Source organism: Bombina bombina, chromosome 5 (assembly GCF_027579735.1).
Source record: "Bombina bombina isolate aBomBom1 chromosome 5, aBomBom1.pri, whole genome shotgun sequence".
NCBI classification, from domain to species: Eukaryota; Metazoa; Chordata; class Amphibia; order Anura; family Bombinatoridae; genus Bombina; species Bombina bombina.
In genome coordinates, this window is record NC_069503.1 from 982943730 (window position 1) to 983015818 (window position 72089).

Consider the following 72089-nt stretch of genomic DNA (forward strand, 5'->3'; position numbering starts at 1 on the left):
GTGTAAATGTATTTGTTTTCTCAGCAGGAAAAATTGCCAATATAAGATGTAATCAGAGTATCATATGCATTTATTTGCACTCAATGGATATTTTAAAGGGATAGGAAAATAACAATTTAAGTTGCACTAGTGGGAGCCAGCAGCTATTTGGTGCCTGCACACATTTGTCTCTTGTGATTGGCTAAATAGATGTGTTCAGCTAGCTGCCAGTAGTGCAATGTTGTACCTTCAACAAAGCATAACAAGAGAATGAAGCAAATTTGATAATAGAAGTAAATTGGAAAGTTGTTTAAAATTGTATGTTCTATCCAAATCATAAATGAATATTTTGGGCTTTCCTGTCCCTTTAAGATCTAGGCCAGGTTTCTCTCTGCACCTGTTTAACCCCTCCTGATTACAATCTATTTTTAAAAAACACCCCTTCACAGGTGTTATAAAATGGGCTGGCATATAAGATGACATTTCTTACTGAAAAATAAATTCAAGAAGAAATACACTGAAAATAGCATGAGAGTAAAGAGGTGATTTTAATTTCTGCTGTATCTGATTCATGACAGTTTAATATTAGGTGGGCTATCCCTTTGAGCTATCAGCTTAAGATTCTATTGAATCAAACATCAATTCGAATTTTAAAATCCTTGTCTAAAATATTACACTGTGTGCCCTAATGTCAGCATCAATGTTTATCTTTAATACTAATTTCACATATACATACTTTCAAAGTATAATGCACAATGTAACAAATGGCACTTACAAGTTCTGATGAGTGATCAATGACACAAGTATCGAGCAATTTGATTTGTTAGTGATAGTTTAGAATGATTATTTGAATCAGATTGGCTGATGTCATAAATCATGCGATTATGCATATTCCAATCAAAAGTGGTGGAAAAATTCACTAGTGTGTGGGTTATCTAGGAGTTTGCTTGATAATTGGTGTGAAAAGTGTTGCGTCAAATATGGCGCGAAGTGGGGAGTGGGACTTACATGACTTAAACATGGTGCACATAGATTTTTCCAAAAAATAAAAAGGAAGTTAACTATATTATGTTGTGTATTTATTTCATTTTTATCTCTATATCTATTAGTGCAACAAGTTTGGGGCAAAACTTTGCACCAAATATGTGGAAATAATATTGTCCCCTTGCTTTGTAATGAGAGACAAAGTTGAAGCATAATCCATAAGTAGTAATACATTTTTTATTTTGATCCCTATATCTACATAGTGCACCAAATGTGGAGCAATAATATTGTTTGATTTAGAAAGGGTATACAATTTTAATAAAGTTTCTAATTTACTTTTATTATGTAATATACTTCATTCTCTTACAGCATCGAACATAAGCTTTCTGTGTTTTCCGACTCCCATTGAGTTCTATGGCATCCGCGACCTGAAGGGTGGTGCATTGAAAACCAGGTACGCTGAGTCAGAAAAGACGCAAACGTAACTGTAGAAATTTTGATAACTTTGTGAGAGCTTTAAATAGTTTTGAATAGGAGGGTGAATGAACACGATTCCACTCTAATTTCATGGGTTTTCAACTCGCATCGATCTGCATCGGATTGAGATTGCGGGATTATATGTTATGTCATAAATTATGTCATAAATTTCAACATCTTGATGCTTTGATAACTGCGGCAAATCAATCTCGCAACAATTACGACGCGGAATTCCAGCGTATTTTTAGTTGACGCTTTGATAAATAGGCCTCATTGACTGTTTGAAAATGAAGGTAAGGTTCATTCTTCAAAAGACGCCAAGCTTGAAGAGCTTTGAAGAGAGCACCAAGTTCTAAGATATTGATTGGAATCTTTGGCCTAGATTTGGAGTTTGGCGTTAGCCGTGAAAACCAGCGTTAGAGGCTCCTAACGCTGGTTTTAGGCTAACTCCGGTATTTGGAGTCACTCAAAATAGGGTCTAACGCTCACTTTTCAGCCGCGACTTTTCCATACCGCAGATCCCCTTACGTCAATTGCGTATCCTATCTTTTCAATGGGATCTTTCTAACTCCGGTATTTAGAGTCGTGTCTGAAGTGAGCGTTAGACATCTAACAACAAAACTCCAGCCGCAGGAAAAAAGTCAGTAGTTAAGAGCTTTCTGGGCTAACGCCGGTTCATAAAGCTCTTAACTACTGTACTCTAAAGTACACTAACACCCATAAACTACCTATGTACCCCTAAACTGAGGCCCCCCCACATCGCCGCCACTCGATTACATTTTTTTAACCCCTAATCTGCCGACCGCCACCTACGTTATACTTATGTACCCCTAATCTGCAGCCCCTAACACCGCCGACCCCTGTATTATATTTATTAACCCCTAATCTGCCCCCCACAACATCGCCGCCAGCTACCTACAATAATTAACCCCTAATCTGCCGACCGCAAAGCGCCGCCACCTACATTATAGCTATGTACCCCTAATCTGCTGCCCCTAACACCGCCGACCCCTATATTATATTTATTAACCCCTAATCTGCCCCCCACAACGTCGCCTCCACCTGCCTACACTTATTAACCCCTAATCTGCCGAGCGGACCGCACCGCTACTATAATAAAGTTATTAACCCCTAATCCACCTCACTAACCCTATAATAAATAGTATTAACCCCTAATCTGCCCTCCCTAACATCGCCAACACCTAACTTCAATTATTAACCCCTAATCTGCCGACCGGAGCTCACCGATATTCTAATAAATGTATTAACCCCTAAAGCTAAGTCTAACCCTAACACTAACACCCCCCTAAATTAAATATAATTTTAATCTAACGAAATTAATTAACTCTTATTAAATAAATTATTCCTATTTAAAGCTAAATACTTACCTGTAAAATAAACCCTAATATAGCTACAATATAACTAATAATTACATTGTAGCTATTTTAGGATTAATATTTATTTTACAGGCAACTTTGTAATTATTTTAACCAGGTACAATAGCTATTTAATAGTTAAGAACTATTTAATAGCTAAAATAGTTAAAATAATTACAAATTTACCTGTAAAATAAATCCTAACCTAAGTTACAATTAAACCTAACACTACACTATCAATAAATTAATTAAATAAAATACCTATAATTATCTACAATTAAACCTACCACTACACTATCAATAAATAAATTAAATACCTACAAATAACTACAATGAAATAAACTATCTAAAGTACAAAAAATAAAAAAGAACTAAGTTACAAAAAATAAAAAAATGTTTACAAACATAAGAAAAATATTACAACAATTTTAAACTAATTACACCTACTCGAAGCCCCCTAATAAAATAACAAAGACCCCCAAAATAACAAAATGCCCTACCCTATTCTAAATTACTACATTTCAAAGCTCTTTTACCTTACCAGCCCTGAACAGGGCCCTTTGCGGGGCATGCCCCAAGAAATTCAGCTCTTTTGCCTGTAAAAAAAAACATACAATACCCCCCCCCCAACATTACAACCCACCACCCACATACCCCTAATCTAACCCAAACCCCCCTTAAATAAACCTAACACTAAGCCCCTGAAGATCTTCCTACCTTGTCTTCACCCTACCAGGTTCACCGATCCGTCCTGAAGAGCTCCTCCGATGTCCTGATCCAAGCCCAAGCGGGGGGCTGAAGAGGTCCATGATCCGGCTGAAGTCTTCATCCAAGCGGGAGCTGAAGAGGTTAAAATTGTTGTAATATTTTTCTTATGTTTGTAAATATTTTTTTATTTTTTGTAACTTAGTTCTTTTTTATTTTTTGTACTTTAGATAGTTTATTTCATTGTAGTTATTTGTAGGTATTGTATTTAATTTATTTATTGATAGTGTAGTGGTAGGTTTAATTGTAGATAATTATAGGTATTTTATTTAATTAATTTATTGATAGTGTAGTGTTAGGTTTAATTGTAACTTAGGTTAGGATTTATTTTACAGGTAATTTTGTTATTATTTTAACTAGGTAACTATTAAATAGTTCTTAACTATTTAATAGCTATTGTACCTGGTTAAAATAATTACAAAGTTGCCTGTAAAATAAATATTAATCCTAAAATAGCTACAATGTAATTATAATTTATATTGTAGCTATATTAGGATTTATTTTACAGGTAAGTATTTAGCTTTAAATAGGAATAATTTATTTAATAAGAGTTAATTAATTTCGTTAGATTAAAATTATATTTAACTTAGGGGGGTGTTAGTGTTAGGGTTAGACTTAGCTTTAGGGGTTAATATATTTATTATAGTAGCGGTGAGCTCCGGTCGGCAGATTAGGGATTAATGTTTGAAGTTAGGTGTCGGCGATGTTAGGGAGGGCAGATTAGGGGTTAATACTATTTATTATAGGGTTAGTGATGCGGATTAGGGGTTAATAACTTTATTATAGTAGCGCTCAGGTCCGCTCGGCAGATTAGGGGTTAATAAGTGTAGGCAGGTGGAGGCGACGTTGAGAGGGGCAGATTAGGGGTTAATAAATATAATATAGGGGTCGGCGGTGTTAGGGGCAGCAGATTAGGGGTACATAAGGATAATGTAAGTAGCGGCGGTTTACGGAGCGGCAGATTAGGGGTTAAAAATAATATGCAGGGGTCAGCGATAGCGGGGGCAGCATATTAGGGGTTAATAAGTGTAAGGCTAGGGGTGTTTAGACTCGGGGTACATGTTAGGGTGTTAAGTGCAGACATAGGAAGTGTTTCCCCATAGCAAACAATGGGGCTGCGTTAGGAGCTGAACGCGGCTTTTTTGCAGGTGTAAGGTTTTTTTTCAGCTCAAACAGCCCCATTGTTTCCTATGGGGGAATCGTGCACGAGCACGTTTTTGAGGCTGGCCGCTTGCGTAAGCAACTCTGGTATCGAGAGTTGAAGCTGCGTTAAAAATGCTCTACGCTCCTTTTTTGGAGCCTAATGCAGCCTTTTTGTGGACTCTCAATACCAGAGTTATTTTTATGGTGCGGCCAGAAAAAAGCCGGCGTTAGCTACGCGGGTCGTTACCAACAAAACTCTAAATCTAGGCCTTTGTTTCCTGAATATTCCAAACTCCCTGTCCAGTCAGGGACCCGCATACTGCTCCCCAACCTGTAAGACTTGCATCTGTTGTAATCACAGACCAGGTAGGGCGAACAAAGGAGGCCCCCTGAAGAATTTGGCGGTCTAGCCACCATGTCAGAGAAAAACGAGTGTTGGGATCTAAGAATAATTGTTGTGATTCGAGTATAATTCTTGCACCATTGGTGCAGCATGCAAAGTTGAAGAGGCCTCATATGAAAACGAGCAAAGGGGATAGATTCTAATGCTGCAATCATTAGGCCTAACACCTCCATACACATAGCCACTGAAGGTCTGAAGGTTCAGACAAGCTGAGATTAACTTTATTCATCTCTTTTCTGTTAGAGAAAGAGTCATGGACACTGAGTCTACTTGGAATCCCAAATAAGTGACCTTTGTCTGAGGAATCAAGAAACTCTTTAGAAAATGTATCCTCCAACCAGGATTTTGAAAAAACAACAATAATTGAGTTGTGTGAGATTTTGCTAAATGAAAAGATTGAGCTAGAACCAAGATATCATCCAAATAAGGAAACATTGCAATACCCTGCTCTCTGGTTACAGATAGAAGGGCACTGAGAACCTTTGAAAATAATCTTGGTGCTGTTGCTAGGTCAAACGGAAGAGCAACAGTAAACTGAAAATGCTTTTCTAGAAAAGAGAATCTCAGAAATGGAAAATGGTCTGCATGAATAGGAATGTGAAGGTAAGCATCCTGTAAGTTTATTGTGGACATATAATGACCTTGCTGAATAAAAGTTAGAATAGTCCTTTTAGTTTCCATCTTGAAAGTTGGAATTCTTACAAATTTGTTTAGTGTTTTCAGATCCAAGATTGGTCTAAAGGAATTCTCCTTCTTTGGTACAATGAATAGATTTGAGTAGAAACCATTTCCTTGTTCCTGTAGAGGAACTGGGAAAATCACTCCCATCAATTCCAGATGTGAGACACATGTTAGAAAAGCCTGAGCTTTTACTGGATGTTTTGGAACATGAGTTAAAAAACCCCATCCCCTTGGGGGTTTGATTTTGAAAGCAATTCGTTATCCCTAAGAGATTATACTCTAAATCCAGGGATTTTGGACAGATTCTTACCAAATATTCTGAAAAAGTTTTAATCTGCCCCCTACCAGAAGAACTGGATTGATGGCCGCACCTTCATGCTGTTTTTTGGACAGGATTAGGATTCTTGAATTGTTTAGATTTATTCCAATTGAAAGAAGGCCTCCAGTTAGAGCTAGGGACTTTTGGAGAGGGGGAAGGCTTCTGATCTTTGTTACGAAAAGAACGAAAACGATTTGGAGCCTTGAACTTCCCTTTAGATCTATAATCTTGAGTCAAAAAAAATGATTTACCTCCAGTAATGGAAGAAATGATAGAACCAATTGGGAACCAAATAGATTTTTATCCTGGAAAGAAAGGGATAGTAATCTCATCTTGGAAACCATATCAGAATTCCAAGTTTTGAGCCATAAAGCTCTTCTAGAGAGAACAGCTAAAGACATAGGCTCGCCGGAAACAGTAGTTATGAAGCAGCGGTCTAAAGACCACTACTCCATAATTTGCCCATCTGCTCTGAGGCCGCAGACAGAAATCAAGCCGATCGAATACGATTGGGCTGATTGACACCCCCTGCTAGCGGCGAATCTGCAGGGGGCCGCATTGCACCAGCAGTTCACAAGAACTGCTGGTTCAATGATAAATGCTGACGGCGTATGCTGTCAGCATTTATCGATGTGCAGCGGACATGATACGCTACATTGTATCATGTCTGCCCACACTATGATAAATCTACCCCATAGTTTTAATGTTAATCTTGACAATGTCAAATACTTCATCATATATAAAAAGATTTGCTTCTTGTAGTAAATGTATCACATTACAGCATTCAGGGTCTGAAGAAAATTGCTGCGCAAGATTCGAAAGCCAAAAAGTAGAAGCAACTGCTACATCAGCAATAGACATGGCTGGCCTAAGAGCATAGCCAGTATGTAAATAAGCCGTTCTCAAAAAAGATTCAAGTTTCCTAGGATCTTTGAAAGAAGTACAATCTTCTAACGGAATTGTAGTACGTTTAGCTAGAGAAGAAATAGCCCCATCTACCTTCGGGATAGTTTCCCATAGTTCTAGATTAGCAACAGGTAAAGGATACAATTTTTTAAACCTAGAAGAAGAATTAAAAGAAGTACCAGGTTTAGAACATTTATTAGATATAATATTAGAGACTGCATTAGGAACAGGAAATATCTCTGTAATAAAAATGTTAGACTTAAAAAAAGAATTTAACTTGTTACAAGGAACATCCTCAGAAGGTTTAACTTCTTCAATACCTAAAGTGACTAAAACTAATTTTAAAAGAGAATGCATGTGCTCAATTTAAAATAGAAAAGAAGATTTATCTGGTTCTGTATCAGATGAAGGAGCCTCAGTATCAGAGGAATTATCATCATGAGAAGATACGTCAGTATTAGTCTGATCAGTTCAGATATTACTAGATAAAGGTAAAACATGTGCTGATCTCTTACGCTTATTTGAAGGCGGAAATTCCATCAGAGACTTCTCAATTGAAGCAGCAATAAATGTCTTCATTGCTCGAGGTACGCCATCTACATCCATCTGTGAAATTGAAACAGAAGGAGTTTTTGAAACCATAGGAACATCAGTAGGTCGTGATAAAAACAATATACAATTTGCTGAAAATGGCACTTCAGAAGTTTTGCAAAAGATACACTTAGCTTTAGTAGAAAGTTGTTCAACAGACAGGTCCTATGGTAATTTCAGGGATAGAAGTAGGTTGTTCCATTATGGCAGAGAAAAACAAATTAATTTAATTACAATTTTGAAAAAAAAACTATTTGCTTAAAAGACATTGAGAATTGTGAAATCTTTGCTAAGTAAATAAATAGTTTATAAAAAAAACACTTATTTAAAGCGCCTTAAGAATAACTAAATGTAACAACATAAAGCCCCTATATAAAAATGTGAGGCATCTGAGGGATGCAAAGGGCGGCTATTTAAAGTTAGAAAAAGGTGCGAAAATCGCTGCACAAAAGTACACGTAAAAATGGCAGGAGAATCACGTCATAAGGGGCAGGCTTAAAATTTTAAACAAACCGGCTAATGGTAAGTAATAAATAGCGCATAGCAGCGTTTATACTATCCATCCTCAAACTTATCTAAAATAAAGCAAAGTTACAAATGTCCCTGGGCTGCCAAATATTAGTATAATTATGCAAGAAACCTTTGAAATTAGCTATGAGTGCCTTTAGGAAAAAACAATATACTTACCTGAATTTAGAGAGACACTCGTCCACTAAAGCAGACAGGCCAAACCAGTGCTGAAAACGTATCAACAGAGGAACAAGTATAGGAGTATGTTGAACCATAAAGGGAGGCAGGAGATGAATGATTTACAGATAGCCCATAGAAGGTTTTAAACAAAGGTAAAACATGATAACCTTAGGCAAACTCCCCTCACATCCCTCTGACAAACAATGTACTCTGAGGGAAAGAAACAGACTGCAATATACACTGAAGCAAATATCACTGAAGTACATCATACTTTAACCACCTCCAAAGGAGACAAAGTTTAAACTGAGATATGAGTGAGGTGGGTGGGGTATTTGTAGGTTTTGAGGTTTGGGAAACTTTGCCTCCACCTGGTAGGAAGGTATATCCCATATGTAACAAATCGTGGACTCTCACCACCTATATGAAAGAAACAACATTAGCAACCATTTGTGAAATCGGGCACATCCAGGCCAGTGCGGTAACCAGTTTGACGCTAAGGTAAAAAATAAACGCATTGTTTTTCTTTACAATTATTACATTCAACTGTTGGGCACAGTGATCCCTGACAGCATGAAATCCTTATTAATTTTGTATGTTTAAATTCTCACTGAATATGCAATGCTTACAGACCCATCGTTACTGGGCTGCTTATGAATAATTCATTGACAAGCTACCTAGTTGATAAGTAAAAGCAATACTTTTGCATGAACGCTCTGATTTACTTGATAAGCTAGATTTATAGAAGCCGGTAGAACGCTCTGTTTAATGAACATTGCTACCATTCAAAGTGTTAGAAAACATCCTCAATAAAACTATAAAGTATTTTTGATCAAAGGGGTTAAATTTGCCCATAAGTATCCAGGACACATGATCATTACCCATTACAAATATTTTATGTGCCAGTAAAAGCAGGTAATCAAGGGAGGGACCCAATCATGCCCAGGTAAGGGTAACTTGTGAAATACCTCATAACAAATAGACACAAACTGGGAGGTGTTGATGTTTAGGGTCTATGGATTATTAATCCGGCCACAAAAAAAAAATTGGATGACAAATTTTCATGTTGGGGACATACAGTAAATTCCAAGGTCCAGTATTTGCAACCCTGCTGGCAAACCAGGGAAGTGAAAAACTAGTGTCATTTGAACACCATCCAACTACCACCTAAGGGGTCAAGTGATAGGAAATTGATATAAGATATTGCTTAATCTAGTTGCATGAATAATTCCCCTTTTACAGAGAAAACCTGAACATATGAAGAATTATTATGAGTTTCCACAGATACCTATCTAATATGTAAAATTACAGTTTCTGCACATTTATTAATCCTTGATTTTTTTCCTGATTTTTTAGTATAGACGCCATATACACACACACACACGCATATACACACACACACACAAACATATATACATATACACACACACATATACACACACAAACATATATACATACACACACACGCATATACACACACACACACACACACACAAACATATACACATATACACACACACACACAAACATATACACATGTACACACACACACACAAACATATATACATATACACACACACATGCATATACACACACACACACACAAACATATATACATATACACACACACACACACAAACATATATACATATACACACACACACACAAACATATATACATATACACACACACAAACATATATACATATACACACACACACACAAACATATATACATATACACACACACGCATATACACACACACACACACACACACACACAAACATATATACATATACACACACACACAAACATATATACATATACACACACACACACACACATATATATATATATAGGGAGTGCAGAATTATTAGGCAAGTTGTATTTTTGAGGATTAATTTTATTATTGAACAACAACCATGTTCTCAATGAACCCAAAAAACTCATTAATATCAAAGCTGAATAGTTTTGGAAGTAGTTTTTAGTTTGTTTTTAGTTATAGCTATTTAAGGGGGATATCTGTGTGTGCAGGTGACTATTACTGTGCATAATTATTAGGCAACTTAACAAAAAACAAATATATACCCATTTCAATTATTTATTTTTACCAGTGAAACCAATATAACATCTCAACATTCACAAATATACATTTCTGACATTCAAAACAAAAACAAATCAGTGACCAATATAGCCACCTTTCTTTGCAAGGACACTCAAAAGCCTGCCATCCATGGATTCTGTCAGTGTTTTGATCTGTTCACCATCAACATTGCGTGCAGCAGCAACCACAGCCTCCCAGACACTGTTCAGAGAGGTGTACTGTTTTCCCTCCTTGTAAATCTCACATTTGATGATGGACCACAGGTTCTCAATGGGGTTCAGATCAGGTGAACAAGGAGGCCATGTCATTAGATTTTCTTCTTTTATACCCTTTCTTGCCAGCCACGCTGTGGAGTACTTGGACGCGTGTGATGGAGCATTGTCCTGCATGAAAATCATGTTTTTTTTGAAGGATGCAGACTTCTTCCTGTACCACTGCTTGAAGAAGGTGTCTTCCAGAAACTGGCAGTAGGACTGGGAGTTGAGCTTGACTCCATCCTCAACCCGAAAAGGCCCCACAAGCTAATCTTTGATGATACCAGCCCAAACCAGTACTCCACCTCCACCTTGCTGGCGTCTGAGTCGGACTGGAGCTCTCTGCCCTTTACCAATCCAGCCATGGGCCGATCCATCTGGCCCATCAAGACTCACTCTCATTTCATCAGTCCATAAAACCTTAGAAAAATCAGTCTTGAGATATTTCTTGGCCCAGTCTTGATGTTTCAGCTTGTGTGTCTTGTTCAGTGGTGGTCGTCTTTCAGCCTTTCTTACCTTGGCCATGTCTCTTAGTATTGCACACCTTGTGCTTTTGGGCACTCCAGTGATGTTGCAGCTCTGAAATATGGCCAAACTGGTGGCAAGTGGCATCTTGGCAGCTGCACGCTTGACTTTTCTCAGTTCATGGGCAGTTATTTTGCGCCTTGGTTTTTCCACACGCTTCTTGCGACCCTGTTGACTATTTTGAATGAAACGCTTGATTGTTCGATGATCACACTTCAGAAGCTTTGCAATTTTAAGAGTGCTGCATCCCTCTGCAAGATATCTCACTATTTTTGACTTTTCTGAGCCTGTCAAGTCCTTCTTTTGACCCATTTTGCCAAAGGAAAGGAAGTTGCCTAATAATTATGCACACCTGATATAGGGTGTTGATGTCATTAGACCACACCCCTTCTCATTACAGAGATGCACATCACCTAATATGCTTAATTGGTAGTAGGCTTTCGAGCCTATACAGCTTGGAGTAAGACAACATGCATAAAGAGGATGATGTGGTCAAAATACTCATTTGCCTAATAATTCTGCACTCCCTGTATATATGTTATGGGTAAAGTCAGATATCCGTGTAATCCTAGGATTACCAGCGTAAAACTGACATTACCCAAGTGGCTGTGGGTAAAGCCCGATGTAAGATCATACATCGGGCTTTACCCGGGTAATCCTAGGATTACCCAAATACTTCTGGATAAAGCCCATCTACACTATTTTTTTGCCTCTGTCTGGGCGGTTGAAGGGGGGTGCCCTGCCGATCCTCTGGCATCCACCCCAAGTGAACCTTGGGGAATAAGGTTTACAATCTTACATCGGGCTTTACCCACAGCCGCTGGGTAATGCCAGTTTTACCCGGGTAATCCTAGAATTACCCGATATCTGACTTTACGTTTTATATATATATATATATATATATATATACACACAAATTTTTTATTGAGAAATGTGTTATTTTGAAAAAAATTGCAGTTTAAAACGCAATCGTGATATTTCATGGTCAAAATCGCAATATTCATTTTTCCCCATATTGCACAGCCCTACTTACAATATTGCAATAGTGTTAACATATTCTCCCATAAACGTCAATGGAATGCGAAAAGTGGGGAAAAAAAACCTAAGACCCTACTCGCACACAAACCCGAACACGTTTTTTATATTATGTTCTTCAATTACATGATAATGCCATTTTTATTATTAAATACTTATTTTTATGTATATATGTACATACCTATACCATCATATTAAATATATATTTCTATATATATCTGATACTGTTCATGTAATATGCAGGTATAGTTATATACATAAATATATATAAATATATATATATATATATATATATATATACATATACATATATATATATATATATATATATTTGTGTGTATTTGAGACTAAAAAGGACATTATCCTGAAAGTGAAAAACATTGGAATATTAAATATGTACAGTAGATGTACAGTAAAACACATATGAACACACAAACAGTACATATGTTTACATATATTGAAAAATATACATTGGAGTCCTTTGCAATTAAGTAGATGAAAACATGTAAAATCATATTTATGCAATATTAATAGTTGTTAATAGTGATGTCGTGAATATAAAATTTTGCGTTCGCAAACCGCGAACGCGAACTTCTGCAGAAGTTTGCGAACGGGCGAACCGCTATTGACTTCAATAGGCAGGCGAATTTTAAAACCCACAGGGACTCTTTCTGGCCACAATAGTGATGGAAAGTGGTTTCAAGGGGACTAACACCTGGACTGTGGCATGCCGGAGGGGGATCCATGGCAAAACTCCCACGGAAAATTACATAGTTGATGCAGAGTCTGGTTTTAATCCATAAAGGGCACAAATCACCTAACATTCCTAAATTGTTTGGAATAACATGCTTTGAAACATCAGGTATGATGTTGTATCGATCAGGTAGTGTAAGGGTTACGCCCGCTTCACAGTGACAGACCAAACTCCCCATTTAATGCAAAAAAGTTTTGTTTTTTTTTTAAATGTACACTTACACTACTATTAAACAAGATATGAGTGGTGGCACTGGGCAAGTGGGCACAGTATACGCTGTGAGCCTGACACAAAAAAGCATACTGATGTTTGACAGTCAAAAAAGTTTTGTTTTTTTTAAATGTACACTACTATTAAACAAGATATGAGTGGTGGCACTGGGCAAGTGGGCACAGTATACGCTGTGAGCCTGACACACACGCTGGCAGGCAGGCAACTGCAATTTGATTACACAAGCAGACTGATGTTTCACAGTCAAAAAAGTTTTATTTTTTTAAATTTACACTACTGTTACACCAGATATGAGTGGTGGCACTGGGCAAGTGGGCACAGTATACGCTGTGAGCCTGACACACACGCTGGCAGGCAGGCAACTGCAATTAGATTACACAAGCAGACTGATGTTTCACAGTCAAAAAAGTTTTTTTTTTTTTTTAAATTTACACTACTGTTACACCAGATATGAGTGGTGGCACTGGGCAAGTGGGCACAGTATACGCTGTGAGCCTGACACACACGCTGGCAGGCAAGCAACTGCAATTAGATTACACAAGCAGACTGATGTTTCACAGTCAAAAAAGTTTTTTTTTTTTTTAATTTACACTACTGTTACACCAGATATGAGTGGTGGCACTGGGCAAGTGGCCACTGTATACGCTGTGAGCCTGGCACACACACTGGCAGGCAGGCAACTGCAATTAGATTACACAGGGAAAAAAAACAGCCCTAAAAAGGGCTTTTTGGGGTGCTGTCCTTACAGCAGAGATCAGATGAGTCCTTCAGGATTGTAGTGGACCCTGAATACACTAGCCTAGCTATAGATTTCCCTATTAATCAGCAGCAGCTACACTGTCCCTCCTCTCACTAACAATGCAGCTTCCAAATGAATCTAAAATGGATGCTGTCCAGGAGGTAGGAGGGTCTGGGAGGGAGGGTCTGCTGCTGATTGGCTGGAATGTGCCTGCTGACTGTGAGGTACAGGGTCAAAGTATTACTCAATGATGACGAATAGGGGGCGGATCAAACATCGCATATGTTCGCCCCCCACGGCGAACACGAACATGCTATGTTTGCCGGGAACTATTCGCCGGTGAACTATTCGCGACATCACTAGTTGTTAACTATGTATTTACTATACATATTTCACATTACATCTGTACACATATATAAACACATAGACATGTATAAATATGCATCTCAAAGTCCTTTGCCTAATTTTTTTTATTGGATAGTGTTATTATGAGTGTTTTAAATGTATTTTTGATGTATTTTGTGATACTTTTTATACAAGCATAACAGTTAACCGGATCTCTGAGATCCCGCTAACTAACCCAAGTCTTTTAATATGCGTGCTAATTTCAACATGCACAAACACCCACGATAAACTCGATATCACTCAAGGACGCCAAATGTAATCTAGCCATTATTTGTGGGTTGTGATTTTAATGGTATTAATCAATCTATAATGGTGAAAAACAAAAGAGGTCTTCGTGCCTCCAGGTTGTGTGATTTACATATTGTCACCACTGTTTAATTCATAATGCAGAGCCCCTATGCTTTTGTAAGTTATGTCATGCAGAAATGAGCCATTATAACTATTAGAGTTAGAATAAATCAGATTAACAGTCAGGAATTTGATGTGATAAAGGAAATCTATTTTCTCTATAATTACAGATTTCTAGCTGCTTAAAGGGGTATGAAACCCAAACATTTTCTTTTGTGATTCAGATAGAGCATACAATTTATAAAAAATATCCTTCTATTATCAAATTTGCTTTGTTCTCATTGTATTCTTAGTTTAAGAGATACCTAGGTAGGTTTTTGGAGCACTACATGGTGGGAAATAGCGCTGCCATCTAGTTCTCTTGCAAATGGATAACATTCTTGCAAAACTGCTGCCATATAGTTCTCCAGACCTGGACAGGCTCCTGAGCATACGTCCTTGCTTTTCAACAAAAGATACCAAGAGAACAAAGAAAATTTTATAATATAAGTAAATTAGAAAGTTGTTTGAAATTGCATACTCTGGGGCCGAATTATCGTTCGGAGCTTGATGCTCCTGTTTCCGCACGAGCCTTCAGGCTCGCCGGGAAACAGCAGTTATGAAGCAGCAGTCTAAAGACCCCTGCTCCATAACTTGTCTGCTGCTTCTGAGGCTGCGGTCTTCAATCCGCCCGATCCTATACAATGACAGGGGGCGGCATTGCACAAGCAGTTCACAAGAATTGCCAGTGCAATGATAAATGCCTACAGCGTATGCTGTCGGCATTTATCGATGTACGGAGGTCATGATACGCTACATCGTATTATGTCCATTCGCACTTTAGTAAATCAGCCCCATTATCTGAATCATGAAAGAAAAAAATGTGTTTCATTTCACTTTAATAAATCACTAGAGCATTCTGTATATAATTTCTAGGGGGGAATCTTCGCCTGTGTAGCCAAAAATCCAACAACATAAACAGAGTTCGGATCAGATTAATAAACCCTATCTGAATATGTTCACAATCTGAACTAACAGACTTTCCGGTCAAAACATAAATGCGCATAGATAAATTATTTACAATATACAGTACATGCATTGTCAAAAATATTTCTAGTAAAAATTATCACTGTTTTAGTGTTAACATTTTTCTCTGCATGTGCATGTGAAGCATAGCTAGATATTCTCAGTGCACCGACATTTAAATACTGCAGCTGCTCAGAGCACCAGTGGGACTTGTATCATGTAAGCAATAAACAAATTGAGTCATTACCAGATGGGACAAGCACCTTAGGAGCTTTGCATACTTAAATACACTTTTGAAACAGCTATAGCTTTTATTAAAAGCATATTTGCTAATACATGTCTAATACAAACATGCTTCTATTCAAAACTAAAATGCATCCATGTGGATTCCAATTTTGGCTGGAATGTCCCTTTAAAGGAAATTTCAACCTTAGGCTTAGGTTCACTAGAAACAAAAAAATCCTTAGAGGATGTTTTTTTAAATAAAATCTGATTGATTTCTTACTCTCTTTTCCTGTCTCTTAAAGGGACATGAAACCCAATTTTTTTTTTCATGATTTAGAAAGAGGATGCAATTTTAAACAACTTTCTAATTTAATTCCATTATCTAATTTGCTTTATTCTCTTGATATCCTTTGCAGAAAAGCATATCTAGATAGGCTCAGTAGCTGCTGATTGGTGGCTGCACATAGATATCTTGTGTGATTGGCTTACCAATGTGTATTTGTATTTCTTCAACAAAGGATATCTAAAGAATGAAGCACATAAGATTATAGAAGTTAATTGTAATGTTGTTTAAAATTGTATTCTCTATCTGAATCAGGAAAGAAAAAATTTGGGTTTAATGTCCCTTTAAATCTACAAATAATTTGTATAACCAGACTCATCAAATCACTCAGAGAATTAGGAATACAGATGCTAACTCATCCTTGAGTTCCTCAGATTTCTAAACTGATCTGCTAATGGAACCTCATTCCAACCTGTGTCACCAGACAACAAACAAAATTCAGCAATACAATCTTAAACAAACCTAACACCCAATCGCCTAGATTACGAGTTTGGCGTTAGCCTTAAAAAGCAGCATTGAGAGGTCCCAACGCTGCTTTTTAACACCCACTGGTATTACGAGTCAGGCAGGAAAGGGTCTACCGCTCACTTTTCTTCCGCAACTCGAGGCTACCGCAAATCCCCTTACATCAATTGCGTATCCTATCTTTTTAATGGGATTTGACTAACACCGGTATTACGAGTCTTGGAAGAAGTGAGCGGTAGACCCTCTCCTGGCAAGACTTCTACCGAATTTAAAAGTCAGTAGTTAAGAGTTTTATGGGCTAACGCCGGGAACATAAAACTCTTAACTAAAGTGCTAAAAGTACACTAACACCCATAAACGACCTATTAACCCCTAAACCGAGGCCCCCCCGCACATCGGAAACACTTTAATAAATATATTAACCCCTAATCTGCCGATCGGACATCGCTGCCACTTTAATAAATATATTAACCCCTAAAATGCTGCACTCCCGCCTCGCAAACACTAGTTAAATTTTATTAACCCCTAATCTGCCATCCCTAACATCGCCAACACCTACTTACATTTATTAACCCCTAATCTGTCACCCCCAACGTCGCCGCTACTATATTAAAGGTATTAACCCCTAAACCTAAGTCTAACCCTAACCCCCCCTAACTTAAATATAATTTAAATTAAACAAAATAAATTTAACATAATTAAATAAATTAATCCTATTTAAAAATAAATACTTACCGATAAAATATACCCTAAGATAGCTACAATATAACTAATAGTTACATTGTAGCTAGCTTAGGGTTTATTTTTATTTTACAGTCAACTTTGTATTTATTTTAACTAGGTACAATAGTTATTAAATAGTTATTAACTATTTAAGAACTACCTAGCTAAAATAAGTACAAAATTACCTGTAAAATAAATCCTAACCTAAGTTACAACTACATCTAACACTACACTATAATTAAACTAATTACCCAAACTACCTACAATTAATTACAATTAAATTAAATAAACTAAATTACGAAAAACCCCCACTAAATTACAGAAAGTAAAAAAAGAATTACAAGAATTTTAAACTAATTACACCTAATCTAATCCCCCTAATAAAATAAAATAAAAAAACTAAAAAAAAATTCCCTACCCTATACTAAATTATAAATAGCCCTTAAAAGGGCCTTTTGCAGGGCATTGCCCCAAAGTAATCAGCTCTTTCACCTGTAAAAAAATACAATTCCCCCCCAACATTAAAACCCACCACCCACACACCCAACCCTACTCTAAAACCCACCCAATCCCCCCTTAAAAAAACCTAACACTACCCCCCTGAAGATCTCCCTACCTTGAGCCGTTTTCACCCAGCCGCAAGTGGACCTCCAGAGGGTCTGAAGTCTTCATCCGATCCGGGCAGAAGAGGTCCTTCAAGCGGCAGAAGTCTTCATCCAAGTGGCATCTTCTATCTTCATCCTTTAAATGACGTCATCCAAGATGGCGTCCCTTGAATTCCGATTGGCTGATAGGATTCTATCAGCCAATCGGAATTAAGGTAGAAAAAATCCTATTGGCTGATTGGATCAGCCAATAGGATTGAGTTTGCATTCTATTGGCTGATTGGAACAGCCAATAGAATGCGAGCTCAATCCTATTGGCTGATCCAATCAGCCAATAGGATTGAACTTCAATCCTATTGGCTGATTACATCAGCCAATCTGATTTTTCCTACCTTAATTCCGATTGGCTGATAGAATCCTATCAGCCAATCGGAATTCAAGGGACACCATCTTGGATGACGTCATTTAAAGGAACCTTCATTCAGTGTTAGGACGTCATTTGAAGAGGATGGCTCCGCGTTGGCTGGATTGAAGATGGACCCGCTCCACTCCGGATGGATGAAGAAAGATGATGCCGCTTGGATGAAGACTTCTGCCGCTTGGAGGACCTCTTCTGCCCGGATCAGATGAAGACTTCTGCCCCTCTGGAGGTCCACTTCTGCCCGGCTGGGTGAAGACGGCTCAAGGTAGGGAGATCTTCAGGGGGGTAGTGTTAGTTTTTTTAAGGGGGGATTGGGTGGGTTTTAGAGTAGGTTTGGGTGTGTGGATGATGGGTTTTAATGTTGGGGGGTATTGTATTTTTTTTTTCAGGTGAAAGAGCTGATTACTTTGGGGCAATGCCCCGCAAAAGGCCCTTTTAAGGGCTATTTGTAATTTAGTATAGGTTAGGGAATTTTATTATTTTGGGGGGCTTTTTTATTTTATTAGGCGGATTAGATTAGGTGTAATTAGTTTAAAATTCTTTAGTTAATGATAGTGTAGTGTTAGGTGTAATTGTAACTTAGGTTAGGGTTTATTTTACAGGTAATTTTGTACTTATTTTAGCTAGGTAGTTATTAAATAGTTAATAACTATTTAATAACTATTGTACCTAGTAAAAATAAATACAAAGTTGCCTGTAAAATAAATATAAATCCTAAAATAGCTACAATGTAACTATTAGTTATATTGTAGCTAGCTTTGGGTTTATTTTATCGGTAAGTATTTAGTTTTAAATAGGATTAATTTATTTAATTATGTTAAATTTATTTAGTTTAATTTAAATTATATTTAAGTTAGGGGGGGTTAGACTTAGGGTTAGACTTAGGTTTAGGGGTTAATACATTTAATATAGTAGCGGCGACGTTGGGGTCGGAAGATTAGGGGTTAATAAATGTAATATAGTTGCAGCGACGTTGGGGGGGCAGATTAGGGGTTAATAAATATAATGTAGGGTTCGGCGATGTTGGGAGCAGTAGATTAGGGGTTCATAAGTATAATGTAGGTTGCGGCAGTGTCCGGAGCGGCAGATTAGGGGTTAATAATATAATGCAGGTATCAGCGATAGCGGGGGCGGCAGATTAGGGGTTAATAAGTGTAAGATTAGGGGTGTTTAGACTTGGGGGTCATGTTAGGGTGTTAGGTGCAGGCATAAAATTAATTTCCCCATAGGAAACAATGGGGCTGCGTTAGGAGCTGGACGCTGCTTTTCTGCAGGTGGTTTTTTTCAGCCTGCTCGGCCCCATTGTTTCCTATGGGGAAATCGTGCACGAGCACGTTCAGCCAGGTTACCGCTACCGTAAGCAACTCTGGTATTGAGGTGAGATGTGGAGCTAAATTCTGCTCTACGCTCACCTTTTTGCGGCTCACGGCAGGTTTAAAAAAACCTGTAATACCAGCGTTGTCTTAAGGGAGCGGTGGGAAAAAAAGGCTTGTTAGCCCCTCAAGCCTTACCGACAAAAACTCGTAATCTAGCCATATTTAAGTAATCAAATAGAACAGTCTACTCCGTAGTAAAGCGTACCTCTAATGATTTTTTGACCATCTATAATGCTCCTGCACCTAGACCCACATACTGCCGGTCCAATGTTAGACTCCTTTATTTTTTTTAAAGTTATATAGTTTTATTCTGCAATTTGCAAATACCCGCCAACTCCTCCCTCCTCATCCTGGTATAGTTTTTTTTCATGCAGTATACACTTGTGCACGTAACGCTTAATGATATCATTTTATATGTATTGTGCATAAGCAAGACAAATAACTGGAAGTGTAGAGGACCTATTATTCAGAGGGACATCCTGTTCTGTAAGCAAATTCCGAGTGAAGCTGTTGCTCTTTCTATCGTTTACTTAACATGACCCATTGCTATAGCAATAAAAAAGGAATGATGCTCTCAGTATACTGAAATGTATAATATAAAGTATCATCTTCTACTTTTAGCGACTTTGCACTTTGAAAAAGCAAAAAGCAGCATAAATATATACAAAATGTTCATTAGTACCGTTATGAAAGCACAACAAAACGCAGGCAAATGTTTCAATCACAAAGATATTCCTGTCCGTGTATATCCACAGTGTCCTCACTGTTTAAACAACTTCCGGAAAAAATAACACCTTTAGATTTTTCAGGGGACTATAATTTCGACTACACTCTGGCAGTCTCATTGAGCATACACGACTACATGTGAGCGAGTCTGAAAGCTTACAAGTGAGAAGACATTTACAAATGACTGAATAAGAGAAACCTTTAAAAAAATGTTGACCGGCAGTATGTGGGACCAGGTGCAGGAGCATTATAGAGGGTCAAAAATTGTTAAAGGTACGCTTTACTATGGTGTAGGCTGTCCCTTTAAATTTATGTGGCATAGGCAAATTTGCAATAATAGAGGCCGATTCAGAGGGATTGGAAATGTTTGCATTGGTGTGAAGTAGAAGAGTAGCTGCTTGCAAAAGAAAATCACATTTGTAATTAAAATACTGACAAATTGAGACTGATTAGTTTGCATATCATGCAATGATTTAGCAAGAGAAGCTACTTGCACAGTAAGAGACTTAAAGGGACAGTCTAGGCCAAAATAAACTTTCATGATTCAGATAGAGCATGTAATTTTAAACAATTTTCCAATTTACTTTTATCACCAATTTTGCTTTGTTCTCTTGGTATTCTTAGTTGAAAGCTTAACCTAGGAGGTTCATATGCTAATTTCTTAGACCTTGAAGCCCACCTCTTTTCATATTGCATTTTAACAGTTTTTCCCCACTAGAGGGTGTTAGCTCACGTATTTCATATAGATAACACTGTGCTTGTGCACGTGAAGTTATCTGGGAGCAGGCACTGATTGGCTAGACTGCAAGTCTGTCAAAAGAACTGAAAAAAGGGGCAGTTTGCAGAGGGTTAAATACAAGATAATCACAGAGGTTAAAAGTATATTATTATAACTGTGTTGGTTATGCAAAACTGGGGAATGGGTAATAAAGGGATTATCTATCTTTTAAAACCATAAAATTTCTGGTGTAGACTGTCCCTTTAATAGTCTGGGGACACAAACAGCAAAAACATCCTAAAGTAAAAAACTGTGTCCCTCCAAAACAAGGTGTTAATATAGAAGACTAGTCAGGGAAAGCAAAAGTCAAACCACTATATACAAACAGAAAACTGCTAGAGGTACAATAACTCAATACACAACAGCCTCATGATGCAGAGAGCTAATATAGACTACTACAATTAAGGCTTAAATGATCTTCTAGGCCTCTGTAATGGTACAGCACGCCTTACTGCAGCAGAGATAGAAATCACTGTCCTAGACAAGTGCCTGTAATGACAGTCATATTGATGGTGTGAAAATCAGTACATCAGCAAGGTGTTCTCTTTTCTGTAGTTTTATAGTATCTTGGTATTATTGTTTGCTGTTTTCCATCTTATAATATCAGCTACATAACTAGAGAGTTAGTAGTCCATCAAAGGCACAGATCAAATATGTTTAGAAATATACTGTCTATGCAGGTGCTCTACACTGCTCATTTGCTTTACCTTACACCATGTATACAAGAGTAAATATTAACTTTTTGAATACTGGATAACATCTTATAAAAAGATTTTTCCTTATGAACTACTCTTCTTGTAGTTGCAGTTAATGACATTTCAGTACTACAAGATTAAAAAGTTGCTAGTTTAATTTTTATATTGTAAACTCTCTAAGGAGCATGACCCTGTAATCCTTCTGTAACCTCTGTATAGAGCTGCGGACTCTGTTGATGCATTACACATAAAGATAATAATAATTAACATTTTATTGAATCTCAAATGGAAACATAAAGCATTTGTAAAACGTGCATTTTAAAATGGAAATCTAAGTTGCATACCGATACCAATAGCATAAAATTTTAATGGACATCATACAATAATCTTTATCACTTGCCTGATTTATTGATCACACCAGATACGCTTAGTAGCTCTTGAAGCCTTTTATTTACAATAGTGTGGAGAATTACAGAAAAATCATTCACTGTGAGGTTATCTGAGGTATTACTTTGAAGTGAAATTGGTCTCTCAGGTACTTTTGTTAGATAATGCCATAGCCAATTAAGGAAACTCCTGTCTTGGCCAGTCTTTAATTATTTTAGCCTGTCTCCTCATGCTATCTATATTATTGCATGAAAGCACTGAAGACTTCAAATTACTTATGAGAGAAAAAGTAATTAAAATTTGAGGTCAAGGCTGAAATAACATAAATGTACAGAACACTAAATGTATGATACTATTTTTTGCAGGTGAATGGTCAATACATATATGAAAAGTCAATTACAAATCATTATTAGTGAACGATTTTACCAAATAAATATGAATGTTTTTCATAAACATGTACAAAATAGTTTAAAGACTATGTACAGGTAATGTTTAGCATAATATGTATGAGCAATGATGTACAGAGCTTTCTATAGGAAATAATTACCAGATGCTGAGAAATGGATGAAGTCATCCAAAATTGAGAAAAATGAAGACAGTATATGCACTATTTGTGCCACTTTGAACAACAGTTTTCTCAAATACATTAAAATGCACAATCCTACAAATATTGGGAATATTACAAACCATTACAAAAGTACAAATTTTAAAAAATGGATACCTATCACATGGGACATATTTCTCATTGTACAGCGTAAGCATTTGTCTTGAGACATATTCCTTCAATGGCAAAAGTGCATGGGTCCATATAAATTTTAAATAGAAGCATATTTGCAATATTTTCCATTAGCAAAAATGCTTCTAGTAAAACGAATGCAGTAAGGACCCAGTGCACCAGCATTCAAATACTAAGGGGCCTATCTATCAAACTCCGTATGGAGCTTGAGGGCCTGTGCTTCTGGCGAGCCTTTGGGCTTGCCAGAAACACCAGTTATGAAGCAGCGGTCTAAAAACCGCTGCTCCATAACCTGTCCGCCTGCTCTGAGGAGGCGGACAGACATCGCCGCAATTCAACCTGATCGTAAACGATCAGGTTTATTGACACCCCCCTGCTAGCAGCCGAATGGCCGCGAAACATCAACAAGAGCTGCTGGTACAATGCTGAATGCGGAGAGCTATAGCTCTCCGCATTCAGCCAGATCTGTCGGACATGATCCGCAATGTCGGATCATGTCCGACAGGCCTTTCATAAATAGGCCCCTAAACCTTCTCAGAGAATTAGCAGCGACTTGTATTACACAAATGATGTCTTCACTGATGCAACTGAGACTTGCTCTTCCTGTGCTTCAGGTATTTGACTTCGACAACAGATCACGATTAGTGTTCCATTACCATATTAGTGCAGACTACCTGATCATTACAGACACAGACTATGCTGTTTGGGAGGGATCAGAGAGGTGGGAACAGTCAGATGGGAGGGTAATCTCTGCATTAAAATACTGAAGTTAGGGTAAAACAATCAACTTTATTCAAAAATTGCTATTAAACAAGGTATTCAAACCCTAAGTGTAAAAAACAGACATAATTTCAGACATAATAGATGGCTGACCGGTTTCGGCTGCTGCCTTATTCCAAGCTTTCCTTAAAAATACAATGTCTTGCAAATTTAAAAACCCTATGTCCGACCGCCCATTGGATAAAGGGGTGCGCACACCTCTCTTTCCTTTTCCAATCAGGCTCCTTGTTGATCGTGACAGTCCAAAACTACGGACAGCTGATGGGGATAATACCTATCTTTCTTGTTCATCTCCTTATAACTTAGCTGAGTGAGCTGACTTGGATGCAAATTATAAGTATAAAAATCATCTAGTTATTTGCTAAGAGGTTATGGGGTTCCCTCGCTAGCCATATACATAAATACGGTATGCACTTGTGTTTACATGACACTCCCCCCTACTAATCCAGTCAGGCTCTTGATTTAGTGTGACAGTCCTGAGCTACGAATACACATTCTTCTTAACAACACCCATATGCTGCTAATCTTCTCTGGCTGAGATTTAATGGCACCTATCGTGCCATTATCAAGCATGCAAAACATGTGAGAGAGTCACCACTGGCGAAAGTTTTTACTCCATGGTTACCGGAGAACATTTTTGAAAACATCTGTGCCTCAATTGCCGCTCCACCTATGTGGTGTATCTCATTTCTTGTAAACAATGTACCCTACAGTATGTTAGTCTTACAACTAGGGAGGCTAGAGTAAGAATAAAAGAATACTTAACAGACATCAGAGCAGGAATCCTAAGTACCCCCCTAATCAATCACTTTTCCGTTTTTCACTAGAAGGACGTGAGGTTTCTCCCTTGGACCATCATAGAAAAGGTACCCCCACAGAAAAGGGGAGAGGATAGCACACGAAAGCTTGGTGAGAGAGAGGCCTTCTGGATCTTTAGGCTAAAAGCCAGAGTTCCAGAAGGTCTAAATTCAGAATTTGACCTTATTAATTTCTTGTAATTTGCTACCTAATAGACACACCAAATAATTTTATATCAATACTTATTGGTATGTTGTACCTATACTTAACTAGCAGGCAATAGAGATGTAGACAACTTGCTGTTATTTCTAAGTTGTGCCCAAATGGGTAGAGTATAGTGTTAAATGTTTTACAAATGCTGGCAGGGTTTGCAAGGATAACATGGATACATATCTGTTACAATCAGGTGTTATTATATTGTGAACTGTGCCCTATTAACAGGCAGCAAGTATTTTGTATTTATATAGTAGATTATTTCTAAGTTGTGCTTATATTAGCAGTTTTTAATGGTTTATGTTTTGCAAAATCCTGCAAGTTTTGCAAGGATTATATGGATACGTATCTGTTTAATTGAGGTATTATATTGTGAACTGTTCCCTACTAACAGGCAGCAATAGTTTTGTATTTAGATATTAGATTAGCAGCAAACGGGAGTTTCATGCACTGAAGTGTTATAGCACTAGGCAGTGGTCTGTAAAATCATCTTGATACATAAAAATGCACACCGGACAAGTGTATTGGTTTAGCGATGAAACAACTTAATATTTTAGTGCAACTCTCTAAGATAATTTCTCTCTTAACAAGCAAGTAAGTTCGCTTATATAGCCTCGGCAATTGTATGAATAAGGTGATTCACAAAATAGCAAGGTATAGTTCTCACCAGCAGTCCGTAGCATAGGATAGTTACCAAAAACAAAGAGCCTGACCAATAGCACAGGACCAATTTGTTAAATCAAGAGCATGATTGGATGGAGTAAGGGGGGGGTGTTACATAATCACAAACTACTTAAACCGAACAAGTGTACATTTACTAGCATGGTTTGCAAGGGAAATATAGATTGAGATCTATTAAATGGATTAATATATTGTGAAGTGTGCCCTACCAAGAGGCAGGATGCTCTTTGTATACACAGAGTAGATTAGCAGCATATGGGTGTTGTTAAGAAGAATGTTTATTCATAGCTCAGGACTGTCACACTAAATCAAGAGCCTGATTGGATTAAGTATGGGGGAGTGTCATGTAAACACAAGTGCATACCGGATTTATGTATATGGTTAGCAAGGGAACCCCATAACCTCTTAAATCACTAGATGATTTTTGTACTTATAATGTGCCTTCAAGTCAGCTCACTCAGCTAAGATATAAAGAGATGAACAAGAAAGATAGGTATTATACCCATCAGCTGTCCATAGTTTAGGACTGTTACGATCAACAAGGAGCCTGATTGGATAAGGAAAGGGAGGTGTGTGCACCCCTTTATCGAATGGGCGGTCAGACATAGGGTTTTTAAATTTGCAAGACATTGCATTTTTTAAGAAGGATTGGAATAAGGCAGTAGCCGAAACCGGTCAGCCATCTATTATGTCTGAAATTGTGTCTGTTTTTTACCCTTAGGGTTTAAATACCCTGTTAAATAACAATTTTTGAATAAAGTTTATTGTTTTACCCTAACCACAGTGCTCCTAGAAACTTTCTTTTTGGATTTTTGACTATTGTGGGCCGGCAGTGAGCACGTGGTAAATGGTAAGCTGCGGAGGAGAGGCCAACAGTTACAGAGGACTGACCCAAGGGACTGGGACAGAGAGGACGCTGTAAAACACTGAATTTGTATAGTGATTACCAGATACAGGAATCAGCAATCCGGGCACTTGTGCAACAGGGAGAAAATGTGTAACACGCTGCACTAAAACAAGCTGGAAGGGGTTGCTGGAGTCGAGTCTATGGAGACCTGAGCACACAATCTACAAGTGGTAAGTTACTTAGTAACTATTTTTTGTGAGTGTTCCCAGTCACTTATTTTGTGCATAGCGCTGAGGGAGACAGGGGATCTCTCCCACAGTGGGAGGCATTGAACTGTTAAGAGGTATCTGGGTACCATTGAGGACCATTTGCATACGAACATGTACAGTGTTTACACCCCATATATTCCCTATACATTGTTGTCTGCTGCATTAAAATACTATTCCCCTTCCAACTTACTAATTAACTGTTTCACTGCTGGGAATTTCAGAAGTGTGGCGCGCAGTTGCAATTAGTGGTCTTTTAATTACAAAAAAACAATGGGAAAGCCATGTGTGTCTACTATTTCTGAACAAAAGGGACCACAGAGAAACTTTTACAACCATTTGTCTAATGACTGCAGTAGTTGTTATTTCCTCAGCTTTTTTCAATAATTTTTATTGTTTTTACATTAAATATAACATCATCACATATTAACAAAAAAATATAAATCTACAATCAACACAATACAAATAGATTTGAAAAAAATAATAATCTTAGTCTCTACTTAGCTTGCAATTTCCGCAATACATAAAAAAAAAATAATAATAATTTAAGTTCTCCCTCTCTCATCCCCCCCCCACGTCTTCCTCCCACGTTACTCCAGTACTCCCACCGCGTCGTCCACCATTATGTCACTCCAGCCAACTATGCGGAAATACATTTAATAACGTCAGCTCTGCAAAACTCACTGTTGGAAGGAAAGGGGCAAGAATTATCTTTTGCAACGGTATAGAGTATGATAAAATAACTGGAGACCATTTCCACAGAAATTTCTGAGTTTGTTTCTCAGTAGCATCGTAAAGATGATATGATTCAAACACTAAATGGTCTTGTAATGTTTTAACCCCTTAATGACAGAGGACTTACCAGGTACGTCATAGAAAAAAACTCCCTTAATGACAATTGACGTACCTGGTACGTCCTCTGTTGTCTGAAGTGCTGGAAGCGATCATGATCGCTTCCAGCTGCTTCCAAGGGATTGTAGTGATGCCTCAATATTGAGGCATCACTGCAATCCACTATTTTACATACCGATGTAGAAAGGGCCACTCTGTGGCCCTCTCTGCATCGGCCATTGATGCTAACAAATTCGTTGGTGGGTGGGAGCAGCTTTTGGCTATATTACCCTCAGTTTGTCAAACCGATCTGACATTGCCGGTTGTTGTGACCGGAGGGGCGGTTGCGGCCGGGGGGGGGGGGGGGGGGCGGCATGGCGGGCGCAACCGCAAATTGGGTACTGGCAGACAGTACCCAAGATGGCGGCAAATAGGTAGAGGGGGAGGGTTAGAGAGATGTATTGGGGGGGATCAGGGAGGTTGTGGGGTAAGGGGGGATCTATCACTGCAGACTGTATGAAAAAAATAAAAAAATAATAATAAATTATTTTTATTTCAGTACTAGCAGACTTTCTGCCAGTACTTAAGATGGCGGTGACAATTGTGAGGTGGGGGAGGGAAGAGAGCTGTTTGAGGGGGGGTCAGGGGGGGGATCAGGGGGTGGGATGTGTCAGGTGGGAGGCTGATCTCTACGCTAAAGCTAAAAATTAACCCTACAAGCTACCTAATTAACCCCTTAACTGCTGGGCATATTACAAGTGTGGTGCGTAGCAGTATTTAACGGCCTTATTATTACCAAAAAGCAACGCCAAAGCCATATATGTCTGCTATTTCTGAAAAAAAGGGATCCCAGAGAAGCATTTACAATGATTTGTGCCATAATTGCACAAGCTGTTTGTAAATAATTTCAGTGAGAAACCTAAAATTGTGAAAAATTTAAGTTTTTTTTTTATTTGATCGTATTTGGCGGTGAAATGGTGGCATGAAATATACCAAACTGGGCCTAGATCAATGCTTTGGGATGTCTACTAAATATAAATATATACATGTCAAGGGATATTCAGGGATTCTTGAAAGATATCAGTGTTCCAATGTAACTAGCGCTAATTTTGAAAAAAAAAGTGGTTTGGAAATAGCAAAGTGCTACTTGTATTTATGGCCCTATAACTTGCAAAAAAAGCAAAGAATGTTTAAACATTGAGTATTTCTAAACTCAGGACAAAATTTAGAAACTATTTAGAATGGTTGTTTTTTGGTGGTTGTAGATGTGTAACAGATTTTGGGGGTCAAAGTTAGAAAAAGTGTGTTTTTTTCAATTTTTTCCTCATATTTTACATTTTTTTATAGTAAATTATAAGATATGATGAAAATAATGGTATATTTAGAAAGTCCATTTAATGGCGAGAAAAATGGTATATAATATGTGTGGGAACAGTAAATGAGTAAGAGGAAAATTACAGCTAAACACAAATACTGCAGAAATGTAAAAATAGCCATTGTCATTAAGGGTAAGAAAATTGAAAAATGGTCCGGTCATTAAGGGGTTAAAGACCATGGCTAGGCCAGGAACACTCTTGGCTTTCCAATTTTTCAGAATACAATGTCTAACAGCTAATATAATTGTGTTTAAACTATTTATAGTATTACAATTAATCCTATCATTTGATGAAAAAAGAAAAATAACATCTTTCCCATCTAGTGCTATTGTTACTTTGTATAATTTATTGAACCAAAAGATAATTTTCAGCCATAATTGTCTGACCTTAGGACATGTCCAAAACATATGAAGTAAATCTGCCTTGCCATGTGCACATCGCGGACATAGGTCAACTGTAGTCGAATAAAATTTAGATATTTTCCACGGTGATAGATAGAAATTATTGATCAAATTCATGTGCGATTCTTTCCAAGTTATGGGTATCTTACATTTACCCATGGCCTCAAAACTCTGATTAAATGAGTCAAGCTCTACTGAAGGAGATAGAAATACCCATGCCTTACATAACTTGTCCAAGATAAGCTGGCTCTGTTTACTCAACAATATGTCATACATCAGGGAAATCGACGCATCTCCTGCAATACATTTTTGTACACATACCTTAATATCTGCCCAAATCATTATGGGCGTAATACGCCACTTCTGTCCTACCACAAAGTGCCGTATTTGAAAATACGCAAATAAATCAGCCCTATTAATCCCGAATTTACTAAAAATCTCATCTGCTGATATCATATGACCTCCTTCATCCAGGACTTGTTTTACATAGAGTAAACCTCTTCCTGCCCAATCTCTGAATGTTTTTTTATATAGCCCTGGTAGAAAACTCGGATTACCTAAAATAGGTAAAAACTCAGAAAAGGAGAAATCCAAACCTAACAAAGAGCAAAATTTATGCCAGGCAGAAACAATATTTTTAATCGAAAAAAGACAACTAATATTCTGTGGCAACTTCTGTACTGGGGAATGTATAATAGCTTTTAAAGAGAATGGCGCAATTAGAAAAGAATCTATTTCTTGAGATGATACTATACTGGATCCTGCAATCCAGTCTATCGCTATTTTTACCAATGCAGCTAAATTATAAAATTTGATATTAGGCAACGCTAATCCCGTTGCGTCTACCTTTTGCATTAGTCTTTCCAAGCCAATTCTAGACTTTTTATTATTCCAAATAAATTTGGAAAAGACAGCATTAATTAGTTTCACATCCTTATTTAAAATAAATAACGAAAGATTCTGCAGTGGATACAACAAGCGCGGAAAAATAATAGCTTTAATTAGATTGACACGCGCTGTCATCGAAAGTGGAAATACTGCCCACACCTGTAAATCTGCAATAATTTTTTGAAATAGTGGCTCATAATTAGCTTTATACCAGCGACTGGGATTTCTATGCAGGAGCAAGCCCAGATATTTAATAGCGTCAACTTGTTTAAATGGGCAGTTGGGTACTGTAGTCTGAATGTTATCTAGCCCCATTAATTCACTCTTTTCCAAGTTTATCCTATACCCAGAGAAAGAGCTAAAAATTTTCAGCGTATGTAGTATCAGCGGGATAGATTGTTGTGTATTCGCTAAAAATAATAATACATCATCTACGTATAACATGATTTTAAGGCACTGAGTGCCCAAAGAGACTCCCGATAGAATTTTTCTAAACTGTATTGCTAATGGCTCCAAAGCAATATTAAAAAGTAACGGGGATAAGGGACATCCCTGTCTGGTTCCTCTTTGGAGTATTATTTTAGGAGATAACGTCCCATTGATCAAGATAAAAGAAATAGGATTATGATATATTTTACCTATAAATTGTACAAATTCACCTTTAAACCCGAACTGATCTAATGCTCGAAATAGATATTCCCATACAATCGAGTCAAAGGCTTTGACCGCATCCAAAGACAAAATAGCAGCATCCTGCCATAGCGGCGTCTGTTTACTCTTATCTACATTCCACGCATAGTCCAGAAAGTTAACCAATTTACGAATATTTTTAGAAGAGATTCTACCTGCCATAAATCCAGTTTGATCTGGATGAATAATTTTATGTAAAAAGATAGATAACCTGGATGCAATAATCAACATTAAAATTTTATAATCTATATTTAAGACTGAGATTGGCCTATATGAGGCCGGATCCTTCGCGTTTTTATCCTTCTTTAAGATGAGTGAGATATTAGCTGCTGAAAAATAGTTTGAGATAGAGCTCTGCGAGCAGAAGTAAGTGTTAAAAAGATTTTCTAATATTAGAGGTAGCTCTTTGTTTAGACATCTATAGAATTCCGCAGGGAGTCCATCCGGACCTGCTGCTTTATTTAACCCCTTAACGACCAAGGACGTGCAGGGTACGTCCTCAAAAAAAGGCAGTTAACGCCTGAGGACGTACCCTGCACGTCCTTGGTGTGGAAAGCAGCTGGAAGCGATCCTGCTCGCTTCCAGCTGCTTTCCGGTTATTGCAGTGATGCCTCGATATGGAGGCATCCTGCAATAACCTTTTTAAGCCATCCGGTGCAGAGAGAGCCACTCTGTGGCCCTCTCTGCACCGGAGATCGGTGGCTTTCCTTGTTGGTGGGTGGGAGCCGGACCAGGAGGCGGGTGGCGGCCATCGTTGGCACTGGTGATGTGGAGGGGGGCGGGATTGTGGGCGGGGATGTCCGGGGGCACGCACGGGCGCGCGCGCGTGCACGGGAGGGCGGGCGCGTGCACGGGGAGGGAGTGAGCGGGTGGGAAACGCTACACTACAGCAAAAAAGTTTAATAAAATGCTCCAAAAAGGGGAATAATAGTTTAATAAAAATAAATCAATCAAGGTGTGGGGGTTAGTCTGTGGGGGGAGGGAAGCTACACTACAGAAAAAAAAACCAGAATAAAAAAAAAAACATTTTTTTCTGCAAGTTGGGTACTGGCAGACAGCTGCCAGTACCCAAGATGGCCCCCAATAATGCAGAGGGGGAGGGTTAGAGAGCTGTTTTGGGGGGGGATCAGGGAGGTTGGGGGCTAAGGGGGGATCCTACACAGCAGCATATGTAAATATGCTATAAAAAAAAAAAAAAAAACCTTTTATTTTAGTACTAGCAGACTGTCTGCCAGTACTTAAGATGGCGGGGACAATTGTGAGGTGAGGGAGGGAAAGGAGCTGTTTGGGAGGGATCAGGGGGTGGGATGTGTCAGGTGGGAGGCTGATCTCTACACTAAAGTTAAAATTAACCCTGCAAGCTCCCTACAAACTACCTAATTAACCCCTTCACTGCTAGCCATAATACACGTGTGATGCGCAGCAGTATTTAGCAACCTTCTAATTACCAAAAAGCAACGCCAAAGTCATATATGTCTGCTATTTCTGAACAAAGGGGATCCCAGAGAAGCATTTACAACCATTTAGGCCATAATTGCACAAGCTGTTTGTAAATAATTTCAGTGAGAAACCTAAAATTGTAAAAAATTTAGCGTTTTTTTTAATTTGATCGCATTTGGCGGTGAAATGGTGGCATGAAATATACCAAAATGGGCCTAAATCAATACTTGGGGTTGTCTACTACACTACACTAAATCTAAAATTAACCCTAGAAGCTCCTTGCATGCTCCCTAATTAATCCCTTCACTGCTGGGCATAATACACGTGTGGTGCACAGTGGCATTTAGCAGCCTTCTAATTATTAAAAAGCAAAGCCAAAGCCATATATGTCTGCTATTTATGAACAAAGGGGATCCCAGAGAAGCATTTACAACCATTCATGCCACAATTGCACAAGCTGTTTGTAAATGATTTCAGTGAGAAACCTAAAGTTTGTGAAAAAATTTGTGAAAAGTGAACAATTTTTTTTATTTGATCGCATTTGGCGGTGAAATGGTGGCATAAAATATACCAAAATGGGCCTAGATCAATACTTTGGGATGTCTTCTAAAAAAAATATATATACATGTCAATGGATATTCAGGGATTCCTGAAAGATATTAGTGTTCCAATGTAACTAGCGCTAATTTTGAAAAAAAGTGGTTTGCAAATAGCAAAGTGCTACTTGTATTTATGGACCTATAACTTGCAAAAAAAAGCAGAGAACATGTAAACATTGGGTATTTCTAAACTCAGGACAAAATTTAGAAACTATTTAGCATGGGACTTTTTTGGTGGTTGTAGATATGTAACAGATTTTGGGGGTCAAAGTTAGACCCTCATATTTTAAACTTTTTTATAGTAAATTATAAGATATGATGAAAATAATGGTATCTTTGGAAAGTCCATTTAATGGCGAAAAAAATGGTATATAATATGTGTGGATACAGTAAATGAGTAAGAGGAAAATTACAGCTAAACACAAACACCACAAAAATGTAAAAATAGCCTTGGTCCCAAACGGACAGAAAATGGAAAAGTACAGTGGTCATTAAAGGGTTAACTTTAAGTTATCTATTGCTTTGCTGATTTCTACTGAAGTAATTGGGGCGTAAATTACAATTAGGTCATCAGCCGCGATCTTAGGTACCTCTATCATATTCCAGAAGAGGTCTTGGTTCACGTAATCTATTTCAATTCGGTTATATAACTGTTGATAGTAATTGTGAAAGATTTCTACGATTCCTTTAGTCTCGGTAACTCTACTTTTATCTGAGTGAATAGATAGAATAAGATTTCTCTTTTTCCTTACTTTGGACAATCTAGCCAAATATTTCGCAGAGCAACCATGTACTCCTCTAAAATGCAAATTTATTTTTGTCTCTTCTTCTACTGATTTTTGTTGTAATAATAGATCTCTTTCTTTTCTGTTCTCTCTATATTTTCCCCAATTAGCCACTGTAGGATGTGCACAATATTTTCTATAGGAGTTCTTGACTTGATTTGTAATTTGATTTTCACGTGCTCTATTCTTTTTTTTCCCTAAACTCACATACGCTTGAATCTCTCCCCGGATAACAGCTTTAAATGCTTCCCAGAAAACCTCTGATTTATGAAAAAAAGATAGATTCTCATTATAATAGCGCGGCCATACTATTTTTAAAAAATTAACAAATTTAGGGTTAGTATATAGATGACGCGGAAAAACAAATCTAGGAATTTCACCCCTTTCTTTGTTGCCTAAAAAGAAAGATAATGAGACTATAGCATGATCCGATACACAGATCTCTCCCATTGTACTTTCTATCTCCTGCATTAGCAGTATTTCGGAAATTAAGAAAAAGTCTATTCTAGAAAAAGTGCGGAGTGCTTTCGATTCGCATGAGAATGCCTCTACATATGGATTTTTAAACCTCCAGACATCCACCAGCTTCAGCTTTGAACAAAATTGTCTAACTCTGGGGTAAGAGTTACATTAAAATCCCCTCCTAAAATCATATTCTCTGCAACAAACGGGAATAACTTCAATTTCATCTTTTCCCAAAAGTCAACCGAGAACTCATTTGGGGCGTATACATTACATATAACTAATTTCCAGTTTTTCACTTGTATTTGTAAAAGAATAAACCTAGCTGCCTGGTCAAATTCAACATTAATTATCTTATAATCTAATTCTTTGTGCAAAAGTATAGCAACCCGCATTTTCTAGCTGCCCCTGAGGTAGAGAGGACCTCCCCTACCCACTTTATCTTTAACTTGGCTGCTTCTTGCTCATTAAGATGGGTCTCTTGCAAGAGAACCACATCAGGTTTATATCTTGCTAAAGTTTTGATTATTAATTTACGTTTAGCAGGGGAAGTTATCCCCCCTACGTTCCAAGATAAAATTTTAATTCCTACCCTCATCAACCATAAAAATCAATACAACACATCCCAGAGGGGGGCCGGAAGGGAGGCCATAGCACATGAGCATGGAAGTGCACCAGGCGGGAAAGGGGAGAGGGAAGGAGAAAAAAAAAAAAAAAACGCATAAAAATACAGTATAACAACTTCACTGTTTCCATCAACATATAATCCTTATTATTATTTAGAAAAAAAAAAAAACTCCATATAGGACATCTTTCCCTTATATGAAGACTGCTACTTCTATCCTGTCTCTATAAATTTTTTTACATCTGCCGGCTCATCAAAAGAGTATTTAGTACCTTTATCCTCAACAATAATACGGGCTGGATATACCAGGCGAGCCTTTACCCCTTTATTTATCAGTTGTGAGCAGTATGGGGCCATTAGTTTCCTTTTAGAGGAAGTCTCATACGAAAAGTCCTGGAACAACAGAATCCGATTCTTTCCAAAGATAGGAGGATCATTTTTTTTAAATAGTTTCAGTATTTCAATTTTGTCTTGGAATTTTAACAATTTAAAAATACAGATTCTGTTCCTCATGACTCCATCTGCAAGAGATTTCTTTGGGCCCAACCTATGTGCGCGTTCTATCGCCAGGGGTAACAACTCTAAGGGCATCCCTAATGTTTGTGGTAATGTGGTTGAGGTAAATTTTAATAGATCCTCATACTCTGGTGTTTCTGGGAGACCCACTATCCTAATATTGTTACGCTTGGAACGATCCTCAAGATCCTCTAGGTGTAACTGCATATTTTTAATTTTAGCTTCCTGTTTCTGAATTAAGTCTTCATGAATATGAGATATATCTTCTACCTCAGAAATCCTAGTCTCGGCCTCAGTTAATCTGTTCGAAAAATGCCTGACTTCAGAAGATAATGTAACTAACTCAGCAGAGATAGACCCTAATTCTTTTTTAATTACTTCGAATTGTGGAGAGAATACCTCTGTTAGCTGTGAGATTAGTGTTTGTGAATCAAAAGCCATTTTATTAGTTTCTATTGAGCTATCCAAACTGGTATCTATCATTTTACTTCTTTTATCTTTTACTTTTACAGGCATTTTGGGTGAACTCAATTTCACCTGAGTGATAAATCTATCCATTAAGGATAGAAGAACAAAAAAGAAACAAATCAAGTGCACATTGAAGTGAAGACCCACAAACTCAACAAAAACAAAATAATTAAACTATAAACAAATATCGCAGCCCACCTTTTTCCCCTATATTATAATTCCACAAATTTAGTGTGAAACAACTATAATAGTGTTACTTACAATATTATTAATGGTGCATAGAAGTGCATATGAGCCTGTAAATCTCTATAACCTTAACCAGTTAGTTTAGCTGATCTTATATTTCTAAGGGCTTATCTCCCTCTAGATAGCATATAAGGGCACTCAACTTCCATGTATCACAGTTTGAACTCTGCTTCATAAGAGCCTATATATCACTTCAATACAAGCTTGCACGCCCTGTTTTAATTGCCTAAAACTTTTTGTTAATTCTCTATCTAGGAGAATAAAAAGAACAACATGTTGGCAATTAAATAATATACAGGCACCTATGATTACCCTTGCAACACCTTGCTATATATCTGCAAGCCACCAGATCCACTATACCAATCTTAGTAATAAAATTTAACAGAAGTCTATTTTAACTTGATCAAAACAGAATTAAACAAACTCAAATTTCAGTTTTACACAGCATGTACATATTAATACATTATCTTATTTCTTTATCCAATTATAATATCTGTCAAAAATTCCTAAATTAGTGTTTTGTCCTCTGCTTCTGTGCAGCCAAAACGAAAAATAAGGTTCTGCAGTATGCTCTTAGATAAAGAGTCTTCCAAGTGAGCATATATCTAATAATGCAGAATGTTCACAAGTGACACCCACACTAATTAGCTCCAGAAATATCCCCTTTCTTCTTATTCTTTATCAGCCGATAGAAAAAAAATCACTAGATCTGCTTGATTGATAAGGGAAGGCACGGCCTCCTCTCCTCCACCCAGTGACTACAACGAACTGTCAAGCTGCTCAGTACCATTTAGCACAAATAAACACAGGGAGGGTTGACTTACATAACTCGCTCAGTTCTCCTCCACCTGTATCAGCTTGGATTTGCAAGGCCGCTCCTCTGCCTGAATACCCCACACACTGCTCTGTTGCTCAATGTGTACTCCGTGCAGACTTGGAGCGTGACGTTGCGTTCTTCACACAAATCCAGTTCTTATTGGTAGGTTGGGGAGGCTCGATCGGAGGGGTACTCCTGGATTGGTTCACTCCTTTCTTCTGCTGTTTCACCACTTTAACAGCTCTCGAGTGAAGAGACCAACAGTGACCCGGAAAAGTCCTTTGTACTAACCGAGCCCTAGGAGGTGTAACAACCCCACAACGGGCACAGCTTTCCTTCCTTGATTTTGGCACGGCCCTTGTCACCGTTCAGCTCCAGGCACTCTATAAAGCCTCTGCACTACTGTTGCGATTCCCAACCCTAGTGAGTACCGCCACTGCCAGCTGGATTCTTAGCTCATATTCGATTGGGAAAGAGACAGGCTCAAAGTAACAGGTTTACCAGCATTATTTAGGCTTTTTTCCTTTCTTCCAGGTTTTCTTCCACAGTGTGAAGTTGCGGCTCGGACTAGAAGCCGTTAAAGAAGTCTTATAAGGGTTTCCTGCCAGGACCAGAGTCTATTTGTCCAACTCCCTAGGGTGCTATCATACACCAGCAACGGGAGAGATGGCCACAGGAGAACGATGTACGCCACTGCTCACTCTCCATGCAACACGCCAGTCTCAGCGTGCGCTCCTGAGCAGCTCCTCTCACCGGAAACCCCTCAGCTTTTTTCAACGTTTAAGTTTTTTTTTTCTTTACCATATTCAGATCTTTGTTCCAGAGAGAGGCCTTATCTTTCTATACACACACATATATATATATATATATATATATATATATATATATATATACTGTATATATATGTAAACAAAAAATTAAATTCAGCTTAATAGCATTTTTTAAGGGTTAAGGGAAGTGATACACACTTCTGTTTCCGTCCACAAAATACCACATAGTGGTCGATTTAACAATGTCCGCCGCACATTAATAAATGACGACAGCATACATTTATCATTGCACTAGTGAAATGCTTGTGGAATGCAGCCCCCTGCACATTCGGTGCTACTCACTATTGCGAAAATCTCCTATATCAGTAGTCTCCATTCAACATCTCATATTAAATTTGAGATATTTCTATGGTCCTTGTTTTGCAAATTTTCTCCAAAATCCCTGAAATACTTGCATAATGTAATGCCTCTAATAAAGTGATTACCATAAGATAAATCATTTTCTTGTCATTTGGTAAGTTGGTACTTTGCCAAGTTAATTATACTTCGGACGTCTATTTGTTTGTAGTCTTTTGCCCCTCAGATAGTACCTGTCATGATTCTGTTTTGTCCCTCCCCCCTTGATTATTCCTGTACTCCTGGGAAAAAAACAGATCCAAAATGCATTGATCACCCTCATGTCTCTGGGTTAGACTAGCCTTTGCCAAGGTTACCTTACTAAATGAATGACTACCAGAGGAGTATTTTGAACCTTGGGGGGTTTGTGCAACAGATACAAATTTATCCTAGGGTTTCACCGTTAACTTTGTGGTAGGGATCTGACTAGGTGTAACTTCAATTTTTATTAGAATTCCAGCACATATGCTGCCTACCTCTTCTCCACTGGAGTAAATTACTTCCTCTGAAGAGCCTATCTCGCTATCATCAAATGTGACTTGTTTAGTTTGTTTGTTACTTCAATGTCTACATCCGCTTTTGCTACATGGTTGCCTATTTTGACGTTGTTGATTTCTAAACACCTGCTGTTGCTTCTTATTCCAAATATATAGTGAATTGGTATTATAATCAGATGTGTCATGTAAATAGTTAAAATGCTTATACATATAATAAAACTTTTAGCTTCAGCCACTGTTTTACATAACAAAGAATCAAAAGAAGGAAAATCAACATCTTCACTACGCTTATTTAGTTCAGTTTCAAGTTCATCAATATCAATATCAATAGCTTTTCTTGTGTTGAAGCAACAGATACATTAGCAATGTGCCATATTATATACTGGCAAGTAATAAAACACCATCAGCTAGATTACGAGTTATGCGCGCTATAGGGAAATTAAGGAACGCAACAAAAGTTGCGTTATTTAACCCTCTATAGCGCAGCTACTACAAGTTCTCAAACAGCCGGCTTGTGCGCACACAATTCAAGCGCTGTTTTGTTGTGCTCGTGCACTCTTTCCCCATAGACATAAATGGGGAGAAGGTGTAAGAAAAAACCTAATACCTGAAGCGCAGAATGAAAAGCTTTGTAATGCAGCCCCATTGATGTCTATGGGGAAAAAAAAGTTATGTTTAAACCTAACACCCTAACATAAACCTCACGTCTAAACACCCCTAATCTACTGCCCCCAACATCGCCGCCAACTACATAATGTTATTAACCCCTAATCTGCTGCTCCCGATATCACCGCCACTAAAATAAATCTATTAACCCCTATTCTGCCGCTGCTGATATTGCTGCCACTATACTAAAGTTATTAACCCCTATTCCCCTGCACCCCAACATCGCCCACACTATAATAAATCTATTAACCCCTATTCTGCCACTCCCCGACATCACCGCAACTAAATAAATCTATTAACTCCTAAACTGCCAGCCCCCCACATCGCAACAACCTAATTTTAACTATTAACCCCTAAACCTAATGTGACCCTAACCCTAAGCCTAACACCCCCTAACTTTAACATAATTAAACTAGAGCTAAATTAAAGTTACAATTATTAACTAACTACCTATTTAAAACTAAATACAAACTTACCTGTGAAATAAAACCTAAGCTAGCTACAATATAACTAATAGTTATATTGTAGCTAGCTTAGGGTTTTATTTTTATTTCACAGGTAAGTTTGTATTTATTTTAACTAGGTAGACTAGTTAGTAATAGTTATTAACTATTTACTAACTACACAGGAAAAATAAATACAAACTTACCTGTGAAATAAAACCTAACATTACAAAAATAAAAAAACTACCATTACAAAAAATAAAAAACACTAAAATTACAAAAAATAAAAAAAAACTACCATTACAAAAAATAACAAACAAAATTATACAAAATAATAAAAAGTATTCCTATTCTAATACCCTTTTAAAAAAACAAAAAACCCACCCCTAAATAAAAAAGCCTACTCTAAAATAAACTACCAAGGGCCCTTAAAAGGACCTTTTTGTGGGCCCTTAAAAGGGCTTTTTGTAGGGCATTGCCCTAAAGTTAACAGCTGTTTTGCTACAAAACAAAACAAACATCCCCTAACAGTATGCAAACCCACAAAATAAAAATAAAGTAAAACCTAATCTACCCATTGCCCTGAAAGGGACATTTGTATGGGCATTGCCCTTACAAGGGCATTTAGCTCTTTTTCCTGGCCTTAGAAGGACATTCAGCTCTTTTATGAAATGCCCAAGCCCTAATCTAAAAATAAAAACCCACCCCAAAACAAACAAAAAAATACATTACACAAAAGAACAAATAAATTATCAAAAAATTAAAAATTATTCCTATTCTAATACCCATTTTAAAAAAAACTATCCCAAAATAAAAAACCTAATCTAGAAAAAACTGCCAATAGCCCTTAAAAGGGCCTTTTGTAGGGCATTGCTCTACTTTAAACAGCTCCTTTACCTGAAAAAAAATACTCACTAACTGACCCACTAACATTACAAACCTCCACCCCCCCAAACCCACAAAATAAAAAAACTATCTAAAAAACCTAAGCTAACCATTGCCCTGAAAAGGGCATTTGTATGGGCATTGCCCTTAAAAGGGTATTTAGCTCTTTTGCATTGCCCTGAAAAGGGCATTTAGCTCTTTTAAGAATTACCCATCCCTAAACTAAAAAAAAATAACACCCAAAAACCTTAAAAGAACCTATCACTAACCCCCGAAGATCCACTCACAGTTTTTGAAGTCCTGCTTGAACGATCTTCATCCAGATGGCCTCTTCTATCTTCATCCAGGCGGCATCTTCTATTTTCATCCCGGTGGCGCCGAGCTGGTCCATCCTGAAGACATCTGGTGCAGAGCATTCTCTTAATACGGTCGCCGCCGTATACTGAGTCTTCAATGCAAGGGAGACGTTTCAAAATGGCGTCCCTTGCATTCCTTTTGCCTGATTAGATTTTGGAAATTCAAATCAGCCAATATGATGAGAGCTACTGAAATCATATTGACTATTCAAAACAGCCAATAGGATGAGAGCTTCTGAAATTCAATTGGATGTTCAAATCAGCGGGACTTCAAAAACTGTAAGGGGATCTTCATGGGTTAGTGATAGGTTTTTTAAGGTTTTTTTTGGGTGGATTTTTTTTTAGTTTAGGGATGGGCAATTCTTAATAGAGCTAAATGTCCTTTTCAGGGCAATGCAAAATAGCTAAAAGTCTTTTTAAGGACAATGCCCATACAAATGCCCTTTTCAGGGCAATGGTTAGCTTATGTTTTTTTAGATAGTGATTTTTATTTTATGGGTTTGGGGGGCTGGGGGTTTGTAATGTTAGTGGGACTTTGTTTTTGTATTTTCCAGGTAAAAGAGCTGTTTAACTTTGGTTCAATGCCCTACAAAAGGCCCTTTTAAGAGCAACTGGTAGTTTATTCTAGATTAGGTTTTTTTTCGGGGTGTTTTTTTTTTTTAAATGGGTATTAGAATAGGAAAAAAGAGCTAAATGCCCTTTCAAGGGCAATGCCCATACAAAGGCCCTTTTAAGGGCACACAAAAAGGCCATTTTAAGGGCCCTTGGTAGTTTATTTTAGTTTAAGGTGTGTTTTTTATTTTTTTTAAAAGGGTATTAGAATAGGAATATTTTTTATTATTTTGTATAATTTTGTTTGATATTTTTTGTAATGGTAGGTTTTTTTATTTTTTGTAATTTTAGTGTTTTTTATTCCAGGATCCAGGAAGTTACACAACCAGTTTTTTTTTTAATTTTCTGAAAATGTTAGTTTTTTTATTTTTAGTAATGTTATGGTGTTTTTTAAAGGTAAGGTTAGATTAGGTTTTTATTTAATTTTACAGGTAATTTTTTTTTAAGGTAGTTACGATTTTTTTTGTAAATTTAGAGGTATTTTAATTTTGGTTAAATTAGGGGTGTTAGGTTATGGCGTTTAGATGTTAGTTTATTACTTTGCATTGTTGGTTAATAGTTTATTTAGGTACTTTGCAATGGGGATGGTGGTTTATGGGTTAATAGTTTATTTAGGTACTTTGCGTTATGGGGTATGGCAATTGGGGTTAATAGTTTAGTTGTAGTAGCAGTAATGTGAGGAGATAGCGGTTTAGGGTTATTAGGCTAAGGGCTAATGGTAGGGTGTTTTTCTTTTTTCCTCCATTGATTTTTATGGGGAATACATACAGTACGCAAAAACTAAAGTTAGGATTTTTGCACTTTTAGGGTTAACGCTAGTGCAAAATACGTTTTTTTTCCCATTACCAATTGCTTATAATTTATTGTTTTATTGTTATGAAGCTAAAGTATATGTTTGCATCAATATGCTTCTCTCTTCTACGTTCATAAGAACTGTTTGGTAAGTTTAGCTTAGCAGCGAGCAAAGCATTCATTAGCATTTTCCAGATCTTGATTGGCTGTGAAAAATAAAAATATTTTTAATATAGTCGGAAAGTTAAGATAGTGACTTAAAGTGATGTTAAATTTAAGACTTTAGGGGGCTGATTTATCATTTGTCGTACGATCATGATCCTCTATAGCGGATCATGTCCGCACGACATCGCTGAATGCTTGTGCAATGCCGCCCCCTGCAGCTAGCAGGGGATGTCAATAAACCCGATCATATGTGATCGGGCGGATTGATGTCCGCTACCTCAAAGGCGGCGTACGAGTTAAGGAGTCTTAAGACTGCTGCTTCTTAACTCATGTTTGCGGCGAGCCTGAAGGCTCGCACGGAAACAGGGGTATATGGCCCTTTTTGAGCCGTGATAAATTGTACAAGTATATATATATATATATAAATAAATATATATATATACAGTATCTCACAAAAGTGAGTACACCCCTGACATTTTTGTAAATATTTTATTATATCTTTTCATATGACGGCATTGAAGAAATGCACTAGGAGATTGATAAGAGAACCAAAAAGTATAGGGTTTAATTAGCACTCATCCCTAAATACGTAAAGGTTAAAAATTGAATTTTTAATAGAAACCAAAGTAAAAACAAGGATAAACCTTGATAAGGTACCCACACTAAAACTGTACACCTAGCCCCCCTGTTTTCTGGCCGATAGCAGCTCCCTCGACTTCAGGTGTCAGGGACTAGGGACAGTATTAAAACCAACAAATAGTGCACAACAAAGTGCTTACTGCAAGCACAAACGCGTTTCGGCTGTGTTATTCAGCCTTTCACAATGTGATCGTTCAAGCCGAGGACCGGATGCCACCCTCTTAAGTAGTGCATGTGTGTAAGTCTTAGCCAATCCCTATCCTGCATGACAAACTGCCCAGATTGGCTAAGAACTTACACACATGCACTACTTAAGAGGGTGGCACCCGGGCCTCGGCTTGAACGATCACATTGAGAAAGGCTGAATAACACAGCCGAAACGCGTTTGTAGTTGCAGTAAGCACTTTGTTGTGCACTATTTGTTGGTTTTAATACTGTCCCTAGTCCCTGACACCTGAAGCCGAGGGAGCTGCTATCGGCCAGGAAACAGGGGGGCTAGGTGTACAGTTTTAGTGTGGGTACCTTATCAAGGTTTATCCTTATTTTTACTTTGGTTTCTATTAACAAATTAAATTTTTTAACCTTTACGTATTTAGGGATTAGTGCTAATTAAACCCTATACCTTTTGGTTCTCTTACCAATCTCCTAGTGCATGTATATATATTTAGGGTAAGCACCAGATTACTTATCTATCTATCCCTAACCTAACTATTTCTAGTGCCAGTTTCATAATCTGTATAATTGGCATTGAAAAAATGACACTTTGCTACAATGTAAAGTAGTGAATGTACAGCCTGTATAACAGTATACATTTGCTGCCCCCTCATTATAACTCAACACACAGCCATTAATGTTTAAACTGTTGGCAACAAAAGTGAGTACACCCCTAAGTAGAAATGTCCAAATAGGGCCCAATTAGCCATTTTCCCTCCCCGGTGTCATGTGATTTGTTGTGTTACAAGATCTGAGGTGTGAATGGGGAGCAGGTATGTTAAATTTGGGGTTATCGCTCTCACACTCTCTCATACTGATCACTGGAAGTTAAACATGGCACCTCATGGCAAAATCACTCTCTGAAGATCTGAAAAAAGAACTGTTGCTCTACATAAAGATTAGGCTATAAGAAGATTGCCAAGACCCTGAAACTGAGCTGCAGCACGTTGGGTAAGACCATACAGCTGTTTCACAGGACAGGTTCTACTCAGAACAGGCCTCGCCATGGTCGACCAAATAAGTTGAGTGCACATGCCCAGCGTCATATCCAGAGGTTGTCTTTGGGAAATATGCCTATGAGAGCTGCCAGCATTGCTGCAGAGGTTGAAGGGGTGGGGGTCAGCCTGTCAATGCTCAGACCATTCGCCGCACGCTGCATCAAATTGGTCTGCATGGCTGTCGTCACAGACGGAAGCCTCTTCTAAAGATTGTCAAGGTACATAAAAAGATTAATTTATATATATATATATATATATATATATATATTATTAAAAATTTGGCTAATCAGTACCAAATGATTAATTCATTCATAAACCATTGAATACTTTGACTGACCAAATTCAAACCTCCCCCACTGCTGTGATCACACAGGATGGGTCACAAAGTTATTTAAAAAGGAATGTTGTAAAAGTGACTTTGAGAAAGAGCAGAGCTTTATAACTTAAATTAAAAGATAACATAGCTTTGAAGCTCACAGCCCTGTAGGGGGTAGCAACCAAATCAGCACACATACTGGAAAGGATGGAGATGATATTCTGAGCCATAAACTAGATAAGCAGGTAAAATTCTGACAATATAGTGATTAGCATAGACTTGTTTAATTACCCCTGCTGTGTATGGAGACAATGAAAATTTGACCAGCAAAGACACATGTTATAGTGTAACTACTTGATTTCAAAAAATTTGTATACAGCCTAAAATGTTTTATAATTTAAAATGAGCATTCTAACAATTATCTCTTTCATTCCAGGCATCTAAGAGGTACATATCTAATTGATGTTTTGAATGATGTCCTGAGTGTTTTGTCCTCTCAGGGAGAGATATACAGATGTGAAATATTGATCTGTATGGAATAATAACCTCTGTATTTCTATATTTTTCAGACATATAATAACAAGATGTTCTATGAATATGGACCATAGACAAGATTCATGCATTCAGGATTTATTAGAAATATAAAATATATTATATTCTTGTTGGGATGCAGTGCAATACGGAATATAAAACATGCTGTATTTGTATGAATATATATATATATCAGGATTTTAAATGCTATTAATTTTGGAATAGTTAGCAGTATAAATTATTTTGATGTAATATGATATTAGAAATAATACTGATGTTTCATATTAAAATAGTTTCATATTAAAATAATCAGAATAAATAATATGACATAATACAATGCATTTGAACATGTAAATTATTAATGTAAAGAAATTATGGCATTTATTACACATTTTAAAGAAATATTTTTAAATGTTAGAAATGATTAAACGTATTGCTGTGTTGTTTGTCATGCTGCCCCCCGATGACCAAAATCCGGTATTACAGCCAAAAGATTGACTGTTAAAAAAAAATACATTTCCAAAATGAACAAATCACAAAGCAGATTTCCGAAGGGCCTCCAATATTTCTCACCTATGATTGAACAATATAAGTTGTAGGCAGGATAGGAGGAGACACTGGCTGCTGATGATTTTGCTGAACTGACTGAAAATTGTTGAGTGGGATACAGTCAAACTATAAGAAAAGTGGGCCATACTTTTTCTTACCAATTGCAATTACACTTAACCTTATATGAGGTGGGACAAACAAGTTTTTAAGCTGACCTATCGATTTGGTGTTCATTTTGGTAAAGTATTAAAAGATTGCTAATTATAGGTAATATTTTAAAACAAAATATATGCATAGTCACTGCAGTTAAATTATAAGTGATAGATTAAAGAGAGCAGTTTGTATTTTAGCTTATATTCATAGCCTGTATATTTTAAGCTAATCCTAAATTTTAAATTGTTTATCTTTGCAAAATATAGATATATATATATATATATATATCTTAGAATTTGTCTTAACTGTAGGTAATTAAGAATCTATTTTAGCTTAGACATAGGAGTTGGTTGTTTACACAGATAATATATACAACTCTGGTATTTCAATTGGAGTGTATATTATCCTATTGTTTAACTAAGCATTGTTAAAAGTGTACCAGTCTGAATGTTTAGTGGTTTATATTTTAGTCTCATTGTGATATTTTAAATGCAACTCTGATTTGGGAGGCTATTGTGAATAAGCCAATTTTTATGAACTTGGCATAGCATATTTTAATCATGTTAAACGTGTATAGCATTGATTCATATTCTTGTTCCTACAAATATATTTCAATGTGTTTATAGATATTAACTAATAAAAAGAATTCAGGAATTTATATTAATTTTATTGTCTTAGTATATGCATATTTGATTGGGGGTTTATTTTAAAGAATAGTTTTTAAATATATTATAACCCGGCCATATACTGACATATTATTTGGAGGCACTGCTGAGATATTATTAATATTTATCATATTGATATAATATATTTGTAATAGATAGAAACTATTATAAAAAAGAGAAAAAAATTCATATTTCGAAATTAATATTTTGAAAATATAGGGTTGTTTTTTTGAAAATTGATATATTGATTTTCATATTTCAAGAAAAATATTAATATCTTGAAATATTATTAAAAAATAATTATTGAGAAATTCATAAAAATATTAATTTTTCATATTTCAAAATTAATAAAAATATAAAAATTTTCATATTTCAAAATTAATAAAAATATTAATTTTTCATATTTCAAAATTAATATTATTTTATTTTGAAAATATATGTGTTTTTTTCTCTCTTTTTATTGGTAAAAATTGTATTAGTGTTTTAATTTAACTAAATACTAAACCAATATAATAATGTCTGTTACTAGGAGTGAATCATTTAATTCTGTACATAACGTTGAAGGTTGTGCCCTGACAATACCCCTTACTCGAGGTCAGGTCCTTAAGAGGGACATTATAGGCCACATTAAAGAGAGGTATAATATTGTGGGTGAATTCAATGATTACATGAATATGCTTGAAATTAAGGCTAAAAATCTTTCCATTGATGATGATAGGTGGAATGAAAAAAGTGAATTATTCCAAGAATTATTAATGATTAATCAATGCAAGGTTCTCAAAAAGTGAGACGAACTAATACTAAAATCTTGGCCCCTTGTGATATGCATTATTGACGAAATGTCGCTATATCTCATAGAGAAAGAATTGCAAATACAGAGGCTAGAAAATAGTATTTGTTTCTCACGCAGATGTGAAGAGAATTTAAAAATAGCCGAAGATAAAATTGATGAGTTTACCCAAGACATAGCCACCTTAGATAAGCATAACTTAGATTTACTAGCAATGATACAAGAGTTAAATAAACAGCTCGCGCAAAGCGAGAGAGAATTAAGTGATTTAAAAAGGTCATATCGCCATAATGAAAACACCTCTATTAACAGTGAGAATAATGCAGATAATTCTAACTCCTTTAGAGAATGCATCAGGGATGAAATGCAGAAATATATGCAAGAGTGTAGACAAAGGACCCCTGTTGGGTCAGAAATAGATTACCCAAATAGACAGTCACCTTATGATGTAAATTTAGGGAGCTGCTGTAACTCAGCTGATGAGGGGGAGGGAAACCCTAATAGAGAGTCAGAGGGCCGAGCTAACTACCAAATTACCCACGTAGTACTAATGTACGTAGGGGGTCTCCCCATAATAAAAGGGAAAACAGGGAACACTCCAACCCCGAAAATAAGGCTCCTAGGAAATCCCAAAATATGTCTAATAAGGTATATGCCTCCCATAAAGTAATTACTTTCCTAAAGGATGTAGTACATAGATTCTCCCACAAGGGAACAAACTCTGTAATTGATCACTTATAGGCCTTTGAAACTGCATTAGCTATAATGAATGTCACAAGTGAACAGTCAAAAATTAAATTTCTGCCCTGGGTATTTGAAGGTAAACATCACAAATTCTTTGCTTCACTAAAGGATATGAATATTCATTCCTGGAGTGAAATAAAACGAATTCGGGCAACATCGCACTAAAACTTCAGCAAAAATAGCTGTATATGGTTTAAAATGTAGTGCAAATCAGAGCCCCATAGAGTTCCTTTCTGTACTGAAAAATGCGTACAGTATGGCTGAAGATAATCCCTTATTTGAATGCTCAGAATTTGTGAATTTATTTTTTGAAGCACTGCCCGCACCCATCAAAATTAATTTAGCTAGAGATTTTGATGAGAACTGCTCATTGAAATGGCTGATCAAAGAGAGTACAAAGTTATACTCTATTCAGCAGTCCGGTGAACAGGGGCTTAAAAAGGAATCAAAAGCCAAAATTGTGGCAGAAACTATGGTGTCACCTAGCCCCCTCAATTTGGAGTCTAAAAAGAAAACAGGCCATCTCCACAGAGGATTAACTCTACCCCTCCCCCAACACGGGCTGAGACGCAGAGAGACTATAACCAAAGTGGGGGACATACTCAGGTAAATATTTAATCCCAAAGAGAATACCCCCAAAATAATTGGTATCCCTGCAAGGGTAGATACAATTGATGGCGAAGATATTCTCAGGATAACCAGACACCCCAAGTAAATAGTGCTCCCCAAAATACTAATGCTGAACAAGTTGAACCCCAGGGGCAACCACACCAGGATAGAAACAGCGGCCCTGATTCTGAGGGAACCCAACGGTCCAGGAATCATTATTATGGGGCATCAAGAAAAAGGCCCAGGGGTAGAGGTAACTTGTATGATCAAGTAGATCAGCTTTATACTCAGTTAAATCGGTTGAGCGAACAATTCACTAATATGAGTCAACCTTTTACGGCTCAGCCACTGAACAATCCTTTTTATGGGGTACAGCCAGTGGTCAGCAGTGGGCCACAGGCACAGTCATAAATACTGCAGTATCACCTAAAAGGGAGGGGAGAGATATACAAAATGTAATGATACATGTCAATAATGGTACTAATCATATTCTCTCCCCACAGACCGGAAACGGACAATTTAGCTGTGATGACAAGCAACCTCAGCCGGGAAAATTAACCAATTTCTTCCTTTGCAGCATTCTCTTAACCTTATTTCCACAGATGCAGTACACAAGAACCCAGTCGACCCTGTCATAGAGGAGACCAGTAAGAGTGAAGTCTCTCCTGCATCAGGTAAAGCGGCGGATTTAGGTAACACGTGGCGAAGCCCAAAGGTGTGCAATCATGCCAATTTTATGTGTGAAATGGTTGAAACTGCAGGGAGATATTATGTATTAGCTGAGCTGCAAGATTCAGTCTTCAACCCTATCATGGGATTAATTGATACTGGGTCTCAGGCAACTATTTTATCCCACAGGTACTACACACAGCTAAATGAGCTAACACCCTACAAACCTAAAATAAAAGAATTTGATGGTTCTCAAATAGAAGTTGGGGGTGATTCTCTAAAAGTCTACGGTACGTCCTGGTTAAAATTTAAACTGGGGAACAGGGTCATAAGACACCCTGTCATTATAGTGGATCTGCCAACTGATCGTTTAATTATTGGTAGTTATCTCCTGAAGCGATTAAGCACCATAATTGATTGCATAAATAATGTAATTTGGTCACAAGTCAAAAGGCCTATTAATTATGAGAAATCTGGTATATCTCGCCCCCGACATAACTGTCACGTGGTGGAAGAGAAGCCAGATGCTGTGGAGATTCATTTCAGGAATAACTCTGTACCTGAAATCACTATCTTACAAATAGATGATCAGACTCCTTTAAGTGGCTCTGATGGTAATACTTTTAAAATTTTGCCTGGAAAGATAGCGAATATTTCCTTAGACGGCGATGTATTAATCATAAAATCCCTAAGGAACTGAGAGAGTTAAAGAGGATCTATTTATCCCTGTACAAATGCATGACCTTGGTACAACAAAGTATGTATGACCTTGGTACAAACAGGAAGCCAGCTATATAAGCGAAGGATTTTTAGCGCAGATAGCTGAACCTAAAGTGATTAAATAGCTTTCTCCACAAGACCACTGTGTCCACAGCCTGGATGACAGGTTTGAAAGCTATAACATCACAGCTAAGTGCTTATTATCTTTCTCTATAGGTAATAAATCAGTGAAGCACCTGTTTTTAGTTTTAAATACTCCCCATAATCAAATATACATTGGCAATGATCTCTTACAAAGATATGCCATACAAATAGATTTGATTAACTCTTGCCTCTGGAGCAGGTTAAAGGGGGACCCTGAAGTATTTCAGGATGAAAATGCAGCCCTGAAATCAAACCAGCAATTGCCATATGCTGTAAATATGCAGGTGTCTAACGATGTTATAATTCCTGCTGGGGCTGATAAATTTCTTTTACCCTTACAGGTAAAGAGAGGTCAGAAATTAAAAACATCTGAAACACTAATTTGCCTCTCCCATAGAATACAAAATCTGGGTATCACAATGACCTACACTCCTTTGGTAAATATTGGAACTATTCCAATACATGTTATTGTGCATAACATGACCCCACAGGATATAAACATATCCAAGGGGACTACCATAGGATATGCACTGGAATCAAGTTATTACACTTTTGGATTCCAGAATAATATAATTGGGCTAATACCTGAAAGATACTTAACTGAAGAACAATTAATAGAACAATCCTTTACATCTATGCCAGAGGGTCTATTCACAATTCAGTCTATTTATCCCTTCAGCTCAGAGGAAGGCATCTGTAAAATTGAAGAAGCCTCTCTGGTATTTAATCAGCCGATCAAACAGCAAGAATACCCCAATACCCAGAGTCATGGGGGCAATGTAAATTATAATCAAGGGGATCTCACCTCTAGATTGGAAGAAGCCTATGAAATAGTACAGCCTGAAATATTTTCAGGATTTCAGCAAATAGTCGAAGAGCAAATATCCTTAGCTAAAGCTGTTCCAGTGATGATGAACGCCAACAACTGCAAGAACTCCTGATTGAGTACAAGGATATTTTTGATAGGGACTCTTATGACTGTGGGACTACAGACTTGCACATTGCAAGAATATAAACAGATCCCAATGCGCCACCTGTCTTTGTTAAACAATACAGACTTCCTTTAGCCTCATATGATTCTCTTGCAGAAATCATAAGGAACCTGGAAGAAAGGGGTATTATACAACAGGTTCACAGCTCTTATAACAATCCTATTCTAGGTGTTCTTAAGCCCAATGGACAATGGAATTTGTGTGCTGACTTAAGACAGCTAAACAAACGAGTGTACATGTCTGGCTGGCCTGTGCCATATATTGACCAGTGCCTAGCACAGATGCAGGGATCCAAAATATTCACTGCCATTGATTGTGCACAAGGATATTGGGCCATAAAGGTACATGAGGAGGACCAGTATAAGCTGGCATTCTCATTCCAAAAGGTCCAGTATGCATTTCAGAGACTTCCTTTTGGATTCATAAATTCTGGACAGGAATTTGCTGTATTTATGCATAAGGCTATGCCTTATGCACTGGAAAGGGGACCTTATCTTATGTTGATGATGTTTTAATCAAAAGCACTGACTTTGAAAAACACATCGCAGAGCTTAAACACGTCCTCAGCCAACTTAAAAGGGCAGGTGTCAAATTATCCCTACAGACAGCTCAATGGTGCTGCACTCGTGTAAACTTCTTGGGGCATGAAGTTACTTCTGAAGGGTTAAATCCTCAGAAGAAAAAAGTGGAAGCTATAGTAAATTCTAAAAACCCAACTAACTTAAACAAATTGAGATCATTCCTGGGTATGACAAATTATTCTCGCAAATTCATTGATAATTATGCAGAATTAGCTAAACCCCTACTACTTCTTCTAAAGAAGGATGTGAAATGGCACTGGAGTGAGACTAAAGAGACAGCCATCTGAAATCTGAAGAGAAAACTCACTCAAGCAGCTTGCTTAGCGTACCCTGAAGGTGGTAAACCTTTCTTCTTAGAGACAGGTTACACAGATGTAAGCATGAGTGCTGTTTTATACCAAAAGCATGATAATTTAGGCAAGGTCATTGTTTATGCGAGCAAAACTCTATCCCCAGTAGAAATAGAATTTAGCGATTGCGAAAAAGCCCTCTTATCTACTGTATGGGCTCTACAAAATTTCCGCAGCTACATACAGGGCGAGAAAATTAGACGGCCCACCAGCCTTTGCTATATTTGCAAAGTGAGAGAATAAGAGATGGGAATTCGTCTAATAGCTGCATAACAGCATGGACTCATTCCTTACAAGGCTGGCCCTTAGAAATTTGCTACAAGCAGAATAAAAAGAATTCAGTCACACAGGGGCTTGCTGAGCTCCACAACTGTACTGCTAAGGATCCTGGGGAGGAATTATCAGAAGATGATTTCCTTGAGGAACAATTGCTTTCCCCATATAAAATGTACAATGAGGAACATTGTCAAACATTACCTTGGGTATATGTTGATGGGGGTTCTTACCATGCCACTATTGATAATGAGTGCAGATTAGTCGCTGGCATTGGTATAACTTGGGCAAATGGATTCCCAAATATATCTATAGGATTTAACATTGGGCCAAGATCCAGTCAAGTTGCAGAACTCACTGCTGTTCTAAAAAACATTGAAATGGCTATTGAACATGGTATTCATGAATTTGTAATCATTACTGACTCAAATTATGCAAGATTGATAATCTGGTGGTATCCAATGATTTAACCATACACTGGAAAAAGACCAAGGGTCATTCCAGGGTTCAAGGTCCTGATAAGGAAGGCAATGATCTTGCGGATTCATTGGCCAGACAAGGAGCCATAACTGGAGAACTCCTTAATATTGACGACTTAATGGGTGCAATTCAGGTAGAAGCCATTACCAGAAACCAGGCAAAACCACAGAGTGAGCCTAACCTAGTACAATGGAGTCAGGATTCTCCTAGTGAGGACCTGATCACTAGTCAAAAAGAAGACCCCATTGTAGGCATCTTCTATAAACACATAGAAGATCCTGAAAGTAACCCCATCTCAAAAGATGATTGTGTTGGCAAAGAAGATCTTAGAATCTTAATGATGTCCAGATCACAATTCAAGTTGCAGGATGGTTTGTTAATTAGAACCTCCAAAACTGGCATCCAGTAATGGGTAGTACCCACCAAGTTCAGAGGTCTAATGCTTCAACATGCCCATGATGCTCCCACATCTGGTCATCTTGGTGCCAAACTCATGTATGAAATATTGCGTGATTATGCCTTTTGGCCACACATGTTGAAAGATGTTCATACCTACTGTCAAGGGTGTTTAATCTGTCTACAGTTCCAACCCCACTGCGCCAACGCATAGAGCGCCATTGCAGAAAAGGGGAATGGTAATGCCATGGTCAGATATACAAATTGATTTTATTGGTCCAGTAACAAGGTCATCAAGAGGTAACAAATACATGTTAACAGTGACATGCCTGTTCACTAAATGGGTAGAGTGCATCAGTGTACCTAACAATAGTGCTGAAACATGCGCAGAATTACTCATCAACCACGTGTTTTCCAGATTTGGTTTGCCCCAAAGAATCGAGTCAGATCGGGGAACCCACTTCATTAGCGAAGTGATGATCAAAATGTGGAAAATACTAGGGGTAAAAAGAAAGCTCCATATTACATATAGAGCTGCCTCAAGTGGTGGTGTAGAGCGTTACAACCAGTCCATTGTGAAAATCCTCAAAAAGTTTGCGAGTGAAATGGGTAAAGTCTGGGATGTAAAACTACCTCTAGACCTAATGGCATTAAGAGCAACTACAAGTAGTGCTACCAAGATGTCACCTTTTGAACTGATGAATGGTAGAAGAATGGTCCTACCTCAACATCTACTGTACCGTACATCAGGCCAGAACTTGATAAACGCTGCTAATACACATCAATATGTGGAGAACCTAAGAAAGCACCTGCAATATGCCTTTGCATTTGCTCAAAGGAACTTAGAGAAATCCGCAACTGCCACTAAAAATTATTATGATCTCAAAACGTCCAAAAAGGAATATGAAATAAATAATAAAGTTTATCTTTAGAACTTTGGAAGAGATCAGGTTAAGGAGAAGAAAATTCTTCCATCATGGAAAGGTCCTTTTGTCATTACTGACAAAATATCTCCAGTGGCCTATAAAATACGGATCCCTAAAAATGAAAGTTGCATAGATAAATGGGTCCATATCAATCAATTGCGAGCGTGTCATCCTAGGTCCCAACTACAAGTCATAGAGGGAGAATGAAGTGTCATATCCCCAAATGCGCTAAAGACATACTGTAGTTTAAAGATGCCTAGCTGATAAGCATAAAGGCTCAAAAATGATGGACTCTCTTCATAAAAGACTGTCTATGATGTGTACGGTCAACATCCTCACCAAATACCAATGACTTTAAGCCAATTTAAATACATGTGTCCTACATCTATTTAAAATTGGAAGGGGGATTTATGTCAAGGTATATGTAAAGATTAATATATATATATATATATATATATATATATATATATATATATATATTATTAAATATTTGTCTAATCAGTACCAAATGATTCATTCATTCATAAAACATTGAATACTTTGACTGACCAAATTCAATCCTCCCCCAGTGATCACACAGGATGGGTCACAAAGTTATTTAAAAAGGAATGTTGTAAAAGCGATTTTGAGAAAGAGCAGTGTTTTATAACTTAAATTAAAAGATAACATAGCTTTGAAGCTCACAGCCCTGTAGGGGGTAGCAAACAAGGGCTGTTGGTCAACCAAATCAGCACACATCCTTTAATGGATGGAGACGATATTCTGAGCCATAAACTAGATAAGCAGGTAAAATTCTGACTACATAGTGATTAGCATAGACTTGTTTAATTACCCCTGCTGTGTATGGAGACAATGAAAATTTGACCAGCGAAGACACATGTTATAGTGTAACTACTTGAATTCAAATTTTTTTATACAGCCTAAAAATTTAAATAACTATATAACAATCTATAATTTGCTGGATTTTTGTATAATTTTAAACATTGCATATAAATAAATGTGTGTATGTATATATATATATATATATATATATATATATATATATATTGGAAGCAAAGAATGTTTTAGAATTTAAAATGAGCATTCTAACAATTATCTCTTTCATTCCAGGCATCTAAGAGGTACATATCTAATTGATGTTTTGAATGATGTCCTGAGTGTTTTGTCCTCTCAGGGAGAGATATACAGATGTGAAATATTGATCTGTATGGAATAATAACCTCTGTATCTCTATATTTTTCAGACATATAATAACAAGATGTCCTATGAATATGGACCATAGACAAGATTCATGCATTCAGGATTTATTAGAAATATAAAATATATTATATTCTTGTTGGGATACAGTGCAATACTGAATATGAATCATGCTGTATTTGTATGAATATATATATATCAGGATTTTAAATGCTATTAATTTTGGAATAGTTAGCAGTATAAATTATTTTGATGTAATATGATATTAGAAATAATACTGATGTTTCATATTAAAATAATCAGAATAAATAATATGACATAATACAATACATTTGAACATGTAAATTATTAATGTAAAGAAATATTTTTTTTTATTTTTTTTTTTTATAATTTTTATTGAGGTTTAGTTAAAAGCATACATAGAACAGCATAACAAATTCTAATGTCACATGAAATAAGGCTTCAATGTTACAGGAGTAATAAAATGGACATAAAAGAGACATATAGCCAACAAGTTACATAGCTTGCAAACATTATACAGATAGGGTGTTGATCCTTCCGGAATCTTCTATATGACATAATAAATTACTTTTGGGCCAACAAAAGCAACAGGTAGTAATGAAGTGAAAGAAGGAAATTGTAACTAAGGAGACTACTCTTGGATCTCATTAATAAACCTCGAATTTTTTAATTTTTAGAATAGTTAGTAATTGGTATTGGAGGCAATACTAAGGGTAAATATATAAACTTGCAGTAGAAATAGCGTGGTAGAGTATGTAGGTATAAATAGGTAGAGTATGGCATAGACAAGATAAGCCATATAGATAGCCCTCCAGCATTAGGAGGTACATTATAGGGGGGGGGGGAGGTGGTAGGTTAGCTAAGGTTTATGCGGTTTATATGGAGTACCAAGAATAGGGAGATAAGAGTGACAAAGCAGGTCCAGCCTGCACTGGAAACCCATCCCCTACTGCTGTGTGACAAAGCTGTAAATCACAACATAGTCCCAGTAAACTCAAGAAAAATTAAACTATGGCGCAAGTTATTAACTACTATTCATATGGCTTTAGAGGTTATATTGTAGAAAGGAAAGAAAACATATAGACTCAAATAACCCAGTACATTTAGTGGCATGCGTGGGTTGAAAATAACCCCTTATATTGAAATGTGATTAATCATGTTATGAATGGCTCACCGCCTCGGCCGCCAGCAGTATCGCCACACAAAGCCAGTAAACAGGGGTTGGGAAAATATTTTTAGGCAAATAAATAGCAGTTAAAATTTCTAAGGTACTGTGTCTAGGACTTGGAGCCTTCCTATATTCAAGATATACTCTTACAGAAAAAAAAACTCCAATATTACTGCCCTACAGCTGACTCAAAGATCAATGGTGCCCTTGAAGTAGTTAAAAAATTTAAATTAGAGTGATACTAGGAGTATCTATGGGTACATATAGATATTGACTTTTAGACAGGTGCTTAGTACCTATGAACGAAGTGTATTAGAGTAAACACCTAACTAGGTGCTGTGCTATAACATTAAAATATGAGATGAACAGAGAGATTGCGCCAAAATAAGTAACTCATGGGATAGTAGATCTGATTTGTAGGGGTGCACAGTATCCAGATACCCTTTAGTGCTAAAGAAATGTAGGATATCACAGTAAAACATGGTGTTGATGTAAATTAGTACAGGAGATACACTATACAAAATATATGTGATAGAATATAGTAGGGACTGTAGTATCAGTGTGTATGCTAACTAATATATTTATGAAATAACAAACATAGGATAGGAAGCAATGTTACCCTTCACTGAAATTAGTATCTATTCAAGTCTAGGGGAGGGATAGAAGTTTGCAATAAGTAGGCACAAACCTATTAGGCTTTGCTATGAGTAGCTAGTTATCTAAGGGGGTCTTGCCCTTGAAAATAGATATAAACAGGGGAGCTTCTCCTCACATCTATGAGGTACAGGGTACCCACTTGGGCATAAAAGATCTATGTTATCAAAGTCCCCCTAAATTAAACAGAACAGGGTATGTATACATTTCCATTACAAAGGTATCAGCAATCATCTTATATATCAAAAGATATTTATCTTTCATAACTTATAAAGCATATTATTTTGGGAGCCCACTGTGGGGTATGAAAGAGAAGCAAGAAAGGGGCGTCCATCATAACTTGAAAACCTATAACCATGGTGGTCTTCAAACATATAACTGTTAAACTTAACATGTCCATAACGTAAATATGATGTAACCCTGTGAGGCAGTCAATATAAGTATAGTCCCAGAGCTTCCGTGGATATTGCAGTTCAAGATATGTTTTGTGGCATTGAGCAGACCTCTCAGTCAGTGTGAACATAAATGTGCAGACTGAATATATGTCTCACAGAAACTGCAGGCCAGGAACCGCAACAGGGTTATCGGGAGCTCCAGTCTAGCCTATGCCACATCTGTGGTCACCAAAAACATACCGCACTTGTAGCTCACGGCACTGTGACATCCTCCAACTCCCAGAGTCCTGCTTAGCCTCGATCACTCCTGCTCCAACATCGCTGAGTGAAGGGAAAGCCCCACAGACATGGTCGCGGACTACAGACCTCACATGTCCCGCCGCTGCGGGTAAGTTAAGAAGCGGGGTCAAAGTATTTTCAAAGTTTCGGATCTTGTCAGGCAGCTTAGGGTCAAAGTGTATAGAAAGGTATTCTCCATCATCTGCCCTAGAAAATGTGTGTGCCTCTCGAGTAGTTTGGTCTCCGGAGTGGTAATTGAACGAGTAGCCATGTTGGGTTGGGTCAGGCAGGCAGCACAAGGACCCATGGGTTAGTTTACCGCTGGCGGTACTTTGACCCAAAAATGTAATGGGGCTAGTTAGGCTTAAGGTAACCTGCTCAGGAGCGTTAGTAATGCTGTGACATCCGAAGAGTGTTGCTTCCATTCTGGTGAAGTGCTCAGATAGGAGCTGCGCCACATCTTCCACCCAAAAGTTCAGGGCCTCTATCCCGGCCATGTTATTATAGAGCTTCTGTCATCTGGCAATAGCCACTTAAGTGCTCATAGGGACTCGTAGGATTAGTAGAGGTCAAGGGATACTCTAATGGTGTGAGAGGATTTGGTCCCAAGGGTAGATAAGCAAGATTTTAGTTATATTAGAGCCGGGAGCTCCACACATGTACGTCTGGTTCCCTTGGAAGTTGGCTCCGCCCCCCTAAAGAAATATTTTTAAATGTTAGAAATGATTAAAGGACCAGTAAACGCAACAGATTTGCATAATCAACAAATGCAAGATAACAAGACAATACAATAGCATTTACTCTGAATTTCAAATGAGTAGTAGATTCTTTTCTAACACATTTCAAAGTTATGTATATTTCCACTCCCACTGTACCATGTGATAGCAATCAGCCAATCACAAATGCATATACGTATAGTCTAAGTTCTTGCACATGCTCAGTAGGAGCTGGTGACTCAAAAAAAGTGTATATATAAAAGACTGTGCACATTTTTTTAATGGAAGTAAATTGGAAATTTGTTTAAAATTACATGCTGTATTTGAATCATGAAAATTTAATAAAACCTGAGTGTCCTTTTAAATGTATTGCTGTGTTGTTTGTCATGCTGCCCCCAATGGCCAAAATCTGGTATTACAGACAAAAGATTGACTGTTAAAAAAAATACATTTCCAAAATGAACAAATCACAAAGCAGATTTTCAAAGGGCCTCCCATACTTCTCAACTATGATTATACAATATAAGTTGTAGGCAGGATAGGAGGAGAGACTGGCTGCTGATGATTTTGCTGAACTGACTGAAAACTGTTGCGTGGGACACAGTCAAACTATAAGTAAAGTGGGCCATACTTTTTCCTATCAATTGCAATTACCCTTATCTTTATATGAGGTGGGACAAACAAGTTTTGAAGCTGACTTATCGATTTGGTGCTCATTTTGGTAAAGTATTAAAAGATTGCTAATTATAGGTAATATTTTAAAACAAAATATATGCATAGTCACTGCAGTTAAATTATAAGTGATAGATTGAAGAGAGCAGTTTGTATTTTAGCTTATATTCATAGCCTGTATATTTTAAGCTAATCCTAAATTTTAAGTTGTTTATCTTTGCAAATATATATATATATATATATATATATATATATATATATCTTAGAATTTGTCTTAACTGTAGGTAATTAAGAATTTATTTCAGCTTAGACATAAGAGTTGGTTGCTTACACTGATAATATATACAACTCTCTGGTATATAAATTGGAGTGTATATTATCCTATTGTTTAACTAACCACTGTTAAAATTGTACCAGTCTGAATGTTTAGTGGTTTATATTTTAGTCACATTGTTATATTTTAAATGCAACTCTGATTTGGGAGGCTATTGTGAATAAGGCAATTTTTATGAACTTGGCATAGCATATTTTAATAATTTTAAATGTGTATAGTATTGATTCATATTCTTGTTCCTACAAATATATTTCAATGTGTTTATAGATATTAACTAATAAAAAGAATTCAGGAATTTATATTAATTTTATTGTCTTAGTATATGCATATTTGATTGTGGGTTTATTTTAAAGAATAGTTATTAAATATATTGTGTTATAACCCGGCCATATACTGACAAGATGATGCACAAGAAAGCCAGCAAACAGTTTGGTGAAGATAAGCAGACATTACTGGAACCATGTCCTGTAGTCCAATGAGACCAAGATAAACTTATTTGGTTCAGATGATGTCAAGTGTGTGTGGAGTAAACCAGGTGAGGAGTACAAAGACAAGTGTGTCTTGCCTACAGTCAAGCATGGTGGTGGGAGTGTCATGGTCTGGGCTGCATGAGTGCTGTCGGCACTGGTGAGCTACAGTTCATTGAGGGAACCATGATTGCCAACATGTACTGTGACAAACTGAAGCAGAGCATGATCCCCTCCCTTCGGAGACAGGGCCAGAGGGCAGTATTCCAACATGATAATGACACCAAACACACCTCCAAGACGACCACTGCCATGCTAAAGAAGCTGAGGGTAAAGGTGATGGACTGGCCAAGCATGTCTCCAGACCTAAACCCTATTGAGCATCTGTGGGGCATCCTCAAATGGAAGGTAAGAGAGTGCAAGGTCTCCAACATCCACCAGCTCTGTGATGTGATCATGGAGGTGTGGAAGAGGACTCCAGTGGCAACCTGTGAAGCTCTGGTGAACTTCATGTCCAAGAGGGTTAAGGCAGTGCTGGAAAATAATGGTGGCTACACAAAATATTGACACTTTGGGCCCAATTTGGACATTTCCACTCACTTTTGTTGCCAACGGTTTAGACATTAATGGCTGTGTGTTGAGTTATTTTGAGGGGACAGCAAATTTACACTGCAATACAGACTGTACACTCACTACTTTACTTTGTAGCAAAGTGTCATTTCTTCAGTGTTGTCACATAAAAAGATATAATAAAATATTTACAAAAATGTGAGGGGTGTACTCACTTTTGTGAGATACTGTATATATATATATATATATATATATATATATATATATATACTGTGTGTATATATATATATATATATATATATATATATATATATATATATATATATATATATACATATTTTGATATAAGATTATAATACTACTTGGTGTCTTCTGTTTATCCGCCCTCCTGTATTCTTATTTTGACTGGGCTGTGACATAGAGAGCAGTCCTACCCACTCTCTACATAGGCTTCCTAAAGGCTTTCAAAGGGCTGGATTTCAAGACTGCCATATGGCACACACACTGATTGGATGTTCATTGGAATTGTCATAAAAAATAATTAATTCCATTGGTATAACATTGTAATACAAACATTAATATAGGCACAGATTAAATTTTTCTTTCATGTAAGTGGCAAGAGTCCATGAGCTAGTGACGTATGGGATATACATTCCTACCAGGAGGGGGCAAAGTTTCCCAAACCTCAAAATGCCTATAAATACACCTCCCACCTCACTCAGCTTAGTTTTACAAACTTTGCCTCCTTGTGGAGGTGGTGAAGCAAGTTGTGCTTGATTTTCTTCTGTGATAGGCGCTTCTAAGCATATTGAAGCCCAGTTCCTCTCAAATTACAGTGTTTGTCTGAGGGATGTGAAGGGAGTATTGCCTGATGATACCATGTTTTCAACTATGGGAAATCTATTCTTAGGCTCTCTGTAATCGGTCGCAGAGATTCATCTGCTGTCTCCCTTTACAGATCGACATTATACTCCTCTACCATTACCTCTGCTGATATGTTTCAGTACTAGTTTGGCTGTCTGCTATATGGGAATGGGTGTCTTCTGGTAAGTATATATCATTTTTTAAAGACACTCTCCGCTATGTTTGGCACTTTATATTATAAAGTTTTAAATGTATATTGTATATATATTTGCTATAAGTCAGGTCTGTGTATTTCCCTCTGCAGTCTGAAGGTTTCAGCTTGGAAATTATGTTTATGGGAGTTTTTAGGCTTACCTGGTGTTCCAGTTAGTTGTAACTTGGAGTCTGTTTTTTTTAAAGATTTTGCGGGCTTAGGCTCGCGATGGTGCAGAATGTTACGGCGCAAAAAAATTTGGCGCAAAGTTGCGTCTGCTGTGACGCGAGTTACGTCAGTTCTTGCGACTTTCTTGTTGCAAGGTTTTATTTGCCGTGAAGTCGCGCCTGTTATTAAGCGAGTTTCATTATTTCATTTATTTAGCGGCAAAACTTTTTTCTCTGCATTTGCGCCATTCTTGGCACCTAAATTTATTATATAAGTCTCTCCCTCATTTTCTTCTCTGCTCTCATTCGATTCATGGAGGGCTAGGTTGTTTGCTTTTGATTTTACTTTTGTATAGAACATTTTTATCATAAGCATTTTTTTCCCATTCCTGAAACTGCTATTTTGAGGAAATTGGATACTTTGTTTAAATGTTATTTTTTCTTTTTTGTTACATTTTGCAAGATGTCTCAAACTGATCCTGCCTCTGATGTTACTGTAGGAACCAAGCGGCCTGTACACAATTTCTACCAAAGCTAAGTGTATATATTGTTAATTAGCTGATCTTATTTATTCAGCTCAAATATGTGGCACTTGTTATGTTATATTATTTCATACTGATAATGTTTCTATAGTACAAATACATCTACTGTTAAACCTTCACAGTCTAATGTACATGATATTCCTGTAGATATAAAAGATTATATTGATACAGCCATAGAGAAGGCTATGACCGCTATTCTGCCTTCAAATTAACGTATAAGATCTCTCCTAACTTCTCATAAATCTAATTAAGTTTGTATTGATCAATAACATACTGAAGTATTTCTGCTGATGAGGATTTCTCTGACTCAGAGGATCCTACTTCAGAGACTGATATTGATAAATCAACCTTTCTATTGAATATATTTGTTCTTTATTAAGGAAGTATTATTTACTTTGGGTATTGAGGAATCTAGTCCTATTGATAATAAGAATAGCAAATGTTTAAATTCTTTTTTTAAAAGCATCTGAGGTTACTCTTCAAGTTTTTTTTTTCCAGATGCTATCTCTCATATGTTTAGTAAGGAATCTAAACATAGTGCTTCTTTTTACCTTTCTTCTAGGTTTCTTCTAGCTATATCCTTTACCTGTGGCTAATTTAGAGTTTTTGTGTAAAAGTCCCTAAGGTGGAGCTATTTCTACTCTTCTAAACGAACTTCTATCCTATAAAATATATTTCTTTTTTTAAGGATCCTTTAGATAGGAAGTTTGTATCCTATCTTAGAGAAGCATATTTACATACTGGCTATATTCTTAAACCTGCCATTTCTATGGCTGATGTTGCTGCTGTTTCAACTTTTAGGTTGGACAGTTTAGTTATCAGATCTTGAATGGTCTAAGCATTGTTCTTTTACTTCAACATGCTAATCATTTCATTTGTGATGCTATATTTTATGTCATTTTAATTTATATTAAAATCTTTGTTTTTAGCCATTCTTACTAGAAGAGTTTTATGGCTTAAATCTCTGATATGGTGTCTAAATTTTGATTACTATTTTATCATTTTAGGATAGAAATTTTTTTGGTTTTCTTTTGGATTTTATTATCTCAACTATTACTGGGGAAAGGGAGTTTTTTCTGCCCAAAGATAGAAATCTAAGGGTAATTTTTAAGCTCCAAATTGTTTTTTCCTTCCCCTAGGCCTCTGGCTCTAATTAGAGATCTACCCCAAATTTGAATAAAACCAAACCTTATAAATGAAAACAGCACCTAAAACTGCATGATGGTGCGGCTCTTAAACCAGTTCAACTGGTGGGGGGGCAGATTGAATTTATTTCAACACATTTGGGCAGTTTCTGTTCAAAATCAGTGGATTCGGAATTTTTTCTCGGGGGTATCGAATAGGTTTCAGAATAAAACCTCCCATGGGAAGATTCTTCCTTTCCCATGTTACAACAAACCCTGTGAAAGCTCAGTTTTTTCAGAAATGTGTTTCAGATCTAGAGTTTTCAGGGGTGATTGTTCCAGTTCCTCTGCAGGAACAGAGTTTGGGTTTCTATTCAAATCTATTCATTGTCCCAAAGAAAGAAGATTCGTTCAGACCAATTCTGGATCTGAAATTTTTAAATCGTTTTGTAAGAGTCCCAACTTTCAAGATGGTGATTATAAGGACTATTCTGCCTTTTTTTCAGCAAGGTTACTTCATGTCCACAATAGATTTACAGGACGCTTATCTTAGCATTGCGATTCATTCAGACCACTATCGATTTCTGAGATTCTCGAGATTTCCGGTTGGACTAGTGACAGCTCAGAGATTCTTTTCAAAGGTTCTCAGTGCCCTTCTATCTGTAATCACAGAGCAGGGTATTGTGGTGTTTTCTTATTTGGACGATATCTTGGTACTAGCTCAAATTTATTCAATTAGCAGAATCTTACTGAAAACAACTAGTGTGGTTTCTTCACAGACATGGTTGGAGGATCAATTTACAAAAGAGTTTCTTGATTCCTTAGACAAGGGTCACCTTTTTAGGTTTCCAGATAGATTCAGTGTCCATGACTCTATCCCTAACAGACAAGAGACGAATGAAGTTAATTTTAGTTTGTCTAAACCTTCAGTCTCTATTATTCCCTTCAGTGGCTATGTGCATGGAAGTTTTAGGTCTCATGACTGCAGCATCGGGTGCAATCTCCTTTGCTTGTTTTCATATGAGGCCTCTATAGCTTTGCATGTTGCACCAAAGTGCAGGGATTATTTTCAGATATCACAATTGATATACTTAAATCCTAACACTCTATTCTCTCTGATTTGGTGGTTGGATTATCACCTTATTGGTTAGTCCTACATGGACTGTATTCTTAACAGATGCAAGTTTTTTCAGGTTAGGGAGCTTTCTGAGAGTCTCTGACAGCACAAGGAGTTTTGAAACCTCAAGAGGTGAGGTTGCCAATCAATATTTTAGAACTCAGGGCTCTTCAGGCATGGCCTCTATTGAAGAGAGAACTTCTACATTTGGTTTCAAACAGACAATATCACAACAGTGGCATATGTCAATCATCAAGGAGGGACTCGCAGTCCTTCAGTTATGAAGAAAGTATCTTGGATACTTTCTTTGGCAGGATTAAACTCTTGTCTAATTTCTGCAATTCATATCCCAGGTGTAGACAATTGGGAAGTGGATTATCTCAGCCGTCAGACTTATATCCGGGGGAGTGGTCTCTCCATACAGATGTGTTTTTTTAATCTTATACAGATGTGGGGTTCTTCCAGAAATAAATCTGATGGCCTCTCGCCTAAACAGGAAGCTTATCAGATACCTTTCCAGGTCCAGGGATCCTCAGGCGGAGATGGTGGAATCCTTAGCAGTTCCTTGGTTTTTACCAACCTGCATATATTTTTCTGCATCTGGTTCTTCTTTCAAGGGTAATCTTCAAGATCATAATGGTTCAATCTCATGAGTTTCTGATAGCACCAGCTTATTTGAAGGTGGGGCAGTCTCCGCCTCAGAGAATTACAGCTCTTTTTACTAGATCAGTTGCCTCTTCTTAGGTTGTCAAGAATGAAGCTTCAGTTGATTAAATTTGCAAAGCAGTAATTTGGTTTTATGTGCATATTTTTTCTTAAATTTTACCATTTTGTTGTGTTTTCTTTTTCGAAAGCAGTCTTTGGTAGAAAGGCTCTTTAGGCTTTTATCTCAGTTTGATTCTAGTGTTTTGATTTGAGTTTTTTTGAAAAAAATTAAGAAAACTTAATTTTATTTTGGATTTAATTTCTCAGCGGATTTAGCTGTTGTTATTTTATCCCTCCCTCTCTAGTGACTCGTGGATTTCCACATCTTGGGTATTATATCCCATACGTCACTAGCTCATGGACTCTTGTCCCTTACATGAAAGAAAACATAATTTATGTAAGAACTTACCTGATAAATTAATTTTTTTCATAGTGACAAGAGTCCATGAGACCCACCTAATTTTGGTGGTTATGATTTTTTGTATAAAGCACTTTATTTTTTCCAGTTCCTCTTTTTGTATGCTTTTTACTCCTTCTTTTACACCTCACTTCTTGGCTACACATTAAACTAAGGTATGAGTGAGGTGGGAGGTGTATTTATAGGTATTTAGAGGTTTGGGAAACGTTGCCCCCTCCTGGTAGGAATGTATATCCCATACATCACTAGCTCATGGACTCTTGCCACTATGAAATAAATCAATTTATAAGGTAAGTTCTTACATAAATTAAGTATTTTCACGGATTGATTAAAAAAAAAGGTACACATATTTTTAATGGCAAAGATTACATATATGGTATTTGATTAGCTAAAGTTTACCATCACTTTAAGTTAAGATAGTGATTTAATGTGTTGCAAAGAGATATTAACATTTAACAAGCTCAGAATTCCTAATGTTTGAGAAAAAACCTATTTGAATTTTTTTAAAGTCACTTCATGAAATGTGTGGAGACCAATACAGCACCCTAGCAAACATTTTTTCCCCATACCCCTAGCAGCAAAACTTTGTAACAGATCACTTTAGACAGATGCAATGGGACTTTATGTATCATTAAAGGACTTGTTTCTTTCATTTCTTCCCAGCTTGCGCACCATAACATGGAAAGTTCTTTTAAGCCGTCATATTTAATTTTCATCTTTGACTTACTTTGGGCAAAAAGAAAAAAATGAAAAAGTAATGAGGAAAAGTCCCAGTTGCCCTTCAGAAGACATTGCATATGTGCTAATTAGCAATTCTTTCTGAAAAATATAGTTATGTATGGTGATGCAGTCAGAGATAAATAATGGAAATGTCCCATGGCTCTGTCATAAAACCAAAATCAGAACTATTCTGATTGATGCTCTCTAGATTCAGCACCTGAGAAGAAAATATAAATTACTGTTAATAAGCAGTACATTTTTTCTGTCATCCATTATTTAAGTCAAAGTTATGTGTGGTCTTTTCAAAGTAAATGTGCTTTTTCCTCTCTTACACATGCTGCAGGTTAATTTCAAGCCAACTGCAAGTTTTGTAGACTAATGCAAGGTCACCTTTGAAATATTATTGGCATAATAACATAGGAGATACCTCTCAGAGGTCCCTGCTTTTATATAGCTACATAGTAATCTGTTTTTTTACTGAACTAACATTCCATAGTAGAAAGCAAGCTTTATAAAGGAATGGTCTCTTAAGAGAATTGTTAAAGGACCACTCAATGCAGTAGAATTGTATAATAACACGTGCAGAATAGAAAGACAATGATTTAACACCTACTCTGAATTTCAAATAAACTGTAAAAAAAAATTCTGACAAATTTTATTTTTTCTCCCATTGTCCAGCCCCCGTCTCATGTGACAGACATCAGCCAATCACAGACTAGTATACCTATACCCTGTGAGCTGGTGCACATGCTCAGTAGAATCTTGTTCCCCAAAAAGTGTGTATATTAAAATATTATACAAAATTTGATAATGGAAGTAAATTGGAATGAATCTTAAAACTGCATGCTCTTTCTGAATCATAAAACTTTATTTTGACTTGTGTCCCTTTAAAGGAACGTTTAACACTTTATGCTTTTGCGTAAAAGATGGCTTCTCTTGGAAGCAAGAGACAAGCACAACAAGCATATTCTGTACCCTAGAAAAATCAATACCTAGTATAAGAGATCTGCAGAATTTTAAATAACATGCAGCTAGATTACGAGTTGTGCGTTAAGGTAAAAAAGCAGCGTTAAGACGTCCTAACGCTGCTTTTTTACACCCGCTGCTATTACGAGTCTTGCACGTATAGGTGTACCGCACACTTCTTTGGCCTTGCCGCAAAAGACTTAAGTAAACTTCGTAAAGTCTTTTTTCTATGGTACTTCCATAGCGCCGGAATTACGAGTCTGTCCTGGGAGACCAAAAAGTGAGCGGTACACCCTACCCTGTCAAGAGTCCTAACGCATTTAAAAGTCAGTAGTAAAGCGCCGTAACATAAAACTCATAACTAAAGTGCTAAAAAGTACACTAACACCCATAAACTACCTGTTAACCCCTAAACCGAGGCCCTCCCACATCGCGCATAACGAACTTTCAAAATATTTGGGAGATACAATCTCAATACGTTGGAAAAGGGCACCAACTATTAGAGACAAAGTAACAAGAAGCCACTTTGTAAAACATACTCAAAGGAAGGATAAAACCAAAGGAACGTATGTCTGTGGCACATGTATATTTTGTTCATACATGCTTAACATACAACAAATTGATATTTTTCCCAAGGGTACAATATACATATCAGATTTCTTCAACTGCAAAAGCAAGAATATAATATACTGCATCGAATGCAAATGCACAAAGAGATATGTAGGGATGTCCACCAGAGAGTTTAGGAAACACCTAGGAGAACATATATGTGGCATTAAAAATGCCAGGAAAGACTTGGAAAGAGACAAAATACTGACAACAGTGGCCAGACACTTTTTAGAGAAACACGACTGCAAACCTGACCTCCGATGTTGGATACTACAGAAGATATCCCTAGCGATAAGAGGTGGCAACATCGAAGATGCCCTTCTCAAAGCTGAAACAAAGTGGATCTTTAGATTGCAGTGTATGAGTCCCCTGGGCATGAACGAACTGATCACTTATAGTACATTTCTAGGGTAATAACCAACACATAGGTAATGAAGAATTACACTTATGACACAATCTTCATGAGAGGCAGGATGCACTAAAAGTGCGAATTACATCATATACACCTTTGACTGGGTATGGACCATGTCCAGGATAAACATATATATATATGGGTTACTGTTAATGGGATATTCACTCCCTTTTTAATACTTAAACTCAGTGGCCAGTATTATATGGAAATGTAAACACTCCAAAGACTTCTCTAGAAATCACTACTAAAAATTATGAACCTCCAATTGATGGTTTCAGAAATGACAGATTACAAACCAGAAATATAAACAAACAAAAAATTACACACATACATATTATGTAAAACACAGGAGAATAATCTAAGGAAAAACTAAATCTAAGTCCTATATATACGACAAGTAAAGAAGACATAAGATAATGTTAGTATGCCATTCTACAGATCAATTCTCAACTTCTCTACATGCAACATAACATTCTCTTTTTTAGTAGTATGATTTCTAGAACAGGAGAAATCTCCTATAATGGTATATGTCATCCCCAATAATAGATTGGATAAAGTAAAGTACTGCTTTGAATAACATCCTTAACTACAGGATCGATATGTCTAAACATGATGGAAATCAAATGATTCTCCTGTTATTACCACTCGTGTCTTAATTACTATAAGAAAATATGTTTATTGTGCACATTTGATTACTAGTACATTATCTATTTTATCTGTTTTCAATCCTAGCGTTATTAATATTATCCCCGAGCACAAACTTGTATTTTAATGCTGTTTTTTCTTCCCCACTTCGAGAAAGATACATAGGATATGGGATAACACAAAGTGCGCATACCGATCACAATTATAATTGGAATTATCTGAATATTATTATTATCATTTATTTGTATAGCGCCGCCAAATTCCGTAGCGCTGGGTACAATGATAGGGGTATACAATGACAAAGATTTGTGATACAATACAAAACATAACAAGACTAAACAAATCTAGCACAGGAGAAAGAGGGCCCTGCTCCGGAGAGCTCACAGTCTAAAGGTTTAGGGTGCAGAGACATAAGGTTGAGTATAATATTAAACCTTTGTCCTCTGTTTCGATTACTTTTTGACAGGGAGGCGTGTGCACATACGTAACCTAGTACACACGCCCCTGTAGGCAGCCACACACCCTCTGCTCTCAGCCTATCGCGGGATAGAAAACACGATTGGCTGAGTGAAACTACAATGTCAGTAAGATTGAAGAGATCTGATTGGCCGTTAGGCCTTTAAAAGGAATTCAGTTTGAAGGCGCGAGTTGCCTTTGATAAAGCAGATGCAAAATGCTCGTCAGGCGTTCGCACTGCTTCTCCTCCGTGCCTATTTTCACTTGTGGATAAATAGAAATATTTGGTTAAAAAACTAGCGGTTAAATGTTGGCCTAATTGGCAATTTTTTAGAAATCAGCTTTACCCTACTTCTATATTTAAACTTAATTGTTGCTGGGCTAATACTCTCCCCTACGGGGATGCGCTCCGAATTGATTTAGAAGTTAATAGCAGCAGGGTAATTTAACGTTACTGTAACCCCAGATAGCAAATTTCATATTTTTTATTTTTCTATATACACTACTTAATTACAATTCTACTAGTTGCTGGAGTATTTGGAATAGAGTCATAATATATTGTAATTCGGATATTATAGTTCCACTCTGTTTTCCATCAATATAGTGCTGTTACGTTTTAAACAATCCAGTGGAACAGACTTAACATTAGATTAGTTTAAAGAGAGTTAGCCTCTATGACCACATACTAAATCTCTATATGACAACTAGTCATTTATTGTTACTCCACCTACCAGCATATGAAATTATATTGGTGCTGAATTGTTTTGACACCTTTTAATTGCTAAACAGGGGAATTACTACCCTGTAACTATTTTCCTATGAGGATGTGTATGTAGCAAATTTATATTTATTAAGTATTGTCTATCAGGCAAAATTCTTTTGCCTATTTAGGAGGATTAGCAGTGCTCACAATCTTGTATGTTTTTAATAACACAATCACACACTTCACAAACACTTGTTTTATATGGTGGCATGGTCCACAATTTTTATAACACTAATAAAGGTTATGTTTTATTAATCAATGGTCTAAATTTGCAATAACTTATACCGCCCTTCACCATCTCATTTTCTCAGGTAATATAACCAATAAGTGTGCCATTATAATGCTTCTTTCCTTTCTACAATATAATATAAACTTCATCCAGACGGCATCTTCTATCTTCATCCATCCGACGTGGAGCGGGTCCATCTTCAAGACATCCGACGCGGAGCATCCTCTTCATCCGACTACTTAAGACGAATTAAGGTACCTTTAAGTGACATCATCCAAGATGGCGTCCCTTAGATTCCGATTGGCTGATAAAATTCTTGGATGACGTCCCTTAAAGGAACCTTCATTCGTCGGGTAGTCATCGGATGAAGAGGATGCTCCGCGTCAGATGTCTTGAAGATGGACCCGCTCTGCGTCGGATGGATGAAGATAGAAGATGCCGTCTGGATTAAGACTTCTGCCCGTCTGGAGGCCTGGCTTGGATGATGACTTCTCCCGGCTTCGTTGAGGACTTCAGCACAGTTGGATAAAGACTTCTGCTGCTTCCTTGAGGATGGATGTCCGTTCTTCAGAACTGTAAGTCGATCTTCAGGGGGTTAGTGTTAGGTTTTTTTAAGGGTGTATTGGGTGGGTTTTATTTTTCGGTTAGGGTTTGGGCCTGCAAAAGAGCTTACTGCCCTTTTAAGGGCAATGCCCATCCAAATGCCATTTTCAGGTTTTTTTAGATAGTGTTTTATTTGGGGCGTTGTCTGTGTGGGTGGTGGGTTTTACTGTTGGGGGGTTGTTTGTATTTTTTTTACAGGTAAAAGAGCTGATTACTTTGGGGCAATGCCCCGCAAAAGGCCCTTTTAAGGGCTATTGGTACTTTAGTTTAGGCGAGGTTTTTTTTTAATTTTGATAGGGTTATTAGATTATGTGTAATTAGTTTAAATATCTGTAATTTGTTTATTATTTTCTGTAATTTAGTGGGGGGGGGTTTGTACTAGCTAATTTAATTTAGGTAATTGTATTCAATTTAGTTAATTTATTTAATTATAGTGTAGTGTTAGGTGTTATCGTAACTTAGGTTAGGTTTTATTTTACAGGTACTTTTGTATTTATTTTAGCTAGGTAGTTATTAAATAGTTAATAACTATTTAATAACTATTGTACCTAGATAAAATAAATAAAAACTTGCCTTTAAAATAAAAATACACCCTAAGCTAGCTACAATGTAACTATTAGTTATATTGTAGCTAGTTAAGGGTTCATTTTATAGGTAAGTATTTAGTTTTAAATAGGAATAATTTAGGTAATGATAGGAATTTTTATTTAGATTTATTGTAATTATATTTAAGTTAGGCGGTGTTAGGGTTAGACTTAGGTTTAGGGGTTAATAAATTTAGTATAGTGGCGGCGTTGGGGGCGGCAGAATAGGGGTTAATAAGTGTAGGTAGGTGGCGGCGATG